Source organism: Dendropsophus ebraccatus, chromosome 4 (assembly GCF_027789765.1).
Source record: "Dendropsophus ebraccatus isolate aDenEbr1 chromosome 4, aDenEbr1.pat, whole genome shotgun sequence".
NCBI lineage: Eukaryota > Metazoa > Chordata > Amphibia > Anura > Hylidae > Dendropsophus > Dendropsophus ebraccatus.
In genome coordinates, this window is record NC_091457.1 from 116,159,954 (window position 1) to 116,210,578 (window position 50,625).

The following is a 50,625-nucleotide window of genomic DNA, read 5'->3' on the forward strand; positions in this document are numbered from 1 at the left end:
TCTTGTACATAGGGGGCAGTATTATAGCAGAAATTTTAATTACTTACCGTAATTTTGCTTTCTTCGAGTCTAGAGGCAGCACAGATGGGAAATGGGTTCCTCCCACTTTCTCCTAGGACCGCCCACCTAAAAAAACCTGAACACAGGTTAACCAATCACAACATAGCATGCATGACAAGAGAGCATCCGTCCCAACAGGACACTGTGTAAATAAATAGACTCATATGATGCTCAAACAAACAAAATTTATTGGGTGGGTATACATGTGCTGCCTCTAGACTCGAAGAAAGCAAAATTACGGTAAGTAATTAAAATTTCTGCTTTCTACTTCGTCTAGAGGCAGCACAGATGGGAGCTTGCTAGCTAACAAAATATCAGGGTAGGGAATTTAAATAGCAGCACTTAGAACTCCTGTGCAAAAGGCTGGACTCCTGCCAACTTTGTCAAGCCTGTAGTGATTCACGAATGTCGAGGCTGACGACCAGGATGCTGCGTTGCATATATCAAGTAATGGCACTTGCGCTCTCTCCGCCCAGGTAGTTGCTGTTGACCTCGTCGAATGCGCTCTAAGATTGACAGGTGGGTCTTTTCCTGTAATCTTGTACGCCTCTATAATAGTAGTCTTTAGCCACCTAGCCAGGGTGTCTTTTGAGGCTTTTCTCCCCTTATTAGCTCCTGAAAACTGGAGAAAAAGGTTCTCTTCTCTTCTGAAGTCTTCCACTCTATGAAGATAGCAGGCTAAAGCTCTTCCAACATCCAGCAATCTTAGTCTGGATTCCTCTTCATCAGCTGGATCAGGCAGAAATGTTTGAAGAAGAATTTCTCTATTAATATTCTGCACTGAGGCGACCTTCGGGATAAACGATGGTACTGTTCTTAATAGTACGCCTTCTGGCACAAACTTTATGAATGGGTCTTTTGAAGACAACGCCTGTAACTCTCCAAGCCTTTTCGCCGATGTTATGGCTACTAGAAAACTTACTTTGAGAGTAAGCCATTTCAGCTCTGCCTGTTCCAGAGGCTCAAATGGAGAATCTAATAATGTCTGTAAGACCATCGGTAAGTCCCAAGAGGAGATTGGTGGTTTTATCACTGGTCTCAGATTACGTAAGGCTTTGAAGAACCTTACTATTATAGGGTCTCCCGCATATAATCCATCCGTATAAGAGTTGATTGCAGTCATGTGCACTCTTAAAGTGTTCGCTTTCAAACCCTTCTGAAAGCCGTCTTGAAGGAATTGTAAGACTGCAGGTAATGATACTTCTGTAAAGTTATTCTGCTGTCTCCAGGTCACAAACTTCTTCCACAATCTAGCATACAACTTATTAGTGGATTCTTTCCTAGCAGCCAGTAGCGTGTCAATGACTTTATCAGAAAACTCCTTTAACCTGTACTTTGACCGTTCAAAATCCAAACCGTAAGGTGTAGGTGCTCCAGATGAGGATGAAGAAGGTCGTTCTGCGAGAGTAGATCTCTGTGGAGAGGAAATGTCCAATACTCGCCCCCGGACAGGCGAAGAAGAAGCGGAAACCATGGTCTCCGAGGCCAGAATGGTGCCAACAGTATTGCTCTTGGTCTGTCCTTCATTATCTTCCTCAGCACTCTCTCGATTATTGCTGTTGGGGGAAAGAGGTAGACAAACTTGTGTTTCCAGCTCACTGAGAAGGCATCTAGAATATGAGGTCTGTCCGCTGGATTCAGTGATGCGAACTTGGCCAACCTGCGATTCTTCCTGGTTGCCATCAGGTCCCACTCGGGCATTCCCCATCTCTCTGTTATCTGCCTGAAGTATTCCTGCTTCAGCACCCAATCGTTCGCGTTCAACCTCCTGCGGCTCAGCAGGTCCGCTTGGATGTTCTCTGTTCCCTTGATGTGAATTGCTGCTATGCTGGTTAAGTTCAACTCTGCCCACAACATCAACGATCTGCACTCCCTCTCTAGGGACGGGCTCCTGGTGCCACCCTGTTTGTTGATATAATAGACCGTCACGGAGTTGTCTGATTGCACCAGGACTGATCTCCCTCTCAGTATCTGTGCAAAATGGAGCAGGGCCAAATGTACCGCCTTCATTTCTCTCCAGTTGGACGAGAGTTGTGACTCTGACGTGGACCATCTTCCCTGGACCCAGAGGTCCCCCAGATGTGCCCCCCATCCTGTCTTGGAAGCGTCCGTGGTTAGTACTGAGGATTCCATTAACTGAAAACTGTTCCCTCTTGTCAAATTGGGAGTCTTCAACCACCACCTCAGATCCTTCTTCGTTTGAGGTGAGATGCTGAGTAGGGAGTTCAAAGATGTTGTGCTCCTGTCCCAGGCTGTGAGGATCTCTTTCTGAAGTCCTCTTAAGTGCGCTTTCGCCCACGGGACTGCATCTATGGCTGCTGTAAAAAGACCTAGAACCCTCATGGCCTGCCGAATAGAAACAGAAGGAGTCTTTATCAGATGACGTACTTTGTCTTGAATGACAGCGATCTTGTCTGATGGAAGAAACAGTCTCATCTGTGTCGCATCCACTAGTAGGCCTAAAAACCTTTTCACTGGAGCAGGCTGGAGATCTGACTTCTTTAAATTTATTATGAAACCGGCATCTTCTAGCAAGTGCATAGTGAGCTGGAGGTGATGTAGTAGGAGGTCTTGTGATGACGCAATGAGCAGCCAATCGTCTAGATAGGGCACTAATTGGACTCCTTGTAGGCGAAGATGTGCTACCAGTACTATCGCCACTTTTGTAAACACTCTTGGCGATGATGTAAGACCGAAAGGTAGGGCTCGAAATTGATAATGAAGGACTTCTTCTTCCATCTGAATCGCCACTCTGAGAAACCTTCTGGACCAAGGATGTATTGGTATATGCAGGTACGCATCCATGAGATCTAATGAGACCATCAAATCCTCCTGCTGAATCAGAGCTGTGACCGCTCTTATTGTCTCCATGCGAAACTTTTCTTTTCTTACAAAACGATTCACATAGCGGAGGTCTATAATCAAGCGCCACTTTCCCCCTGGTTTGGGGACTGGGAACAGGTGAGAATATACGCCTTTTCCTTTCTCTGCTTCTGGAACAAGTTCTAGCGCTTGCTTGACCAGAAATTCCTGGAGGAGTGTAGGCACTACGTGATCCTTTGGTCTGTTTATCAGAAACCTTTCTCTTGGTCTTTCTGCGAAATTTATGTTGTAGCCTTTTTGAATGATGCTGAGCACCCAACCGTCTGTCGTGATCTGCTGCCAGGTTGACAAGAAGTCTGTAAGCCTTGCCCCGACTGGCTGGGTGGGAGGAGGCCTGGCGTCAGAACTCAGTCTTTGGCTGTGGACCTTTACCCTGCTTGGGCTTACGGTCTTGATTACCTCTTTGCGAGCGTCTTGTGTTGCTACTGGTATAGGGTCTGCGACGAAAACTATTTCTCCCTTTTGCCTTAAAGTATCTGTAAGGCTTCTTTTTCTCCTCTTGTGGAAACGCCAGCCCCTTTCCACGTTTTGTCTTTTCTAGAATCTTTTCTAATTGGGCCCCTATCAAATGCCCAGGTTCAAAAGGAAGGGAGCAAAAGTTATTCTTCGATGACACTTCGCCTTTCCACGGCTTCAACCAGACAGATCTACGTGTGGAATTCAACAGAGCCAGATTCTTCGCTGAAATTTTGACAACATCGACTGGGAAGTCACACAGGTAATCAGCTGCCATTTTAATTCCACTCACTTGGTCCAGTAAGTCTTCTCTAGGGACACCGTCCTCTATGTCTCTACTTAGCCTACTTAGCCAGACTCTCATGGCCCTGGACACTGGTACCGCAGAAAGGGCTGCCTTACTTAGGTCTGCCGAATTACGGTAGGCTCTCCTTAGTAATACATCTGTTTTTCTGTCGCTGGCATCTCGTAGCAGCGAAGATTCGTCTGAAGGGAGCAGAATAGCTTTTGATAGCTTCGCAACTGCAGGATCTATCTGACCTGGATTTTCCCAAGCTTCAGACTCCGTAGGATCTAGACGGTACACCATTCTGAATCTAGAGCCCAATTCCAGTCGTTTATCCGGCCTCTTCCACTCCCTCTCCATAATAGTCTTTAATACATGATGTCCAGAGAGGACAGTGGACTTCTTACGAGGAAAGTAATACAAGCTTTCTTTGTCTTGGTTAGAGGACTTGTCTTTTTTCACTTCAATAATGCTTTTTACTGCTTTTATAAGCTTGTCAGCATTCTCTTTTTTAAATAAATAGTAATCCTCAGATATAGGTTCTTCCGACTCAGACTCTGGGTCAGAATCATTGCTGGACTCAGAATTGCTGGCAGACTCTGGCTTCTCTATTTCCTGAGTCTTACTCCTTCTCTTTTGCCGTGAAGTAGAGGCAGAAGCACTGGCTGGGGGCTGCGCAGGAACAGCAGAGGTAGATGGCATATGAGTATTAAACCATGCAAAGAAGGACTTTGCTTCAGTCAGGAAAGCAGAGGTTTCATCTTGGGGAGTACAGGAGGCACATACATTGGATGTAGAATCATAAGGTAGACGCCTCAGGCATGACACACACAATCCTTTTTTGTTTTGCTTTCTCCTCTCTGCTTCCCTCATAATGCATTGATCACAGGTGGATGTAGGTGACTCATCTGGCAGGGGCTGTTCACAGAGTTCACAGAGTCTATGCTTTGCCTTGCTCCTCCTTTTGCTTGCAGATGAATGGCTTGACATCTTAACTAGCAGGGAGTCCGGCTGCCTCGCATCAGAGGTGCTCTATGCCGGCTCCCTTGTGCCTAAATGAGCTCTGAAGGGGGCGTGCACTGCAAGCGCGCGCTCCCTCTAACTTCCGGTCTGTGGAACGCACGCCGGACCGGAAGCTCCGAGTGGAACGCATATGCCTAAACCACCCCTCCAGACCGCAGGCACGCTACTCGGCTGCAGGGACAGCTGGAGGCGGCTCCACTTACCTGGTCCGCTCCCCTAGATGTGCTGTATACTCGCGGCGCGTCTCTCCGGCCCGCAACTAGGCCCTGTGACGCACTTCCGGTCCGTGAACCGCAAACCGGAAGTAAGATGGCCGCCGGTTGGAACGCACGCCGGCGAACACAGGAGCGTCCAGAAGTGCTGCAGATGCCGAGCAGACACCCACCACTCATCAAAGAAGGAGCCTACTGGGACAAACAACATGTCCAGGTACTCAGACCACATGCCTTATAACATGGAGGGATAGAGTATTGTGCAGACTCACCAATATAGCAGGGCATAGGTCCACAAGGAAGGATTGCCCTGCAGTCCGCATAGCAACTTAGCCAGGACAATGCACACTGACCGATGCCTTAAAAGGGGCCATATATCATGCCAGAGCATTCTAAAATGGCATGGCTACCCTTCAATATACTGCTTTAGCAGTAGATGCTCTGGCCAGGGTTTCCCACATTGGCCACCCTGTAAGATAAAAGAAGAAAAAAACAATATTAATCACCCAAAAGGTGGGCAGGCAGGTGAGATACAAACCTCACCTGCCCTCCCGAAATAGGAGGACAGAAAAAAACACAGTGTCCTGTTGGGACGGATGCTCTCTTGTCATGCATGCTATGTTGTGATTGGTTAACCTGTGTTCAGGTTTTTTTAGGTGGGCGGTCCTAGGAGAAAGTGGGAGGAACCCATTTCCCATCTGTGCTGCCTCTAGACGAAGTAGAAAGTAGTTATACAAACTGGAGAGAATGGAACGGCTGCACATCCCATCTATGGCTGATACTAATGCCGCTAGGCCTATATTAAAAATCAACACCAGAGTGTCTGTATATGAATTGATCAAGCCATATTGCCCCGTGTACCACCGTGCAGGTCCTCTGGCCCACACAGGTCCCTACACTAACTCCACACCGTGTCGGTCAATTCATATACAGACACTCTGGTGTTGATTTTTAATATAGGCCTAGCGGCATTAGTATCAGCCATAGATGGGATGTGCAGCTGTTCCACTCTCTCCAGTTCGTGATTATAGTACTTATATTCTTGTATATAGGAGACAGTATTATAGTAGTTATATTCTTGTACATAGGGGGCAGTATTATAGTAGTTATATTCTTGTATATAGGAGACAGTATTATAGTAGTTATATTCTTGTACATAGGGGCAAGTATTATAGTAGTTATATTCTTGTACAAAAGGGGCAGTATTATAGTAGTTATATTCTTGTACAAAAGGGGCAGTATTATAGTAGTTATGTGTAAACAGTAGAAAAAGTGCACTCACCGCATCAGCTGTAGGAACCATCCTTTATTGTAGTAAATGTTCATACAATCATGGGGGAGGGAGCTGTGAGACGATCTCCTCACAACTCCCTCCCCCATGATTGTATGAACATTTTTTCCACAATAAATGATCATGTACATAGGAGCAGTATTATTTGAGGTATAACTGTAAAACACGAACTGGAGAGAATGGAACCGCTGCACATCCCATCTATGGCTGATACTAATGCCGCTAGGCCTATATTAAAAATCAACACCAGAGTGTCTGTATATGAATTGATCAAGCCATATTGCCCCGTGTACCACCGCGCAGGTCCTCTGGTCCACACGGGTCCCTACGCTAACTCCACACAGTGTCGGTCAGCGACCGCCAACCCCGCAAAGCGTGCACATGCAGGGAAGGGAGGCCATGGAACGGCCTGTGCTCACATGTCTGGACCCTATGTCTTCCCCATTCTGTGAGAGCAGCAATGGTAAGTTTAATACCATATCCATACTTGTGTCGTTTGGGGGCAGCCTTCCCCGCCGGTGGTGCTGGCTGGGTTTTGGTGGGGCTTTTTGGGTCTGGTCCTGTGACATTGGGGTTGCAGGGCCGTTCTATGGCCTCCCTTCCCTGCATGTGCACGCTTTGCGGGGTTGGCGGTCGCTGACCGACACGGTGTGGAGTTAGCGTAGGGACCCGTGTGGACCAGAGGACCTGCGCGGTGGTACACGGGGCAATATGGCTTGATCAATTCATATACAGACACTCTGGTGTTGATTTTTAATATAGGCCTAGCGGCATTAGTATCAGCCATAGATGGGATGTGCAGCCGTTCCATTCTCTCCAGTTCGCATTATTTGAGGTATATTCTTGTACATAGGAGCAGTATTATAGTAGTTATACTCCAGTACATAGAAGGCAGTATAGTACAGTGGTACCTTGGTTTAAAAGTAACTTTGTTTAAGAGCTCACAGTTTTTCAAAATTGTGACTTTGTTTAAGAACATTGCTTTAGTTTAAGAGCTCCCTGTACTGGGTGGGAGGGGGAGTGGCAGAGGGACATGGTCTGCATAGTGGGGTCTACAGCACTATACTCTGACCCAGGAAGTCTCCCTCACCTTCCAAATCATGGAAGATCCACTTCAGGCTGGGGCTTACATCAGGGGACAGGACTGTGGAGGTAATCTCTTCATAGCTGTAACCCCTCTGTCCCCGGACAGAGAGTGCTGCATGTATGTGCCCACATCTGCCCTGCTCATTCCTTCCTGCTCCCTGCAGTCTCTGTCTGCCCTTGTGTTTCCCATCCTCTTCATTACTGTACAGTAACTTATAATATCACATATTCTGCTGTTTCTGAATGTTTGTTTCATTTGTTTTACGAGTTATTCAGAATAATAAATATTTATTTTTGGGGTGTGGAACTAATTGTCTGCATTTCTAAGATTTCTTATGGGAAGTTTTGCTTTGGTTTAAGAGTGGATTTGGATTACAAGCACGGTCCCGGAGCGAATTATAATCGTAATCTAAGGCACCACTGTAGTTATATTCTAGCACATATTTCTTTACTATTGAATGTATACTGCACTAAAATTATCATCAACCAAAAGATAAAAGCATAATTGCTTTTAGTAAACCTTTTGCTCTGCAGAATTCATTTATACACCTTGTGATAAGATCCTCAAGCAATGGCACAGGATTTCCCACATGAAAATCTGGCTGATCTACACAGTGAGGGCATCCGCAGAGGATGTAAGTGCTGCATTTGCCATTCTTCAGAATTGGATAGCAGAAGTGTCATGTTTGTAACAGTGGTTCCCATGCAGGAGTAGATTTTGTTTTGAGTTTAGGGCCACAACCACCACTTCAGTAGTCCCTGAGGTGGCCCACTAACTACAACCATGTTACTACTGTATATGATGATCAGAATAAAAGAAAAACAAAACTAACAGAGACAGGACAAAAAGGCTTTATTTTTGAATAAGAAAAATCTACATTAAGTGCAAAAAAAGCAGAAGATACAGAATATGATTTTTTTTTTCATTTTGTTTTTACAGATTGCCAATTCTCCTGATGCAGGGGGAGGGGATCAGTGCTCTTACACTTCAGTAACACAGTCAAAAGATAAACTGTATGTAGGATTTGGCAAAAGTCTGTATGGAGTGCAAATCTAGACAAGAGGCTTCCTGACGCGTGGAAGCTGCGGGTTCAAGATCCCCCTTTTATGAACTGTGAGGATGGGCGGTACGGTACGCCTTAATTACAGTACCTCTGAATAAGATGGCTGCCGTATATAGGTGTTGTCCATAAAATCCATGAACCGTCTCGCTGACAGGCTTGTCATAGGGCAGGAAGAATGCCTGCAGCTTACAATACATGCTCCAGGCTGTGTATTGTGCACTCAATGCTTGGTCGACTTTGCTTCCCCCAAAAAACAAAATCATTTAGGGGACAGGGGAATGGAAATAGAGAGAGATAGAGAGAGAGAGCTGATAATGCACTCAAGAGTAACCCCTTCAGTGCCACTGAAGGTTCCAGTTTTGGGCACTTAATGAAAATCACTTTAAGGACCTTCTTTGTAGAAACTGCAGAAAGAAATAGGAAGTCTAAAGCAATAATAAAAATGGAGGAAACAAAACAAAGGAAAAAAAGGATTACAGGTTCAGACAAGCACATAAATTTTCTCTCAAAATAACAATAAAAATATTCTGTCCCATCCTGTGGGGGAATCTGGAATGAAGGTAAATGCCATGTACATTTCCCCCTGAGGTCTACCTGACAGACATTCACCATTTCCTTAATTCTGCACCTAAATGCAAGCCCCCTCCCACGCCCTTTTAATCCCCACCACGCTGGGCAGTGATGCAGGAGATCCACGAGCAAAATGAGGGAGTCACATCCGCTGTCCGAAAATGTTCTTTAAAACTGAAAGAGAGAAAAGGCAATTGTTAGGGTAGTAGGTGAACTAGAAGAGTAAACAGGTCACTTAGAACCTGTGTTACAAATTGCCCCCACCCCCCAAGGATACTTTATGTCAGCCAGGCGACAGGACCCAGTGACTCTGTTCTCCACTGCTAAAGAGAGCAGTATCTGGATTAAACTTGTGCAATAAACTTGTAATGCAAGTCTATGCGATTTAGGAGAATTCCACACACTGCTCACTTCAGAGGTATAGAAACGAGTTGCTGCAATATTGAACTGGGATCATGCCACCTGGATCTAATGAGAGGTATCCTTTAATCACATAGGTAAAATGATAAAATGCCACTGCCCTGCACTGACCACTAGGGAAAGCTTACTGCATACAGTTTTATTATTGGGTTCCACACTAACCAATATGCAGTAAGCTTCCAGGCTCCCCCTGGTGGTGGCCAAGGGTAGCCTAAATTTTATAATTTAATCACTTGTCTTTGTAGGGGATATGGAAATCTGTATCGGAGGGGGGGAAAGAGTGACACTAATTTTAAAAGAACTCAAAACCACCCTTTGAATAGTCACATCAAGCTTTAATACTGGGACTGGTGTTTTTTATATTTAACAGATTTGGCCATTCAGAGCAGACCAAGTGGATATAAAATAAGCAAAAATTTGCAGTCTGCTGAAATGAAAAATCATTTTTAAACTTGTTACATCATAAGTTTCGACCATTTTGGAATTAGGTATCAAGACCCACAATGACCATCAAAATGAAAGGGCAGAATCACTAAGCACTGTGTCCATTCGTATGCAAACTAATAGATTAAGTGTTGGAGATTCCATAAATATGTACACCGCACACTCAGCTCTCTTAAAAGCTTTCGTACATAAAGGTCCCCGCTTGAGGCGGATTCGGCAGTCATCAAAGTTGTATGCAGTCATGGAAAATGGCCGACCCATTTGTTTACAAAGAGATGGAGCACTCTCACTGCAGCTAACCACTTTCCATAGAGTACACAGGAATAGTCGGCCATGCCCAATGTTCTTGTGTATGGGGAGGACAACCGGATAATCGTTCGTCTGTCAGTTATTGACAGCTCAGCGCTTCTGCCATTTTAAGACTAGCGATCAGTGGGGGTCTCAGCACCTGAACCAAAACTTATAACATGTCAAAAAGAACAATTTAACAAGCGTTCATTTCTTCACTCTAAGTGGTTACAATAGGTAGGGTCAGTTTATACATGTGACCAGCCAACCAAATCTGACACATCTATATAGTTGCTGGTCAGACTCAAGTAGAAAGTGGATACCATCCAATCCTAGAGTATTGGTCACCCTGGAAGTGATAAGCGTCCTTACATTCTTAAGGAATTCCTCAGCTACAATACGGGCTCTAGCGTTGACTGACAGCTTCATTTCACTGATTTCCTTGTCGATCTCCTCCATAAAATGAATGACAAAGTCGACCAGCTTGTGTTTGTACATTTGCTCCGTGTGGAAGTTTGTGATCAGGAAGCTGATGTCGTATCCCTGGTAACAAGATAAAACCATTTCTTTAAACACACATCCAAATCAGACGGGTGCCGTTCTATGTTCCTGCTAAAGGGAACACTAATTACTCCTACGCATCAGGCCGCGGTGAGGAATAATGGCGCTCTGCATGAGAGCTCTACAGCCTGGAGTTCCACTGTGACGACTGTGGAAACTGTTACACATGAACAGCGGCCAGACACAGCATCCAGTAAGTAAACTACAAAATGCTTAACCGAGGATTATAAAGACCAAAAACCCCCCAGTCCCATAACCAGAGTGGTTGTCACATGCTTCCTTATCCTTTTATAAGAGATTTAAAGGGGACCTGTCCCCATGTATACAGTAACTGATCTATTTTACACATAGGATCCTAGAGGGATACGTGTTCAGTATATGTCTCTCCCAGTGCAATGTATCAGATGACTAGGAACAAGTATATTAGTGACAAAGCAATATATCAGACACATAGGAGGGAACGTTATCCAAACTGGTGCAAAGCAAAACTGGAGTCGTAGCCTAATACAATATATTTGGGGGAAAAGTCCCCTTCAGCTCATCTGTCCCAGTGACTCCACGGTTTTTATTAGCTTATTATAAAGATTCAGCCCAGTGACAGATACCCTCTTATAACTTCTATTTACTCACGATATTCTTTTTATGCAGTTTTAATTTCCATTTTGGAAAGTTGTATGAGATTCAGCCACCTATCAGCCAATTATAACTCGTACCTCTACAGGCTTTCTGCGCAGGATAAAGAAGTTTTCTGCTCTCATCATCATGAAGCGCATAAATTTGTGACATAAAATCTTTTCAATTTCATCGGCCTAAAAGAAAGAAAGAAAGAACGAACATGGGTAAACTAAAAAAAGAAGTGTTTTCTGTATGTAAAATGTAGTTTATTATGTTGGGACTACTTCAAATTATCACTGCATAATGCATGAACCTACTCTTCATTTATGTGGACGGGCTGTGTCCATAAGAGTAATTGTTATAAAGTGACTCTATTCAGGTGATCCAAAGCGATGAGACAACTACTTTAAAAGGGGAACATCCTTCTGGGACACTAATGGCTTATCTTAGAGTTACATAAACAACATAACTCACAGGCTACTCTGTGCAACTCCCATTATCATCAATGCTTTTTGGCTTCCTGCCCTCCTCTGGCAGCTGTGAACAGACCGGCACGGTATACCTTAGAAGAGAGGTGCTGGTCCTGGAGGTGGGATCCACATCTAGGGGACACCCCTTAAAGTGTCCCCAAAACCTCTAATAATATGACTGCAACATATCAATAAATCAAACTAAAATAGATGATGTAACGGGAGACACTATTCTATATACCTCCTAACCTTGAGGTGATAAACTGTGATTACTAACAGTAGCAGAAAGAGAAACCAATTGAGTAATGAATGGTCAATACAGACCTTTAGTTGCCAATTTATTTCTGTTTTATGTGGGTGGGTGGGTGGGTAAGAACGTCCATAAACATCAAACAAGCCAAATAGGTTGGTCTCTAAAGATCCTCACCCACCTTCAATAACTGACGGCCAAACAATTTTTTGTCTGTAAATTATCGCTCCCACTCGCTGCCTGTCCTCCCTATACACAGATATGTTTAGCACAGCCGAGCATTCACTTATTTTCTAGGGGCTGCGGCTTATCTCTCTTGAAACAGGGATTTTCCATTACACGTGACCCCCATCACCACCGTCATCAAATGTTGGGAGGGTGATCGGGAAAGCCCCATACACTTTAGATTGACGGCCAAACCTTCGTGAGCAGCGGGTATAGCCGACTAAAGTCTAAGGTGTAGGTGACCCTAAAGCTAGCATGAGATTTGCAGACTAAAATGTCTATAGCCTTAATAAATGTACCCTGGTGAAATCACTTATCCACCCTCACAATATTTTAGCCCATCCTGGTCATGCCCAACAGTGATGTGTCAATGAAAATTTGTCTCAGTTGCCACCTAACCAGGCAACCAGAGACAACAGCTGAAGCTGAACATCACAGGTCTGCACAGGAGGTCCCCAAATATGACAGGGGTTATAGTTCTGTAACAGCTCAAGGCCACTGCTGTAGACCATCCCTCTGTTAACTGACCTGTTTCACTGCAATGCTGACACGCACGGAGTTGATGGATCCCTCAATCAACACTTTCTCCTTCTCGTTCCTGCTAATGACCACTGGTTGTAAGAGCAGTTCTTTACTACTCCTGAAAACGAATACAGAGGTTGTAACAAACAGCTTCCTATGCCGTAAGTGCTGAGACTATACAGAGCAATGCTAAAGTTAAAGCGACTCTGTACCCACAATCTGACCCCCCCAAACCACTTGTACCTTCAGATAGCTGCTTTTAATCCAAGATCTGTCCTGGGGTCCGATCGGCAGGGGATGCAGTTATAGTGATAAAAACAACTTTTAATCCGGCAGCGCTGTGTCTAACGGCCGGGGCTTACATTTGTATATGCATTAGGCTGGCACCACCTCTATGTCCTTCCTCCCCACCCTCCTCATCATTAGGAATACTCCAGGCAGATTGCTTCCTATTCCCCACCTGTAGCAGCCTTCAATCTAAAAACTACACCTCCCATGATCCATCTCTTCCCGCTAGTTCAGTTTCAGCAGCTCCACCTCTGCCTTCCTCCTGACCCTGCTCTACCATAGCTCTGTAATATTTCCCCATTCAGTTATGGTTCTATTGAGGAGGAATGGTCACCAACAGTGATGTTTCATATTGAGAGCTCTGAAAGCATCACATGATCTCGATATAAAGCATCACTAATCTGGGGGAAACGGGTATATATAAATATATTAGGTTTCACTATTACTGAAAGTCTTTATCATCAGTTCAGTCTTGCAACCCAACATAACTGGCCCCCAATGTTTCCCCCGTCTTCATGTTAACCAACTTGTGTCACATGTTCAGCACCATGCGGACAGCAAAGCAGCAGCATGGCAGCTGTCACACCAGTCCCCAGACTTTGCATCTGAGTGGCTTCTCTAAATGTTTTCTTTGAAAGGTTAAAATCTTCCAATGACTGCAGTGGGTCTTTATGTCGCTTGCCTTTACCAGTGCAGTGCACGAACCTACCCCCAGCCATGTGTCAATTCTGATCTAAGATACTTCTCCTTTAAGAGTCTGTCTGGTTCCTTAGTCCAAAAAGGAAGCACTGGGTTTTCACGTCACTGTTACCATAGCAACAAGCTGTCATCTATTCATGAACATTTTGGTTCCTTTCTTTTTAGAAATAAATCTGGGGGAGTACCGAGCTGTAATTCATCTACATCATGACGCATAATAATTGCAGTCATTACAAGTCATGTCCCATCAGGTATCACTCTACACAGACAGGCCCTGTCCTGAGGAGGTCCCTCTTTTAGACCATCTACGTGTGGGGGTGTCTGGTACTGTACAGTCTCCAGAGTCACTCTCTGCGCTAGCTGATAAAGTGGTCCTGATCTAAAACATCATGCGCTAAATGGAAAAGGGTGGTCTATTCAGAGAAAGAACCTCCTAGTCTCTCTTCTCGCTGCAGGGGATGGATTTACTGCAGCCAGGAGACAGGGGAGAAGCGCTTAGCTGAGCACTTCAGCTTGTTTGTTCTAAGAACTGGTGGGTGTCTCTGCACCCAGCCCCAAAATAACGAAGACTTCTGACATGTCTCTAAGGGTCCTATTACACCAACAGATTATCTGACTTCTTTTAAAGCCAAAGCCAGGAATGGATTTGAAAAGAGGAGAAATCTCAGTCTTTCCTTTATGACCTGTCCCCTGTTTATAGTCCACTCCTGGCTTTGGCTTAAAAAAATCTGTCAGATAATCTGTTGGTGTAATAGGGCCCTAACACTTTAAATCCAGCAGATTTGTATACTAGCTGCTTGTAGGATAACTTCTGTTGACAGATCTAACAGCAGCTTTACTTGTATTGTATTTATAGTCTATGTGAATATCTATGATATCTGATAACCATGCCAATCCAAAACGATGCTTTAAGTGTTGTTCCCATCTCTTACCTTACTTCTACTTCGGGTTTGTTATGTCTTTCCACCACCTGCGACGAGAAGTTTTCCAGACACATCGCCGCCTGTAAGGTGGCGCGGACTGTGTTGAGGTACGGGCGAAGTGTGGCAGACTGAAAAGAGAAGTGACAATAAGGACCCTGAGAAAAGTACATATCACATCCATTATAGGGAATCTGTCAGCAGTTTTGAACCCTTTAAACTCCTTACATAAAAAGGACAGAGAAACCTAAAGTTCAGGTCATACAGGCACCCCCGGGACCACTATAGCATGTGCCCAGAAGGGGGATCCAGCATTAAACCCCAGAGCTGTGACCATTTATCCATCCCCTCCTCAGATGTGCGTTACATCTCTAGTGATGGTCATCACTACAAGATTAGGGGCTGGAGAAGTGTTCACAGCTCCGGGGACTTATGACTGACCTGCGATAGCAGTGCATGGGGACTCCTCTCCTGGCCTCTATATGGAGCCTTCAAAATTGCTGACATAAAATACATGTTGCCAAATGTACTGAAATTGTAGCCACCCAGGCAGGATGTGACAAGGTTGTTAGACAACCTGAGGTTCCTCAATCTGCAGAATACACCAAGAGTGCTGCAAAAATACAATACATACATACGTACATCCTACTAACTATACTGTGTATAGCGCTTCACTGCTGTGGAATAAGAACATGGAAGCTATTTGAGTATCACTCCAGTGTTAACCAAAACACATTACATATCATTTTTATTTTATTTTTTAAATTGTAATGAATGATAAAAGAAAACAATAACTTGTATCCACCTGCAAGTGGAAAGAGAGCAGCAAGAAGCAGCAGCAGGAGAGACTCCCGTGTTGGTTTTCAATCATCTTAAAGGGGTTATCCACTGCTACAAAAACATGGCCACTTTCTTTCAGAGACAACACAACTCTTGTCTCCAGTGCAGGTGCGGTTTGCAATTAAGCTCCATTTACTTCAATGGAACTGAGCAGCAAAACCCAACCCAATCTGGAGACAAGAGTGGGGCTGTCTCTGGAAGAAAGTGGCCATGTTTTTGTAGCGCTGGATAACCCCTTTAATCTCTATCTCCAAGCAAAGGAAAACAATGGGGTATTATGGGCTGTGATGCTAGGAATATAAAGTTATCAAGAACACACCCCAGAGTACACACCCTGCCGTATATCTAACAAGTCAATATATCCATGAACTATTGTCAGGACTATCAGGTACAATCACTGCTGGTTAATCATTAGCGGCCATGTCTGACACCCAACCCATAATGCTGTATGCAGGGACCAGGCACAGTCCCAAATGTATGGGCCCCTATTACATTGATTATCCACTGAATCCGGGCAATTCAGGCAGATATCGCCCAGTGTGATAAAAACAACAATCAGCCAAAAAGCTTATCGTTGTCTTTCAACATGTTTGAAAATCACTGCCCGCCGGCTGCGATTGGAAGTGAATCCTGTCACTAGAGATGGTTCTGAACTATCGAAGGCGGCAACGGTGAGAGAGACAAAGACAAGCTGGGAGTACACTGGGGGGGCGTGGAGAGGTAAGTATACAAAACATCTTCATTATTTTCCTTATATACTGGATTACCTCTATAAAGCAAGAGCTGCACGGACACCGTTAATGTCTGTGCAGTCCTTGCCACACAATAATTGAGCCGTGTACTAGACAGATTGACGTTTGCTTACCAACATAATGGGCTATGTAATATGGTCACTGCAGACTCCATTCACCTTTTCTTACTTCTATCATTCTAAAATAATACTAGGTGACAACAGTTATGGTCCTTAACAATGAGCCAACAAAGGCAATGACAGGCTTTGAGTCCACCAACTCTGAATGTCTTCTCACTGTGGAGGTGGGAAAGAGCCCAAGCCACTACCAGGGGATTCTGGCAAACAGGACTGGACATGTTGTGGTGCAACATACCTGACCCTACTTTCCTGGGGGATATTAGATGGTCGGCGGGTCCCATCAAGATCAGCAGGTTCTGCTGACATTCACGGCCAGCTATTCTCCTATTTCTTTCCATGATAAGGCAGTTTTGCCATTCAGAAATCTTAGAAAGCCTGGTGACAGCCTCTAGGCTACAGATGATGGTAAAGTTCTCACCCAACTTTCCCAGATACAGAGGTAACAGATGATAATATTATGGAAAAACTGAAGCATTCCATTACTAGAGCTTTAGAGAAAGTTCTACTCATCGTTTCTTTGGATCCTCTTAGAAGAGGATGTGAGTTTGGGATATTTGGCTGATCACCAACATGGAATAGATTTCCTCCACATCAGATAAATAATAATATGTTGTAAAGATATTTATGTGCAGTCGTTCCCGGAGACATCAGTATGTTGGATCTACTCCTTCTGCGTCATCCAGCAGACACCAAGCTTCAGAGACGTCCTTACACAGTGATCAGAGCTTCCAGCCCCCCTGAGATCCAGCTGTAGACTGCTATCTGCTGTTATACCATCAATGACTTTGGGAGGCAGCTACATGACTCTGGTGGTCTTCATTGCATCCATTGACATCACCTAATCTACCTACTTCACCATCTATCACTGTCAGTCATATTTTGGGTTGTCCTCTTCCCTGATGTCCATGGACTATGCCACACTATAACAACAGGTTCTAGGAGTGGATAAAAGTGGCTCCTAAACTACACAACAGTAGTCTCTAGCTGCTGAAAAACTACAATTCCCAGCATGCCTGAGACACTGTAGTTAATATAGGTGCAGAAGACCTGTCAGTCATCCCTTTAGAAAGCACAACAGTAAGCGGTCGCAGCAAGAAAGAGGTGATAACAGAGAACAATAGGCTGCATTCAACTGGAGAGCAAACAGAGAGAGGAATAACTGCTGAGGTTTACTGTCCCTTTAATACTTCCTGCAGCTTTTCCCTTGAAAACCTTGATAGATGTATAAAAAACACTTTCCCTGCAAAACAAAGCTCCGCGCTCCTGCCGAGCCTCAGCACTAATGTGACCGCACTCTGCTATTTCTGGAGTGTGATTATTCCAGCTGGAATGGAAATATTTTTTCTTCTTTCATTTTAATCCCACGTTACCTAATGGGAAAAAGATGTCTGAAAGGAGATGCTGCTGATCAGCCACACAGGAGCCTGGGGGGCTGGTATCGGAAATGATGTCTCAATGGTGGCATCTACTGAACATGCCCCAAACTTCAGAAATAGTGGGCTATCAGCAGCATCACCCTGCACATCCCTCATGGCTGATTGGCTGCGACGGATCATGCCTTCTCCTTTATAGGAAAGTTACCCACCTGACACTAGTTTATCACAGTGTGCCTATAGTCAGGTGACCTCAGAAGGTTCATTGACACCTAGCAGGTTAAAGCAAACCTGTCAATAAAAACTTTTGACACGTCAAAAGTTACAGTGTTCAGAACCTGTCCGATCAGTACATTGAACATTTTAAGTTATTATCCAGTATTAGAAAAACAACTTGGCTCCATTTACTTCAATGAAACCCAGTTGTAATACCACACAAAAAAAAGAGAAGAGTGGCGCGGTTTCTGGGGGATAAAAGCAGCTAGGTTTTTTAAACCCTGGATAATCCCTTTAAAGGGGACAATCATGTCTATAAAATGCTGCCCCTTATTCATCAATCAGGACCATGCAGGGTGGCATCATATGAAGGCACACCCTACATGTCTTGCTTTGCAATTTCTTCGTACAATAAGATCTTCTGCACATTGAAGACAACTTTAGGCCGACTTCACAGGAGCCTAAAGGCCCTATTCCACCAACAGATCTGCCGACAGATTATCTGCCAAAGATTTGAAGCCAAACCAAGGAGTGGATTTGAAAAGAGGAGAAATCTAGTCTTTCCTTTATGACCTGTTCCCTGTTTATAGTCTGTTCCTGGGTTTGGCTTCAAATCTTTGGCAGATAATCTGTCGTCAGATCTGTTGGTAGAATAGGGCCTTTAGTAAATACATCCGTAACACACCATCAATGTGATCACTCTATATATATAAATAAATTAACTCACTAACCCTAAACCAAGAAGCTTAAAAATAAACTAAAGGTGACAAACTGTGAAAAAAAACCTGGTTCTCACCAGGAAAGAGAACTGTAATAATCCCACCAGAAATGACTGGGGCTTAGCCAGAGAGGTGGAGGTGATCTGCTATGGAATTCACAACCAATCCATATGCAATGTATGATAAACTTCCTGAGTTCTGCCCCAGGGTATGTGACAAGCCTGGACACAGCATGGAATACCATCTGCTGCAAACCACGAGCACCTCCCCAGCCACTCGCCCTGACAACAAGCAACGGGAAGGAAAGCTCTATAGTCTCTATTCAAAATGTAGAAGTCCCTTCCTGATGTCAGACAGATATCATTTGGTTACAAATCCCTACACATCAAACAGCCATACAAAGGATTGAAGGTATCCCTGTACAATCATAAAACAATTGTTGTCCAAGATGGGACTATCCCTTTAAATCAAACCTGTCTATATTAATACGCTGCTTCGGAAAAGTACAATTGATGGATCTCACTGACCCGAGACAAAAAGGAGAGAGAGCATCGGCATCAATAATAAATGTGATATAAGCTGCACACAAGTCTAGGTCTAAAGGACCATGGCAGAATCTGGGCATCCAGTGGGCAGGAGGAGAACGACAGATTCCCACCACCCCAATGCTTCACTATGGAGGAAAACACTCTGATACAATCCCAATGCTGCAGACATGCCCACCCTGGACTCTTTCCACATACTAGAGATGTAACATAGAACTTTACTGGATCCACGGCCCTAGAAGACTATTGTATGGCTGCAGGTAATACTACTTCTAAGGCTGCATTCCCACGTTCCGTGATCCTGACGGATCACGGACTTGGAATGCATGTACCGGAGTCCCCCCGCACCCGGACAGCATCTGTAATTAGATGCTGGGAGCGGGGGAGACTGTATTCATAAGCACTGCGCTGTAGTAACAGCACCGCGCGGCTGATTCATTACAGCACAGTGCTTATGAATACAGTCTCCCCCGCTCCCAGCATCTAATTACAGATGCTGTCCGGGCGCAGGGGGACTCTGGTACATGCATTCCACGTCCGTGATCCGTCAGGATCACGGAACGTGGGAATGCAGCCTAAGGGTTACCCTCACCTAAAATGTTTGCACCATATTATAGGTAAGAGGATCTGCACCCACCTCACTCACAGGTGGAGAATGGTGGATATGTCATCCCATAAATACCACTTTAAGACTGTCCACATTTGCATTTAGAGGAATTATAAGTCAATGGGGGTCTGTCGACCACTTGTGGTATTAGTCATATGAAGGATCTTTAATAGGATATTACCTTGTGGACATTTATGATGTATCCTCGGGGTAGGTCTGATACCTCTGGGACCTGCACCTATCTCTAGAATAAAGCTAGGCAGAGTGTGGCCCTATTCACATAAGGGCTCTGTGTAATGCTGAGCCAAGGGCTCTGTCTCCATCATCACAAGACTGAAAAAGGCTTTGCAGTCCTATGTAAATGAATGAAAAGTTAAGAAATGTAATAAGATTTCTGCTTGTGGTCAATAAATGGAAACTCTCACTCATATCCAGAGGGTAAAGTAAGAGCCAACACCATTCACAGCTTGGAGTTAATAATAATAATAATAATAATAATAATAATAATAATAATAATAATATTTATTTGTATAGCGCCAACAGATTCCGCAGAGCTTATTTAAATATATAAATACATTACAGGTTATATATTAAATTATACAATGAATAAATGAAAATACCAAATTAGTCACCTGCTCTCAAGAGCTGCAGACTAGGATGACTGGGTTCTATCAACTAGATTGATAAAAGTGACTCTTACAGGCGGCCCTCCCCCTGTAACTACACTGTATCCGCCCGGTGAGTACACTGTATACTGTCTATAGTAGCCGCCACACTCATCTGTGACAGTATCAGGGCTGGAGGACACACAATGTAGCTATTTACCGATAGCCATCACAGACACTGAAAACGATGAAAGCCTAAACTACAAAGATTCAGAAAGGAAACTAGCCACATGTTAGCAAATGGAGGCCGTTCTGGCAATCTGCTACAATGGCCAGGGGGGAAACATCTGGGGGAATGTAGTATTACAAGTCGCCCAAAACTAGGAATGAAGGGGCAAGCCCTGCGCACGGGGGAGGAAGGGGCAAGCCCTGCGCACGGGGGAGGAAGGGGCAAGCCCTGCGCACGGGGGAGGAAGGGGCAAGCCCTGCGCACGGGGGAGGAAGGGGCAAGCCCTGCGCACGGGGGAGGAAGGGGCAAGCCCTGCGCACGGGGGAGGAAGGGGCAAGCCCTGCGCACGGGGGAGGAAGGGGCAAGCCCTGCGCACGGGGGAGGAAGGGGCAAGCCCTGCGCAAGGGGGAGGAAGGGGCAAGCCCTGCGCACGGGGGAGGAAGGGGCAAGCCCTGCGCACGGGGGAGGAAGGGGCAAGCCCTGCGCACGGGGGAGGAAGGGGCAAGCCCTGCGCACGGGGGAGGAAGGGGCAAGCCCTGATTTCTATGGGGGAGAAATAAACCTGCATCATGTGACCACAGAGCTAATGACAGCAGTCTCCAGTCGGTGTCTGCCCGGGCATGCTGGGGGTTGTAGTCACAGAGGAGCGGCAGGGACACAGGCTGAGGATCTGATCTGGGAATTATGGGAATAATCCAGAATAAGGTGACTGACAGGGTTTCCTGGTCAGCAATCGGCCCGGCTGGAGATGCGGGGACTGCACGGACTTCCTGGCTGCTATTGTGCAATGCAGGGAGAGACCTGCAGAGGACGCTGTACGGCCGCCCCCAGCACCACACAATGGGGCCTCCGTATACACACACGTCTACGGCTGCACAGCACGTACCAGGGGGCCCGGGATCCCTCCCGTGCACATCCTGCGGGCGGCCTCCGCCCTCCACCGGTTGCTTCACCCACCCAAGGGCCGCTCCCACTCCCTGACAGCGGCCCTGCCGTGACAGCTCCCGCCTACGCGCCCCCTGGTTCCCCGCCGACTAAACAAAATCACAGTTGCCCGCCTTACTCGGCCGGTGACACACCGGGGAACCTCCCCTACTCACTCACCATCGCTCCGGTATCTCCCGATAGCGGAAGTGACAGCTCTGCACCTGCGCAGTCGATCGCTTCCCCCTCACAGAGAGACGGTCAGCCATCGGACTAAACCATTCTCAAAATAGGGGAGTACGAAGCACTGAGTTAATTTTACGTTAAGCAACCGTGAACAAACCTTGACCTACACTCATCACGTATATCACTCTGAAGTTACAAAACAACACTGCGCTGAAATCTTAAACGAGCACCTAGGCACTTTTCCACATTACCAATAAATACCACATGGAACCACCCTCCTTAGCCAGAATGGTTCCGTCTTTTGAGCTTCTCACCATATTAGGGCATGTGGAATGCATGAAGGCGAACCCATCATATCCAGATAGGGGTGTTCTTATTCCTAAACGCAAAAAAGTGTCGCCATTTTTTTATACAGTAGCATCGATAGATATAGTTTGATATGACCTAAAATACTATCTAAACATCCCGTATATTATTAAACGCATAGCTTTGTTTTCCTTGTATAATACAAACCAATGAGCTTCGACTCCCCTCAACTGTTATCGGCCAGTCTTACGCTAGCCCAGCCCCCTCCGAGGTGCTGGTGGACTGTACCATGTTTTTTCAGTAAGGCGTACTTTGATATATGTACAATAATAGCTTATGTTAGGCGGCAGGTTAGATATAGATTAGAATGTACTCAGTTACGTTGTGTCATTGACACAGTAAAAGCTTGTAATCTCCTCAGTAATGCGCTTTTGTTTTCAACGCTTCCCCCATGGCGCCAGTGAATGGTGTCTTCCACGGCCCCGGTTAGTGAGTACCAGCACACGGGCCTCGGGCAGCTCTTCGCTGCCACCTGCCGGTTTCGGGAGCCCACAGGCGGAGAAACCGAGAAAACGGGGGCTGGACTTGGGCGAAGCTGTGATGCTAGCGTAGTACGGGCCCGGCTGCGCGGTACCGCACTCCCGTGTGTACTGAATGAATGTGAGTACGCTGCATTGTGCTGGGGCTGCTGCTATCGTGCACATAGTACGGGTCCTACAATGGGGGCAAGGTTTATCAGCTGTGCAGCTGTTGTCCATAGCAACCAATTAGAGTGTTGCTTTCATTTTCAAAAGCACCTTGGTGGAATGAGAGCTGCAATCTGATTGGTCGCTTTAACACAGTTCCACAGCTGTGCAGCGAATCATCCCATATCCACTGCTGCAGCTAATGGAAGGGAATGCAGCCCCTAAGGGTCCATTTACACAGAAAGAGTATCTGCCAAAGATTTGAAGCCAAAGCCAGAAACAGACTATAAACAGAGATCAGGTCATAAAGGAAAGCCTGAGATTTCTTCTCTTTTCAAATACATTCCTGGCTTTGGCTTCAAGCCTTTGGCAGATAATCTGTCAGATAATCTTTCTGTGTAAATGGACCCTTAGTCATTGTCACCACGAGGCTATCATAGAACGGCAGTGTGAACCCATTCACTAGCTGGGGCTGTGCCATCTGCACCATGGTCAAAGTTGCCATCTAGCCTTTACCTTATAGGCAGCCATGTAACGCTGAATTGTGCCAAGTCTGCTGGGGGATCTCCTACTTAAAGCGATGTTGTGTTTCAGTTCCAGATCTGTGCTTGCTTTCAGTGACTAGAACTATTCTTGTTTACATCCATAGGCTTGGCTTTTATCTACTACCCTGTATACTCCACAGTGATCCAGAGAACAGACTGGACTTACAGATACATTTACCTGCACGCATACAGTGTAGTAGAGCGGTTTGTGCTGCTGATGGAGAATTGTCTAGATTGTAGCATACTGTCAGCACCAACTATTCAGGATGTAAATAGAATGTTTACCTCACTGACTGCAAACAGCACAAAGATCATTGTAAAAAGTACAAGCAGCACTTTATCATTCATTGGTGACGGCCTAGTATACTATGTATTTTATGGCCATTATGTATATATGCTGATCAGCGTTATGGGATATGGGTAGTGCCAGTCATCCCTAAATGTCATTATAAATTTTTCTTCTGTATTCTCTAGTCTTCCAGTTGCCAACATGAGTGAGTTAAAAGATTGCCCACTACAGTTCCATGAGTTTAAGTCGGTGGACCATGTGAAGCTGTGCCCCCGCTACACGGCTGTACTGTCCCGCTCAGAAGATGACGGTATCGGCATTGAGGAGCTGGACACACTTCAGCTAGAGTTAGAGACGCTGCTGTCCTCAGCAAGCCGCCGGCTCCGTGTTTTAGAAGCAGAGACACAGGTGAGGAGGAAGACTTTGTTCTGGATGATAAGTTAATAAGTCATCTTTGTTTTTGTTTCTTTAGTTCAAGAACTGTATTATAGGTGATCTGGGGAATCTGGATATAACCCAGCTTTTCCAGAATATTGCACGCACAATTTGCTTATTTAACTGAGGCCAAATCCAAAAATCCAGGGCCAGCAGGGTGTGGGGGAAACTATACCTACCTGTCCCTGTGGCCTCTGCAGTGTAGCATCACCAGCTCTTTGACCGTCACCAGCCTCCTGTTTCTCCCACTTCCTGCATGGTCACATCTTGGCGGGAAGTACCTTCTCAGCCAGTCAGTGACTGCAGCAGTGTCTCACCCCACTAATTCAGCATTTCTCAGCCAGGATGAGATGTGGCAGGAGCAAGAGCTATAAGAGACTGGTCAGTGAGCTGGTAATGCGGTATAGGTTCTTTAATATGCTTAACCCACCCCCTGTCCGCATCAGAGTTTATAAGTTCCCTAGAGTTCTCCTTTAAGGGTAGCTTCACACGTACCATATCCGCAGCGGATTTTACGCTGCAAGTTTTCATTCCGCTACAGATATGTGACCCGGCCTCTTTAGCCCGCAGCATACATTACCTGCTCGGTGCCGCAGCTGTGTGTAAGGCTCTCGCCTCACTGATTGGCTGATGAGGAGCAAGGGGAGCTGGTGCCAAGCAGGTAATGTATGCTGTGGGCGGTTAAAGGGGCCAGGTCACATATCCGTAGCGTGAAATCCGGTGCGGATGCGGTACGTGTAAAGCTACCCTAAAGAGGTTTTTAGAGATGGGCAAAGCTGCAAAAAGTTCGGGTTTGTGAAACCAAGAACTCTTGGCATTTGACTACCGTTAGCTAGAGAAGATGGATGCAGCCTTAAGGCTTCCTGGAAAACATTGATACAGCCATAGGTTTCTCAATACTGTATCCATGTTTTCCAGGCAGCCCTAGGGCTGTATCCATCTTTCTTCTCCAGCCATTGGGAGTGAAATGTCGAGAATTCAGGGTTTTACAAACCAGAATTTACTTTAGTTTTGCTCATCTATAGAGGTTTTCCCAGCTTTACATAAAAATGACATTAAACATATTAGGAGGTTAAACTAAACAGCTCCTGTACATTGCCTGGATTCACGGGTGATTTTGTTATTTAATTTTACAAACCTCTAGTACATTGGCTATAACTGTCATCACTGGTTATGGCAAACTACATAGGAGCTGATGTATTGTCATCTCTTACACTAGATCCTCACAGACTGGCAGGATAAGAAAGGTGACCGGAGGTTTCTGAAGCTTGGAAAGGAGCATGAGCCTGGTACACCTGTAAAACATAAACCCAAAAAGCCAAAGCTAGAAGGTAAAGGAAGCCACGCATCTGGGACAGGCCCAGGAAGACCCAAGTCCAGAAACCTGCAGCCAAAAATCCAGGAATATGAATTCACAGATGATCCAGTTGATGTTCCTAGAATACCCAAAAATGATGCCCCAAACAGGTGCAGTAACAGTTATTAAAATCATATTAAATCCCTATCACGCATTGTTACATGTTTGGCAATTTAACAGTCAATCTGTATTCCTGGCATTTTGTTGAAAAAGCTTTTAGTTCTTTAAAGCATCAGTCTTGTGATTTTACATCTTGTAACTTGATATCTTGTGCCTTGTTTCAGGTTTTGGGCTTCTGTGGAACCGTATTGTGCAGACATAACAGCAGAGGAAATCAAGGTTCTGGAGGATCTGCTCAAGACCCCAGAGGATGAGGCAGACTACTACAAAGTATGATCAGAGCCATAACATAAATTTCCACCAACATCATCCGTTGGTGGTTCCAGGAGGCCTCCATACACTTTATAGATGTACACTTTACACACTTTATCGATGGCCGAACCTGGGGCTATCAGTATAAATTGTACAGGAACCTGAAAGTGTCACTGTCGTTAAAACTTTCTAAATCAACAGTAGATGTGATATGAAGCAAGTTTGCCATATACATTCATTATTTTTTTGCTGTTGTTATCATGCTGTAAAACAAATCTGTGCTTACCAGAAATCCAGGTCTAGTCTCCTGTAGGCAGATTTTCTGACTTGTGCTGGATGAAAAAAACTGACTAAACACAGGAATTCCGGCCAGTACAGAGAGTCACAGCTCAATGTGTCCATCAGTCACAAGACTGCCTTCTCTCTGTGTCAGAGCTCAGATGGCCTGGGATACACAGGACTTTCTGTTTTCTGACTGTTCTCTGTTTCTTGAGAAAAAATAAAAATAAAAAAAGGTGTTGTGTTTTCAATGATAACTAAAAAAAATAATGAATGTAAATTGTAAACTTGCTTTATATCACATCTACTGTTGATTTAGATTTTGAAAGTTATAACAACACTGACACTTTAAGACATACATAGTGACTTGGGGTGCATTTTGGCAATAACATCAAGGGACACCAGTCGCTGGATCATGCCTGATTGTGTAGTATCTGTATAGAAAGGCTAAATGTATCATCTTGTGTTGGTAAGCTTTTCCATATAGAAAACATAATGGTACACACTTATTTCAGATTCCACCTCTTGGGAAACATTACTCCCAACGTTGGGCTCAGGAGGACTTACAGGAAGAACAGAAAGATGGAGCCAGGGCCTCTATGGCGGGAGACAAGAAGAAAGGGCCTCTAGGACCACTAACTGAGCTGGATTCCAAAGGTAGTAGTCCCCAGAGCTGACTAAGAACCTCCATTCTTCTAGATGCTATTTCAGGAATATTATGGGGTAGCTCCCTCTGTTAGGTGCCACTAGAGAGACAGCTTTCTTCCTTTTGGAGGAAAGCTGATTATAACATCTCTCCTAGGGGTCTTATAAGATGTATGTCTGTCTGTTCTAGATGTGGACTCCATGCTAAAGAAATCTGAATCCCAGCACGACCAGCCGGAGGATGGCTGCCCATTTGGTCACCTGACCCAGCGTCTTCTCCAGGCTCTTGTTGAGGTATATGACCTTTGCCATTTTCATTTATTTCTATGACAGGGAGACATCGATCACCGATTAGTCTTAAACGGCTCCATTTGTCTTGGTATGTTGCAGGGGTTAGATGTATGTTTATTTATTACTGTCCTATATCTTGGCCACAGGAAAATATTATTTCCCCAATTGAAGATTCACCTATTCCTGAGATTTCTGGGAAGGAGTCTGGAACTGATGGAGCCAGTACGTCACCACGGAGCCAGATGAAACCATTCAGGTATATAGTCATAATTTATACTTGTGCATTTTCACATATAGTCCTAGGGAATGCTGGCAAACAACTAGTTTTCCAGACCAGAAAATCTTCCAAGATGTGAAGTGATGAGGGTCCTAAGTGGGTGCTACTTCTATCAGTGCACACCTTGTTCTCTGGCCAGTTTAGTGGGTAACATGTAATGTTTTGTTTTCTCTACATCTTGCTGTCTTGTAGTAAATGGTCCTGTATAATGTTTCCCCCAGTGCCCCACATACAAAGTCTTTAGAAGTCCGAATTAAGGAAGAGTTAATAGCCCAGGGTCTACTAGAGTCTGAGGATCGACCTGCTGAGGACTCTGAAGATGAGGTGCTGGCCGAGCTCCGCAAGCGACAGGCCGAGCTCAAGGCTCTCAGCGCTCACAACCGTGCCAAGAAACAGGAACTCCTGAGGTGATCTATACTCATATTTATTTTTTCCCTCCCCTTTAGTTTTTTAAAGCAAATGTACCATAAGATGCATTGTTTGTTTGCTTATTTATTTTTTTCATTGGTCAATTGGATTTTTCAAGTCCTATTAACTATGTAATATTGGTAATTATTTGTGGTCACTTCCCAAACCATAACTGTACCGACACATCTCTGAAATTATAGTAAAAGTCTGTTAATCTAGCACCTAATGTCCCAGATCCCATGCCAGGTTAACCGGAACATATACAGTAGGTTCTCTAGAATGGTATGGTGATTTACAAACCGGATCTATGTGCAGGAGTTGTCCTGATGGGACCATTTATTTACCGACACCACGCCAGGCAAAAAGGTTGTTCCACCACTCAGGCCTACTAGGGGGCTTTGTAAACACCCTCGCTATATGCTGCATATCTATCTACCTGATGAAGAGAGGTGGGTCTTCTCCAAACGCATTGTCCATTCATGTCATGTAAGAATTCATCATTTTTCTTTTCTGGCCTCATCTACAGTGGTATAGTACAAGCTAGTATATGGTCACGGTGTGTATATCACTGCTGTTTCAGTGGACCCCTGTCTGCCTTTCTGCTTGATTACTGGCTTCTAGGCTTGGCTATCAAAGTGATTGTTTGTTAGGTGAAACAAACCATCTCTGACTGAAATTTTCAGAGGAAAGCTCTTTCACAAACTATCTTTCATGAAAGAATTTTTTCAGAAAGATAATTCCTGTGCAATTGACCTCGTATGGCCAGAATGAATAACGGCAATGGTTAATATGGACTATATCTAATCAACCTACTTCTGTTTAATGTGTATGGCCACCTTAAATATTGTCAAAACAGTGGGTTGATGTATATATGGCTCTTATAATCCTAATCTCATGTTCTCTCTTCAGATTAGCAAAAGAAGAAATGAATAAACAGGAGCTTCGGCACAGGGTACGTATGGCGGACAATGAGGTTATGGATGCTTTCCGAAAGATCATGGCCGCACGGCAGAAAAAAAGGACTCCTACCAAAAAGGAGAAGGACCAGGCTTGGAAAGCTCTGAAGGAAAGAGAAAGTATATTAAAACTGTTAGATGGATGAATAGGAAAGATGAGAGGACACCTTTTATGTACTTGAAGAACCAGCCGCTCCGCCATTGTGGAAATGTAACTATTTGTCGCTTCCTTTCTCAGAACTTGTTGTTGTCTCAAAGAAGGAACTTTTACACTTGTTTGTCTTATTTTTTGTGTTATTTTATTGTGCCCATGTTTGTTCTTTTTTTTAATTAATGATCTATATGTGATAATATTTTCAAAAAACATTGGTAAAATAAAACAATTTATGGCAGAGGTGGGTTCTGACTGATGTTTGTAAAAGCCAATATCACAGCTAGTTCTAAAGTGCCAAAGGTTTTCAGTTCAATAACTGGTCGTGGGGGTCCGACGCCTGGCAGCCCAATCAACTGTTCGCCAGACCTGTGTGGTGCCTACCTAAGGCCCTTTTACAAGGGCTTAATATTGCTATTGTGTGTTCCTAGTGATGCTCATTCAGCCGGATAATTGGCCCTGGTAAAAGTGCCAAAGATTAGCCACTGGGATACAAATAGAGAGTAACTGAAATACACTGCATCTTCAGGTCCTGCACTAGTCCCAACATAGTGTACAAGCTTTACCTAAAGGGTTCCTTAAAGAGGATGTACCATTCCGTACACACTCTTTAAAATTACACATAAATAGAACGGTGCCGACCGCAGCATCCGCTTCCCTGTACCGGCGCCGTTTGATTCATGTGTAATTTTAAAGCGAGTGTACCTTATGGTACATCCTCTTTAACCCCTTAACGACATCGGGCGTAAACTTACGCCCTCGCGCCCTGGTACTTGGCGCATCAGGGCGTAAATTTTCGCCCGATGTTTCCCCGATCGCTGCATGTTCGCACACAGCGATCGGGGAAGATGGCCTGCTATAAATCATAGCAGGCCATCTTAGCTTCACGGCACGGGGGGTGGTTAACACCCCCCGTGCTTACGATCGCCGCTATAGGCTGATCAATTCCGATCAGCCAATAGCGGCGATCGGAACCTTTCCGGGTCATCGGTGACCCGATGACCCGGAAAAAAATGGCGGTCGGTGCTGTCCGAGGACGGCACCGACCGCTATTACTGTAAAAAGTAATGGTGGTCACCGTGCCACCGGCCCGATCACCGTGAACGGCTGTCCGGTACCGGCCGGCCGTTCACAGCGATCGGGCCGGTGGCACGGCGATCAGAGTCCCACAAAATAGTAAATACCTGCCCTGGACCCCTCAGCTAGGTAGCCGAGGGGTCCAGAGCAGGTATTTGTACATTACTCACCTGTCCCGGGCTCCTGATCGGCGTCTTCCGGGTTCGCGGCGTCCTCGTGTTCGTTCGGGTCTTCGGCTTCCTCCGTGACGTCACGTTCGGCTTCTCTCGGCTATTTTCGGCTCCAGCGTCGGATTTTTCCGTATTTTGCGCTCTGCTGCCCTCTAGCGGCTGATATGTGTAATACACTTATCAGCAGCTACAGGGATATTCAGAATGTAGAAAAAGTTTTTTGTTTTTTTTTTCAAATTTTTTTTTTTCTATTTTCCGCACCCTATCGCCGCTGAGTGTTGATCAGCATTGCACGAAAGTGCGCTGCTAATCAGCAACTCCTCCTCTTTGGCGTAGGGTGTTTTTTTTCTATATTCTACTGCCACGGTCTGCTTATAAGTGCCGCACATAAGTGCGGCATTTATCAGCAACTCCTTTGTTGGCGTAGGTTTTTTTTTATACTTACTGTAAAAAAACACGTAAAAAACACTACATTACACCACACTACATTGAATAAAGTTTGACACTATACCACTACATACCCCATATACTAGTCCCCGTATAAAGATGACCCCCAGGGTGTTTTCGGTGTCAGAGGAATATGTTATTATTGCCTCCGACACCGAAACAGCCAGTGAGGATGAATGGGGGGATCCGTCTTTCCTCCATTCATCCTCATCATCCTCATCATCCTGTGACGTGTCTGGGGGTAGCGTAGCGTACGCTGCCCCCCAGACACGTCTTTTCCGCCAGTACCGTCCCAATAAGACATGACGGTATGGTGTGAAATTCTACAAACTGTGTGAGCGTACCTCTGGGTACTCTTACAGATTTAGGGTACGTGCACACTGTGGAATGGCAAAGGATAACTCTTCGTGCATTCCGCAGCTGGAACCCGCTGGCGGACTGATGCGGGCGCATGTCTCTACCCGTGTCATAGACTCCATTCTATGCACGGGCGGAATCCGTCGTCCATCCAAAGAATGAACACGTTGGACGGAGAGCGGAATCCGCCCGTGCATAGAATGGAGTCTATGACACGTGTGGAGACGTGCGCCTGCATCACTCCGCCGGTGGGTGCCAGCTGTGGAATGCACGAAGGGTTATCTGTTGCGATTCCGCAGTGTGCACGTACCCTTAGGCTGGGTTCACACTATGTATATTTGAGGCTGTATTTGTGAGGCTGTATAGCAACCAAAACCAGGAGTGGATTGAAAACACAGAAAGGATCTGTTCACATAATGTTGTAATTGAGTGGATGGCCGTCATTTAATGGCAAATTTTTGCTGTTATTTTAAAACAACGGCTGTTATATTGAAATGATGGCAGTTATTTACCGTTATATGACGGCCATCCACTCAATTTCAACATTGTGTGAACAGAGCCTTTCTGTGTTTTCAATCCACTCCTGGTTTTGGTTGCTATGAGGACCTGACTTGAGGACCAAATACTGCCTGAAGTATACAGTGTGTGAACCCAGCCTAGTGTATGTAGGAAGGGACACCCGAATGCAGCCCCCAGATGCCCCCTCCCCCCCCCATCCTCGGAACAAGTGGGAAGATCGTCCGGGAACTGATCTTCCCACTGTTGGATAAAGGTTACCACCTGTACAGGGATAACTTTTATACCAGCACCCCCTCTTCCGGTCCGTCGCTGCCCGAGCTACTGTAGATTGCGGCACGATCCGAACATATCAGAAGCAGTAATAGAGCCCTAATATTTAGCATCCATGGAGCGGACCCAGCGCTTCTGGATGTGAGGGACCCCGTATCGCACCAGGACAACATTTTCCAGGTGACGTCCCCCACACTGGAGAATGGGAGACCCCAGAAGAAGTGCAGAGTGTGGCGTAACAGGGGGATCAGGAAGGACACCATTTTCCAGTGTGACACCTGTCCTGATCACCCCGGCCTCTGCATACTGGATCGCTCCAAGGCGTATCACACGTCACTGGGGTTCTACATTATCTAAATTCTGTCCCTTATTCCTATTTCAGGGGTCACGTTGATCCGGGGATTATTCTGATCGCCATTATGGAGTCGGGAAGGAATTTTTCCCAGTGATGAGGCTACTGTCATCTGCCTCACGAGGGGTTTTTGCCTTCCTCTGGATCAACACAGGTTGAATTTGATGGACACCTGTCATTTCCAACCTTATAAACTAATAATTGGCCTAATACCTCCAAATAAATTAGAATTGTCCCTTTTCCCCAGCTAAGTAGGTATGGCCGCCATTCCCATTAGAGGAGGCCATGATGCAATTACAAAGCCTCTGTGCGGCCAGGACAGTAGAAACCCCCCACAAGTGACCCCATTCTGGAAACTACACCCGATAAGGAATCTAACAAGGGGGACAGTGGGGTTATGGCCCCCTGGTGACGGCCACATTTGGGACGTGAAAATGAAAAAAATGGTATTTTTTATTTTCTCGGCATATGTTCTACGTAAGTGCCCGTCACCAGTGGGGTCCATATGCTCACTTCACCCCTTGTTAGATTCCTTATGGGGTGTAGTTTCCAGAATGGGGTCACTTGTCGGGGGTTTCTACTGTGCTGGCAGCACAGGAGCTTTGTAATTGCGACATGGCCTCCATCCTCCATTCCAGCCTCTAAATGGCGCTCTGTCCCTTTGGTGACTTGCCCTGTGCCCATATGGCACATTATGCCCACATGTGGGGTATTTTCGTACTCAGGGGAAACTACACGTTTTGTGTTCATTTTCTTTTTTAACCCCTTGTGGAAATGGAAAAAAATCAAGGCTAGACCAACATTTAGTGTAATTTTTGTAAAATTTTTACTCTAAATCATTAATCTTGTCATGATTTTTTCATTTTCACAAGGGGTTAAAAGATAAAAAAAAAACATTTAATGTGTAGCACAATTTCCCCTGAGTACGGAAATACCCCACATGTGTACATAAAGCGCCATGCGGGTGCAGGGTAAGCCTCCGAAGGGACGGAGCGCCATTTGGTTTTTGAAGGCTGGATTTGGATGGAATGGATTTCGAGGGGCCATGTTGCATTCAAAAGCTCCTGTGTTGCCAAGACAGTTGAAACCCCCCACAAGTGACCCCATTATGGAAACTGCACCCCTCAAGGAATGTAACAAGGGGTGTAGTGAGCATATGGACCCCACTGGTGACGGGCACAAATGTGGAACAATGTGGCGTGAAAATGAAATATTACATTTTTTACACTATAATGTTGGTTTAGCCTTGAATTCATCATTTTCACAAGGGGTTAAAAGAGGGAAAAAAAACAAAATGTGTAGAGCAATTTCCCCCGAGTCCGTAAATACCCCACATGTGGACATAAAGCGCCATGTGGGCGCAGGGCAAGCCTCCGAAGGGAAGGAGCGCCATTTGGATTTTGGAGGTTGGATTTGGCTAGAATGGATGATGAACGCCATGTCGCATTTACAGAGCCCGCGTGCTGCCAAAACACTGGAAACTCCCCACAAGTGACCCCATTCTGGAAACTGCACCCCTCAGGGAATCTAACAAGGGGTGCAGTGAGGATATGGACCCCTTGATGACGGGCACATTTGTGCCATGAAAGTGAAAAAATGAAATTTTTCCCTTTCACGTCACATTGTTCCACATTTGTGCCCGTCACCAGTGGGGTCCATATGCTCACTGAACCCCTTGTTAGATTCCTTGAGGGGTGTAGTTTCCAGAATGAGGTCACTTGTGGGGGGTTTCCAGTGTCTTGGCAGCACGAGGGGTCTGTAAATGCGACATGGCCCTTGAAATCCTTTTCAGTGAAATTCAGCTTCCAAAAGCCAATTGGCGCTCCTTCCCTTTGGAGGCTCGTCCTGCGCCCCTTGGCACTTTATCGCCACATGTTGGGTATTTCCGTACTCGGGAGAAACTGCGCTACACATTTTGTGTCTTTTTTTGCCTCTTATCCCTTTAAGAAAATGAAAAATTGAAGGCTAGAACAACGTTTTAGTGTAAAAAATAAATTTTTCTTTTTTCACGCCATATTGTTCGGAAAATCTGTGAAGCACCTGTGGGGTCCAGATGCTCACCGCACCCCTTGTTACATTCCTTGAGGGGTGTAGTTTTCTAAATGGTGTCCCTTTAGGGGTGTTTTTTAGGTTTTGGCACCCCAGAACCTCTGCCAACCTGAAGTGGTACAGTCAAAAATGACCAAATATAACGGAGGCGTTGAAATTCACTAGGCACTCCTTTATATCTGAGGCTTGTGGTTGCGTCAAATAGCGCAATAGGGTCACATATGGGGTATTTCTATAAACTGCAGAAACGGGACAATAATTATTGGGGTGCATTTCTCTGGTAATAGGTTTATAATTATGAAAAATATTGGATTACAATAAAATCTCTGCACAGAAAATTAAAATTTTCAAATTCCTTACACACTTAGCTTTTATTTCTGTGACTCCCCTAAAGGGTTAAAACACTTTCTTGATATGCTTTTGCAGAGTTTGGGGGGTGCAGTTTCTGAAATGGGGTGCTTTGTGGGGCATTCTAACATACAGGCCCCTCAAATACACTTTAAACCTGAACAGGTCTCTAAAAATATCTGATTTTGAAATTTTACTGAAAATTTGGAAATTTGCTGCTAATGTTTTAAGCTTCCTATCGTCTAAAAAAAATGAAAGATAGTTTAATAAATGCCGCCAACATAAAGTAGACATGTTGCTAATGCTATTTAATATATAATTTATGTGGTATAACCACTTTCTGTATACGCAAAAAAGTTTCAAAGTTGGAAAAATGCATTTTTTCACATTATTTGTTTTTTTTCATAAAGATTTGTTATGAGTATCGACTCCAATTTACCAGAAATGTAAAGTACAATATGTCACGAGAAAACATTCTCAGAATCAGCCGGATAGGTAAAAGCATCCCGAAGTTATTAATGAATAAAGTGACACTGGTCATATTCATAAAATTTGTCTCTGTCATTAAAGGGGTAGTGCACCCAAAAATTTTTTCTTTCAAATCAACTGCTGCCATGAAGTGCCAGAGATTTGTAATTTACTTCTATTAAAAAATCTCAAGCCTTCCAGTACTTATCAGCTGCTGTATGCCCAGCAGGAAGTGGTATTATTTCCAGTCTGGAGAGCAGGAGAAGTTTTCTATGGGGATTTGCTCCTTCTCTGGAAAGTTCCTGACATGGACAGAGGAGGCAACAGAGAGCACTGTGTCAGACAGGAAAAAAAACACCACTTCCTGCTGGACACACAGCAGCTGATAAGTACTGGAAGGCTTGAGATTTTTTAATAGAAGTAAATTACAAATCTCTGGCACTTCATGGCAGCAGTTGATTTGAAAGAATTTTTTTTTTGGTGCACTACCCCTTTAAGGCCATTTCAGGCTCTGTCCTTAAGGGGTTAAAGCGGTTATCCAGCCAGCACTACAAAAATATGGCCACTTTCTTCCAGAGACAACACCACTTTTGTCTCCAGCTTGGGTGGGGTTTTTAACTCCGTTCTATTGAAGTGAATGAAGCTTAATTGTGAACCATACCTGAACTGGAGAAAAGAGCGGTGTTGTCCTTGGAGGAAGATGGCAATGTTTTTGTAGCGCTGGATAACCCCTTGGGGCTAGGTTCACACTATGTAACTGTGCGGCTGTATTTTTTATGCGGCTGTAAATGTGCGGATGAAACTCCGGCCGTGGGAAAAAATAGACATGCGGCTGAAAACATACGGTCATTTACTTGGAAATCTGGTTCAACTAAAAATAAATAAAATGTTAAGAAAGTGATGCAAACACCTCTGGATGCATCTGGGAAAGCAGGGAACACAGTTTACATGAATTGCTATTACCGGGGTTTGCGATCCTCTGCACTAATGCCGATGTCTCTCATGGTTAATCTATTAAAATAATAAAACACATTTTCGTTGTAATAAAGTCCCTTTCGTTGTTCAATAATTAAATTTAAACTAATCCATCATTTTGCAACTAAATATACTGTTAAAATAAATATATATATAAATAAATGTATATTTATATATATATTTATTTTTTGACAGTATATTTAATTGCACAATGATGGATTTGTTAGAATTAAATTATTGAACAACGAAACTGATTTTATTTAATCGAAAATGTGTTTTATTAATTAAATATTAATTAGTACAGGAAGCTCCATAAGCCGTTAATTCATATGCCGGCAATAGAGCATTCTGTACTAATCATCACTTAACTTTAATGAAAACATCAAATGTTTCTTCTAATTATGTTATGACAATAGCATTATTAGAAGAAACATTTAGAATTATATGTGCGCTCAGCTGATTGGCTGATCGGCTGAGCGCACATATAATGAGCCGGTCCGCAGTACAGTGACTTCATTGTGCTGCGGACCAGCGAAGAGGACACATCGGGGTGAGTATAGAGCTCTCCCCACCCCCTCCCCAGCACTGCACCCCTCCCAGTAAGGAAGGGGGGTCACTTAACCCCTTACTTGCTGGGATGGGTGCAGTCTGACATCAGTCTGGCCCCCAAGGGGTTAAGGGGGATGCAATACATCCTCCCTTAACCCCTTGGGGGCCAGACTGTAAGCAGCGATCTGTAAAGATGCTGCATACTGTAAGGAGCACAACACCGCTCACAATGATGGGTGTTGTGCTCCTGTTTGTGTGTTTTTTGTGTGTTTCTCCCTTTTTGTTTTTCAGATATCGGTATCCTGGGGATTACGTCGGATTCCGTGGACTACGTCGATGACCAGCGTTTTTTTTTAAATTATTTATTTATTTTAAAAAAAACACGCATAGGGTCCCCCCTATTTTTATAACCAGCCGGGTTAAAAACCAAACAACAGCAGCCTGGTAACACCAGGGTGGGAAGAGCCATTGGTTTAGGCCCTCCCCAGCCTAAATCTTACCAGCCTGCTGCCGCCCGGTCCAGGAGCGCCAATTTTGACGCTCCGGGACCACTGGCACCCGGCTCTTCCCAGTACCCCTGGTGGCATTGGGTACTGGGGTAATAATAGGGGGTTAGTGTTAGCCATTTTATACCGGCTAACACTAGGCCCCGACTTAGTAATGGATTCCGTCTATTAGACGGCTTCCACTACTAAGTCTATAAAGTAAAGAAATAAAGACAAGACACAAGTTAAAAAAATTTTTTATTCAAATAAAAACACCCCCACACCCCTCATTGACCATTTTATTAAAAAAAAAACAAAAAAAAACGCTGGTCATCGACGTAGTCCACGTAATCCGACGTAATCCCCAGGATACCGATATCTGAAAAACAAAAAGGGAGAAACACACAAAAAACACACAAACAGGAGCCATCATTGTGAGCGGTGTTGTGCTCCTTACAGTATGCAGCATCTTTACAGATCGCTGCTTACAGTCTCGCCCCCAAGGGGTTAAGGGAGGATGTATTGCATCCCCCTTAACCCCTTGGGGGCCAGACTGATGTCAGACTGCACCCATCCCAGCAAGGAAGGGGTTAACTGACCCCCCCTTCCTTGCTGGGAGGGGTGCAGTGCTGGGGAGGGGGTGGGGAGAGCTCTATACTCACCCCGATGTGTCCTCTTCGCTGGTCCGCAGCACAATGAAGTCACTGTGCTGCGGACCCGCTAATTATATGTGCGCTCAGCCGATCAGCCAATCAGCTGAGCGCACATATAATTCTAAATGTTTCTTCTAATAATGCTATTGTGATAACATAATTAGAAGAAACATTTGATGTTTTCATTAAAGTAAAGTGATGATTAGTACAGAATGCTCTATTGCCGGCAATATGAATTAACGGCTTATGGAGCTTCCTGTACTAATTAATATTTAATTAATAAAACACATTTTCGTTGAAATAAATTCAGTTTCGTTGTTCAATAATTTAATTCTAACGAATCCATCATTGTGCAATTAAATATACTGTCAAAAAATAAATATATATATAAATATACATTTATTTATTTATATATATATTTATTTTAACAGTATATTTAATTGCAAAATGATGGATTTGTTAGAATTAAATTATTGAACAACGAAAGGGACTTTATTACAAAGAAAATGTGTTTTATTAATTTAATATATTAACTATTAGAGGCATCGGCATTCTGCATCATTGCCGGCTATTTTTGAAGTACTCCGTACGGACCGCCTGTCAATCCTCGGCCGCATTTCCAGCCGCAAACAATGGTCTTGTTCATTTTTTACGGGTCCGTTTACGATCGGGCCGTAGATTCATACATAGTGTGCACTGTGCAGCCGTATATCCTATACTTTCCAGCGTACGCATGAACCACCAAAAATACCGCCGCACAATTACAGCCGCAAATACAGCCGCACACTTACATAGTCTGAACCTGGCCTTAAAGTCATGTAGTACATGCTTCTTAATACAGCCACAGCATTAGATTATGAGTTCCCTACAGCACTGTATTACAGAATCATAATACAGACTTTGCCTAGGTACAGAATTACCCGACTTGACTGTATTACACTATTACAGCCTTCATTTCTCCTATCTACACTGCCGATTTTGCAAGTTTTCCCACTTAGAAAGAATGGAAAGGTGCGTAATTTTTATTGTAGGCACACCTCAGCTATGAGAGACAAATCTATCAAATAAATTCCAGAATATCACATTGTATAATTTTTAAATAAGTATTAAGTATTTAATTGCTTGAAATAAGTATTTGATACAATAGAAGAACAGAACTTTAATATTTGGTACAAAAACCTTTGTTTGCAATTACATAACCGCATAACCTTCTCCCATGCCTTTAAAATTGGAAAAAGTTGCAGGCCAACCTTGATAATTATTGAAGTGCAAATGTGGCAGTCCTGACACTGTCAAAGGTGTGTGTCTCCCAGCACTGTGCACTATGACAAATGACATGATAAATTGCTATGATATGAATAAACCCCAACCCATGTAATAGCCACCCCCCCCCCCATAGTGCCCCATGTTGTAGCTAACCCAACCAAAATTACCCGACATAGTAGTCAGCCCTTTCAGTAGTGCTCAAATAGTAGCCAGCCCCCAAGTGTCCTATATAGAAGCCAGCCCTCCAAAATAGCCCTCCCCAATAGTCTCCTATAGTAGAAAGCCCTCCCCAATAGTCTCATATATAGTAGCCAGCCCTCCCCAATAGTCTCCCACAGTAGCCAGCCCTCCCTAATAGTCTCATATAGTAACCAGCTCTCCCCTGTAGTCTCATATAGTAGCCAGCCCTCCCGCATAATCTCATATAGTAGTCAACCCACCCCCATAGTCTCATATAGTAGCAAGCCCTGCCCCATAGTCTCATATATAATAGCCAGACCTCCACTATAGTCTCTTATATAGTAGCCAGTCCCCCATAGTCTCTTATATAGTAGCCAGCCATCCCCTGTAGTCTCATATAGTAGCCAACCCTCCCCTATAGTCTCTTATATAGTAGCCAGACCTGCCCAGTAGTGTCATGGTAGCCAGCCCTCCTCATAGTCTCTTATATAGTAGCCAGCCCTCCCCGATAGTCTCTTATATAGTAGCCAGCCCTCCCCAGTAGTCTCGTATAGTAGCCAGCCCTCTCCATAGTCTCATATAGTAGCCAGCCATCCCCCATAGTCTCATTTACAGTAGCCATGGCGGGCCAGATGTAATTTAAGCCCTGAATTGCCTGGCGGGCCAAAAATAATGGCACCACAGGCCAGAGTTTGACATAACTGATCCAGATGATCAATAGCAAACTTCAAACGGGCCTGGACATGTGCTGGTGTGAGCAGGGGGACCTTGTGTGCTCTGCAGGATTTCCATGAGTGCGTAGTTTGTTACTAATAGTAATCTTTGACTGAGGTCCCAGCTCTCTCGTCATTGACTAGGTCCTCCTGTGTAGTTCTGGGCTGATTCCTGATTTTTCAAAATCATCCTTACCCCATGAAGGAAAGATCTTGCATGGACCTCCAAACCGAGGAAGATTGACAGTCATCTTGTGTTTCTTCCACTTTCTAATACTTGTGCCAACAGTTGTTGCCTTCTCACCAAGCTGCTTGCCTCTTGTCCTGTAGCCCATCCCAGCCTTGCACAGGTCTATCATTTTGTCACTGGTGTCCTTAGACAGCTCTTTGGTCTTGGCCATGGTGGAGAAGTTGAATGCAGAGTAGGAGGAGCTTCTTAGAGAAAAACTAACTTGTCTGTAAGAGCCAGCATTCATGCTGGTTGGTCAGTGATCAAATACTTATTTCATGGAATAAAATGCAATTTTTTTATAGATTCAGTCTCTCACAGTTGACATGTACACAACAGGACAGGTTTTATCCATTTTGTCTTTGATTGATATTTTGAACTATATAGCAGCCATGTTCCACTACAATGATGAGACTCTCGGAGTGTATGGGGCTCATCCCTTGGGTGACTGATATAGTAGGCTGCCTATGATTCGGGATCTGTTGATGGACCTGCTGCACTGAGTACATATTTACATGCTTGGCCGTCTGCCGCTGTTTTTATGCTTTGTACTGTATACATATGACCATCTGTGTATCTGTTGTATGTACATATGGCTTTACTGCAATTCTAGCTATGCATTCTCCCTTTGTTTATCTGTGTAGGTGGAAAAGCAAGATATTGTATAGGCGATGGTAGTGATAATGAGTAGGACAGTTCTCTGTATGATGATGTTGACAATGTTCCTGAATGTATCCCAACCCCTTTTCTTGTCTTACTTTGTTTTCTCCTCATTTTGCCAAGTAGGCCCAGTTGCAATTGAGACCCCCTGTGGCTATAACACTGTGTATATGTGAGTTACAGTGGATGGCTATAGTAATCATTACATACTCTAAACAGCTAAGAACTCTTTACCTATTATGCTATGGTGTCAGACAAATGAATGTATACTTTTAAAGTGAACCTGTCATTACATATAAGCTGCCTGAGCCAAGTCCCTAGCAGTTTCTCCCTGCCCCACCCACCTTGACTGACAGATGTATCCTTATAAATCAAGACCAATTGAAAAAACAGAAGCCACCAGAGACCACCCCCATGACTTGAGGTTCAGGCAAGTGATGACAGGGTTCCTTTTAACTAAATTTTACAGAATCTGCCACTAGGTGGCGTGCCTCCTTTACATTTACACCTCACCCACACACTTCAGTAGTTTCTTCTGCACTACTAATGTGCATAATCCATATGAACAGATTCAACGTTCTGAAGCTGTATACAAAGCAGATACAAGTTATGGCTCTATGGTTTTTATACTGATACTAAAGACTACGCTTCAATATTAATAGCAATACTACAACTCCTCTTGTCACTGATACACTTCATCGGCAAACAGGCAAACCTTATCTACCAAACCTTCTCCTATGTGAAGTTATGGGTGAAATCCTCATCCTTTAACTTGGTGTACCCATATTTTTACAACCTTCTGGTGTGTAACCCACATTCTGATTACGTTATCATACATATTGTTGTGTATATATCATGTATAGTTATGGTGCTGTTTATGTCATAATATGCTATTATAGGAGTGTCCCTGTCACTATAAGAAAAACCTTTGTGATGGACCTCCAGCCCCCAAGCAAAATGAAGAAACCAGAGAACACAAAAAAAGACATGACACATTGTAATCAGGTGTCAAATGGTCACAATTTTATTTAAAATCACATGAGACTGAAAATGGCAGACCCTCGACCCACAAACAGTCACTCTCTAGCACTCAGGTGAGGAAAAAAAACCCTGTGGAGGGAGCCATGGCTGGAGAGTTGCCCCTCCCTTGAGCTTAGAGGGTAATGCCAATATAACAGTTGTACATTTTACCTGATTTACAGACAATAACAACACAAATAAGACTATAAATACTACTATACACTACAGCGGATGTGAGAAAGATCTGGCTGCCATATCTGTCACCTTATTATTAACTAGGTGGATGTATCTGTTCTACCTAAAGGCCCTATTCCACGGAACGATTACCGGCCGACATCGGCCGCTACGGACAATAATCGTCCCGTGGAATAGAGTGCAACGGCTCACCCGCTCACTGCTGCCGCGAAGAATAGCGGCGGCAGCGAGCGGGGAACGAGGAGCAAACGAGGAGTGCTGAGAGCGCTCGTTTGCTCCTCTATACGACCCGTGAAATAGGGGCTTTAGGGTAAGTTCACACTATAGAAAAGGCACCGAATTTCAAGCGGAGTTCCCACTGTGGACTACACTTTAAATTCTGTCTGCCCCTTCGACTCAATAAGATTTCTCATGCACAATCTGCCATCTGCCCTAAGAATTGACATGTCATGGCAGTTCAGTGCACTTTATTTCCCTGGCCACACCTCTATGACACTTTATAAGCATCTGGCTGTAAACATAAACAGTGTATGATCTGTAAATGGACTGGGCATTTGTACCTTTTTGACAGGTTACAATGTATACCCATAACATGTTTAAAACCTGATGTGACCGGGGTGCACAGGGCGGGGAATGTCTCATGGAAGTGACATAACAGTTACTATTAAATTCTACTTGGACGCCCAGAAAGCCATGAAACGATCAGGGCCACATTTAAGGTTCAACTATTGTTCAGTCAGGAAAAGACAGGGCCCACGCGTAGTGGATGTGACGCAGCCAAAGTACAGGTGCCTTGTTGGGGAAACCTCAATGAATTGACTTTAGCTGCAAGCATTTTAAATGTTAAAGGGTTATTTTCAATAACATCCAGCTAAGGGCCTATCTCCCTTCCATCTCCTTGCTGCATAAGACAGACTCTTAAATCTGTTTCCTGAAGTGAGGAGAGAGATCACTTAGCTGAGCACCTCTCCCAGGTTGTTCTTCATTCAGACCCTGAGCTCTTTGTCTCTATGACCTCAAAAGGTTGTTTTTTTTTTGTTTTTGTTTTTCTGAATAGACACTTTAGATACCTATAGGATCTAGGTGTGGGAGACAAGGGGATCTGAGGAGGGCCAAAGGGGTCTGAAGAGGGACAGAAGAGTAAAAAGGGGACAGAGGGGTCTGGAGGGAGTAGAAGACTCTAGAGGGGGCAGGCACAGTATCACTTGTCACAGTGGCCAGGAGCGGTGACACCCAACCTCGGACACACTGGCACTGGGCTTTGTAAGGGTAGCACAAATGTGTGGGTGCAGTTGCGGTGAAGACTAATGAGCACAGAGTCCAGCACTTAACCAGAATAGAGTTTACTTGAAAAACTCTTCAGTGCAACACAGTAATAGAAAAAGAAGTGCAATAGATAATCACAAAAATGGGAAACACAATGGGGGAGATTTATCAAACATGGTGTAAAGTAGAATTGTCTTTGTTGCCACTAGCAACCAACCAGATTCCATCTTTGATTCATCACAGATTCTTTGAAAAATGAAAGGTGGAATCTGAATGGGCCAACTAAGATAATTCTACTTTACACCAGTTTGATAAATTCCCCCCCAATGTCTTTTCTCTAGATGGACAACACATTTAGGTTCAGGTGCTAAAGGTACAGATAGTAGATTGTGAAGAATAACTGAATTGAAGTAGGTGTAGTTGAGTTGAGTAGATAAGGGGGCTGCCTTGGGGACCTTGCTCATGTAGTACAGTACTTTGCTGGGATGTTTAGCAGTGACTATGTGTATAAGAAGAAGAAGACTTCCATACTCATGGTTGAGAATAAGCAGTGAAAAAGATGATTGTCTTTTGCCAAACAAGTCCAGCAAGTGTCAGGTTTGGTATCATGAGTCCCAGGCTTGAACAACTGGGCGAAACTAACCTCTCAAGGTTACCCGAGTAGGCCGAGCGAGATCCAATGGAGTACTTCAGCTTATGCTATTTGCTGCACTGCAGACTAAGGCTGGGTTCACACACAGTATATTTCAGACAGTATTTGGTCCTCATCCTCATGTCAGGTCCTCATAGAAACCACTGAACATAGGGACTTATGACTCAGATGCAATTGAAATCAAGAGAGTATTACAGAAATATTGGGGCATTTTATTCCTGGATGAAGATTTGAGGGAGGTGGTAGGACAAAGACCTAATATTACCTATCGGCGAGGCAAAAATTTACGTGACCTGTTGGTTCATAGCCATCATGGTAGTGGACAAATTGATAGAGGCCCTAGTGTTTTGGGTTCATACCCGTGTGGTCACTGTGGGTTTTGCCAATATATGAGTAGAACACAGGAATTCACCAATCCAAATGATGGCAAAATCTATCAGATTAGGCAATTTATAAATTGCAGTTCCAGAGGAGTGGTGTATGCAATAAGATGTGGTTGTAATAAATTGTACATTGGCAAGACCATTCAGGAGTTGAGAAGAAGAGTCTCCAAACACTTAAGTTGCATACGTACATCTCAGGACACACCCTTGTCGCGACATGTACATGCATTCCATAATGGTGATTTCAAACACCTACAAATATGGGGTATATGTCATATTAGACTGGGAGAACGTAAGGGCATAAACGTAATAAAGGGGCGGGGGTTTCCTCCCACTGGGGGTGGGTCGGCCACCTCCAGTGCTTCAGCCTGAGCCTTGTGGTACAGTCACTTTAAGGGGAGTAGCACTTTTGGGAGGAGTAGTACTGAAGCCAGGCCCTGCGTCTCGGTCGGCTATTGCTGCACTGCTGGGCGGGCACAGCAGGGGATAATTGCTAATTCCAGCAGTGTCTTCTCAGCCGTACACTTACGGGGGCGGAGTCAGAGTTCCAGGAGCCAGGACTACACTTACAGGGGCGGAGTCAGAGTTCCAGGAGCCAGGACTACACTTACAGGGGCGGAGTCAGAGTTCCAGGAGCCAGGACTGAGGGGAGCACTTCACCATCTGCACCAGAGCTGGGCCACAGGGATCGCTGCCTATCACAGTGCAGCAGGTTAGCAAACTCAACTGTCTTTGTTCGGGAGCTGGGGAGGCAGGGATGCCAGGCAGGCTAAGGTGTGTGTGTGTTATGAGCACTGGCAGTTTCCTGCAGCGTCTGGCAGTGATCCCTGGCTACAGCTAATGGGTGCAATCAGGGGTCACACAGAGGCTGCAGGAGGCTCTGCTCCCTGTGTATGAGCCCCCCTCCCTCCTTCCAGCATCTCTTCATGCAGGATCTGACCCCCGTCCTCTGCTTCCCCCTCCTCCTGCTGCCACTGGTGTAATGTTACAGCAGTCGGGACATGAGGGAGAGGGCTGCTGTGTGAGAATCCTAGCCTGCTGCTGCTGCCAAGGACAGAAGGGGGATGCACCACTACTCCCAGCATGCTGGAGGTAGTAGGTATATTAACTGTACATGTAGTGTGTGTATGAATATATGTGTATAATGGATGAATGTAGTGTGTGTTACATGTCTACTACTACCCCCAATACTGCTCCTAATACTGCTCTACTACTACCCCCAATGCTGCTCCACTACTACCCCCAATACTGCTCCACTACTACCCCCAATACTGCTCTACTACTACCCCCAATACTGCTCCACTACTACCCCCAATACTGCTCTACTACTACCCCCAATACTGCTCCACTACTACCCCCAATACTGCTCCACTACTACCCCCAATACTGCTCTACTACTACCCCCAATACTGCTCTACTACTACCCCCAATACTGCTCTACTACTACCCACTAACTGCTCTACTACTACCCCCAATACTGCTCTACTACTACCCCCAATACTGCTCCACTACTACCCACAATACTGCTCCACTACTACCCACAATACTGCTCCACTACTACCCCCAATACTGCTCCACTACTACCCACAATACTGCTCTACTACTACCCACAATACTGCTCTACTACTACCCACAATACTGCTCTACTACTACCCCCAATACTGCTCTACTACTACCCCCAATACTGCTCCAATACTACCCACAATACTGCTCCACTACTACCCCCAATACTGCTCTACTACTACCCCCAATACTGCTCTACTACTACCCCCAATACTGCTCTACTACTACCCACTAACTGCTCTAATACTACCCCCAATACTGCTCCACTACTACCCCCAATACTGCTCCACTACTACCCACAATACTGCTCCACTACTACCCACAATACTGCTCCACTACTACCCCCAATACTGCTCCACTACTACCCACAATACTGCTCTACTACTACCCACAATACTGCTCTACTACTACCCACAATACTGCTCTACTACTACCCCCAATACTGCTCTACTACTACCCCCAATACTGCTCCAATACTACCCACAATACTGCTCCACTACTACCCACAATACTGCTCCACTACTACCCACAATACTACCCCCAATACTGCTCCCAGTACCATTCCTACTATTACCCCCACTCCTGATACTACTACTCCTCCCAAAAGTGCTACTCCCCTTAAAGTGACTGTACCACAAGGCTCAGGCTGAAGCACTGGAGGCGGCCGACCCACCCCCAGTGGGAGGAAACCCCCGCCCCTTTATGACGCAGCTCCATTGATTCTAATGGAGCAGTGTCATAGAGGGGCGGGGGATTCCTCCCATTTTGGGTGGGTCTTCCCGCCTCCAGTGCTTCAGCCTGAGCCTGGTGGTACAGTCACTTTAACTACTACTACACCCCTCATCTTCTATGCTTCTACTGTTACTACACCCCTTATCCACTATGCCTCTACTCTACACCTATCATAATTCGAAGAAAAATAAATAAAATATTGAGATTAAATCAAGAATCGAGAAAAAAAAATTAAATTTTATTTTTTGGCCATATCGCTCAGCCCTAGGTGGTAATTAGAGATGAGCGAACCTGGAGCATGCTCGAGTCCATCCGAACCCAAACTTTCGGCATTTGATTAGCGGTGGCTGCTGAAGTTGGATAAAGCCCTAAGGCTATGTGGAAATCATGGATATAGTCATTGGCTGTATCCATGTTTTCCAGACAACCTTAGAGCTTTATCCAACTTCAGCAGCCACCGCTAATCAAATGCCGAATGTTCGGGTTCGGATGGACTCCAGCATGCTCCAGGTTCGCTCATCTCTAGTGGTAATATTGGTCTGTATATAGTTTATATATAGAGTCATTACTGCCATAGACTGACTGCCACTTGGTCAGTCTCGTAATATTGGTCTGTTTATTGTGTGGTTCTGGGTTATTATGTGGCGGTAATATTGGTCTGTACATAGTGTATATATAGAGTCATTAAGTGGCGGTCAGTCTATGGCGGTGATATTGGTCTGTATTTAGTGTATATAGAGTCATTATGCAGTGGTCACTCTATGGCAGTAATATTGGTCTGTATATAGTGTATATAGAGTCATTATGTAGTTGTCACTCTATGACAGTAATGTTGGTCTGTATATAGTGTTTTTCTGGGTCATTATGTGGCAGTAATATTGGTCTGTATATAGTGTGTTTCTGGGTCATTATGCAGTAGTCATATAGTAGTGATATTATTGATCTTTATATAGTGCGTTTTCTTCAGTGACAGTAATTATTTTTTTTGCTGTCAGTCTTTTACACCACCAGCGACAGTCCTGGCACACCACCTTCTGAGCAGACTAAATGTGACTAAAGGCGGCCATACACTTTCAGTAACTGTTGGCTGAACAATCCTTAGCTGACAGTTCTCTCTGAGAACAAAGAGGTTGTGCATTGATTTGCCATCACGTCCAAACCTCTATGTCCACAGATATAATTTGTCAGAGGACTGTCTGGAGAGCATACACCTTACACCTTACACTGACATCCGGACCTGCCACGAGCAGCAGGTACCGCCGACAAAAGTGTGAAGTGTATGGTGACCTTAAATTGTGGCCACAACATTTCAGCATTTGGGGCCCCACCTTCACATTTAGTCTTAAACTAGGGGGGGCCCCATTGGAAAGTTTGCTATGAGGCCCAGCCATTTCTAGTTACGCCCCTGATTACAACATTATGTGAATAGAGCCTTTCTGTGCTTTCAATCCACTCCTGGTTTTGATTGCTATGAGGACCTGACATGAGGACCAAATACTGCCTGAAATATACTGTGTGTGAACCCAGCCTAATCCTGGCCTATTTAAGGCTCCTTAAAGATTTCTATTTATACCAGTAGAAGAGTTTCCAGATGAACCTGTATTATTGGAGAAAATGCGTCAAGACCCATTTTAGCTTCTTTTTCCCACCTTGGTTTTGTCATTCTGGGATAATTGGAGATATAAATCACCTTATCCGTAAATGGCTAAATGTGGATACACAGTGAATTACCTCAATTGGTGGCTAATAGAGATGAGCGAATACGATTTGATCGAGTAGGTATTCGATAGAATATTGCGCTATTCGAAAGATTCAAATTCAATCGAGTAGTGAGTCGAATACGCGGGAAACATTCGAAAGCCCTCCCATTGCAGTTGGCGCTTTTTTTAATCCAATGGCCATGCAGGGAGGCCGTGAGGGACCCTGGGAGTATGCACGCAGCGCGAAAACGGCTTATACCCTCATTGGATGGCTGAACCACATGACCTTGAATCTTAAATACTTGGCTCCCGCCTGGCTCCCGCCTCTCGAGCTTTCAACCTAGCCAGGGAAAGATCTTGCAGTAGGGAGAGATAAGTTTTAGTGCGTTTTGGTTAGGCAGGCTTACTACAGAACCCAAAAGTCCTTTTCAGGGCTAAGATCAAGCGAAAAAGTCATCTCTGAATCAAAAGCACTTCTCAGTGCTAAGAAATAGATGATATAACAGCAGCATCAGCATCAGCAGGTGTATTCATTCCAGTACCCTGTGTGTACAAGTGACTTATAGTGTCCCTGTTTAGCACCACTAAGGGCACGTTATACATATTGTTCCAGTAGCCCACTAAGGGCACTTGATATATACTGTTTCAGTAGCCCAGTAAAAGGCACGTGATACATATTGTCCCAGTAGCCCAGAAAAAGGCACGTCATACATACTGTTCCAGTAACATTCGTACAGCATTACACGTGATACGCGGGAATAACATGACGCTCTGCGGACGCAGATTGGAATCATGTATGTAACACTGCACAAGAAATACAAATGAAATGTGTGAACATTGCCATAAATGTTCGTAAAGCGTTCGCAAACATTTTTCCTTCACAACTGCAGACAGTGGCATTATACTGCGATTTTGGGGTGTTGGGTGCACCCAGGCATGCTCCCCTTAATGTCCCAGTGTCATTCCGGAGGTGTTTGCATAGTTTAGGGAAGTTTCATGGGTGACTTGGTGACCTCCAAGTGGTCAAATTTTGATTTCCAAGTGACGCAATTTTTTTTCCTATAGACTATAATGGGATTGAATACTCGTTCGTATAGTCGAATATCGGTGCCTATTCAATTCAGATTCTCGAAAGTCGAATATTTCACTACTCGCTCATTTCTAGTGGCTAATAATGTCTGTTTTTCTCTATTTCCCTTGCGTGATTGAATCATTTTACATGGAATGAATAAATGTTCCGTTTTTAGTAACACAGAGCAGTGATGGTGTACACAAAGATTCTAAAAAAAAATAAAAAAGATACAAACATAAACAAAACTATCGTCCCACTTCCCTCCCTGCTTACAGTACAGATAAACAGAACACAAAGTTCTCATTTATTTAATAAAACCTCCCCTAGAAATAGAAATCCTATGTTGCATGCCACCACTGTGGACTGTGGGTAAGGGGAAATCCTATGTGCATGCAGAGTAATAGAAGATTAAAGCATAAGGGGGGCCATTTAATCAAAAAGAGCGGATTTACAGCAGCAGAAACAATGTAAATAGATGAGAATTTTCAAGGTCAAATTAAGAAGCTAAATGACATAAATATTGTAAAATATAGTTACAAAACATAATAGATAATAGACACAAACTGATTAGTTTCATAAAAAGGCAAGCTTCCTTTCATCTGAAAGTCCAATAATCTGTGAACATCATCTACAACATTAAAAGCTTCATTATTAGCATTATCATTGCATTGTAATTATTTTGGTGTGAATAGCGATATTAAACCTGTTTGTGTTCACATATAGCGTAGGATGTTCTGTTCTGTTTACAGTGCCATCTTCCTGACCGTCTGCTGCCACTGTCTCCAGCCCTGAATGAAACGATCTTCTAATAATAATATTATTTAAAAAAAAAAAAAAAATTTGCTACAAGACTGATAGCTCACAACAAGATATGGTAAACAATGTATACTTTATTGATAATTCATGTGAAGTTCATAAAAATACATATTTAAAATTCCAAAATCATAATATAGACAGATTTGAACAGATGACATAGGTGGGCCACAGAGATCACCAGGACAAAATTGAGCAGTGAAGGGAAGCGTGGTAAAATTGGTCAGGCGCCCAAACAAGGGAAAAATTTGTAAAGTGCACAGTGCTATAGGATCTAGTGTCCGAAACATGTATAGCAACAATAAAAGTATATACTAAAGTGCACAATGCTGTACAGATACCATATATGAAATCTCTAATGTATGGGCGACTGTAGTAATTACACATACACACAGTTATAGCAACAATGCCTAACCAGCTTCCAAATCAGTAACATGCTGTAGTGCGGGATATACCTCAAGTCCGGTGGCTGCGTGGGGAGGAGGAGGACCACGCAGCCACCGGACTTGAGGTATATCCCGCACTACAGCATGTTACTGATTTGGAAGCTGGTTAGGCATTGTTGCTATAACTGTGTGTATGTGTAATTACTACAGTCGCCCATACATTAGAGATTTCATATATGGTATCTGTACAGCATTGTGCACTTTAGTATATACTTTTATTGTTGCTATACATGTTTCGGACACTAGATCCTATAGCACTGTGCACTTTACA

General features: G+C 44.4%; 2 protein-coding genes across 5 annotated transcripts; one reads left to right on the plus strand and one right to left on the minus strand.

Annotated features, from left to right (window-relative positions):
• Positions 1-8,133: 8,133 nt before the first annotated feature.
• ARPC4 (actin related protein 2/3 complex subunit 4) lies at positions 8,134-21,821 on the minus strand. 3 transcript variants are annotated; one of them, XM_069966829.1, is made up of 6 exons: positions 21,743-21,821; positions 14,646-14,764; positions 12,733-12,844; positions 11,358-11,453; positions 10,456-10,626; positions 8,134-9,105 (listed from the first exon to the last, which is right to left on the minus strand). In XM_069966829.1, exons 1-6 carry the CDS (start codon positions 21,743-21,745, stop codon positions 9,100-9,102), a joined length of 507 nt encoding a protein of 168 aa, XP_069822930.1. In that variant the 5' UTR covers positions 21,746-21,821; the 3' UTR covers positions 8,134-9,099. The 3 variants fall into 3 exon arrangements, with proteins under 3 accessions (XP_069822930.1, XP_069822929.1, XP_069822931.1); XM_069966828.1 differs by lacking the exon at positions 21,743-21,821 and adding an exon at positions 21,525-21,569; XM_069966830.1 differs by lacking the exon at positions 21,743-21,821 and adding an exon at positions 19,986-20,112.
• Positions 21,822-22,315: 494 nt separating this feature from the next.
• Positions 22,316-28,986, plus strand: TADA3 (transcriptional adaptor 3). Of its 2 annotated transcripts, none has more exons than XM_069966826.1 (9): positions 22,316-22,714; positions 23,760-23,982; positions 25,229-25,476; positions 25,651-25,756; positions 26,533-26,677; positions 26,853-26,956; positions 27,100-27,209; positions 27,452-27,637; positions 28,548-28,986. In XM_069966826.1, the coding sequence occupies exons 2-9, from the start codon at positions 23,776-23,778 to the stop codon at positions 28,738-28,740; spliced, it is 1,299 nt and encodes a 432-aa protein (XP_069822927.1). In that variant the 5' UTR covers positions 22,316-22,714; positions 23,760-23,775; the 3' UTR covers positions 28,741-28,986. The 2 variants fall into 2 exon arrangements, with proteins under 2 accessions (XP_069822927.1, XP_069822928.1); XM_069966827.1 differs by having other exon boundaries at positions 22,319-22,714; positions 26,533-26,674.
• Positions 28,987-50,625: the final 21,639 nt, after the last annotated feature.

What these genes read in the sequence shown, in the direction of transcription:
- ARPC4 (XM_069966828.1), bottom strand. Translation starts at nt 21,554, where the DNA reads ATGTGCACGGGAGGGATCCCGGGCCCCCTG. An exon ending in TCAGCATTGCAGTGAAACAG is followed by an intron (nt 11,454 to 12,732) that starts GTCAGTTAACAG and finishes TCTTTCTTTTAG; the next exon opens with GCCGATGAAATTGAAAAGAT. An exon ending in TGCGCAGAAAGCCTGTAGAG is followed by an intron (nt 10,627 to 11,357) that starts GTACGAGTTATA and finishes TCTTGTTACCAG; the next exon opens with GGATACGACATCAGCTTCCT.
- TADA3 (XM_069966826.1), top strand. Translation starts at nt 23,776, where the DNA reads ATGAGTGAGTTAAAAGATTGCCCACTACAGTTCCATGAGTTTAAGTCG. An exon ending in AAAAATGATGCCCCAAACAG is followed by an intron (nt 25,477 to 25,650) that starts GTGCAGTAACAG and finishes GCCTTGTTTCAG; the next exon opens with GTTTTGGGCTTCTGTGGAAC. An exon ending in TGAGCTGGATTCCAAAGGTA is followed by an intron (nt 26,678 to 26,852) that starts GTAGTCCCCAGA and finishes TGTCTGTTCTAG; the next exon opens with ATGTGGACTCCATGCTAAAG.